The sequence below is a fragment of the Pinus tabuliformis genome, chromosome 2_1, assembly GCF_031772625.1.
Source record: "Pinus tabuliformis cultivar Carrire ecotype Pingquan chromosome 2_1, CPIR1, whole genome shotgun sequence".
In the NCBI taxonomy this organism is placed as follows: domain Eukaryota; kingdom Viridiplantae; phylum Streptophyta; class Pinopsida; order Pinales; family Pinaceae; genus Pinus; species Pinus tabuliformis.
In genome coordinates, this window is record NC_142299.1 from 605,593,172 (window position 1) to 605,665,260 (window position 72,089).

Sequence of the window (72,089 nt, forward strand, 5' to 3'; positions counted from 1 at the left end):
AAAATTCATAATGACCCTCATGAGTTCTAAATGCTGTTTTCGGAATGTCTTCAATCTTCATTCTAATTTGATGATATCCTAAACTAAGATCCAACGTGGTGAAGTAAATTGATCCATGCAATTCATCTAGTAATTCATCAATGACAGGAATGGGAAACTTATCTTTAATAGTGAGCTTGTTGAGCTCCCTATAATCCGGACACATGCACCATGATCCATCCTTCTTGTGCACCAATACTACTAGAGCAGAGAAAGAGCTTTGACTCAGTTGAATTATACCAGCCTCTAGCATTTCTGCAACCATGCATTCAATTTCACTCTTTTGGGCATAGGGATATCTGTACGGCCTGATGTTTGGAGGAACACTTCCTGGAATCAGATGAATAGCATGATCATGATCACGAATAGGTGGGAGACCTTTGGGAGTCTCAAATACCTTGGAATGATTGTCCATGAATTTTTGGAGATCTGGAGAAATAGATGATTCCAATGTGGAAACATCTAGCGAACATAATTGTGCAATTACACCTCTTTGTTCCTTTTTTAGAAGCTTTGTCATACCGTTAGAGCTGATTATCTTTCCTAGTTTCCCTGCAATACCCCTTAATTCAACTTCCTTTCCTTCCACTGAAAATTTCATGAAAAGTTCTTGAAAATTAAAAGCTATTGTACCCAAGGATTGTAGCCATTGGAATCCTAGTACAACATCAACACCTCCCATTAGAATGGAAAGCATTGGGCTAGTCAATACATATTCTCCCATGGATAGCTTGATATTATGGCACTTTCCAGAGCAATTTATTGTTCCTCCATTTGCAACCATCACTTGACACTCTGGTGCTGGATATAAGAAGCAATTCAATTCTTTTGCTACCTTACAATGAATAAAATTGTGGGTACTTCCTGAATCAATCAACACTATTACCTTTTTCTTCTAGATTTTTCCTTCTATCTTGATGGTTTGAGGAGTGGTAATTCCCGCCAATGCATTACAAGATATTGTTGGATTCATTTCTTCTTTATCTAGGTTTTGTTCCTGGAGTATATCTTCTTCTTTTGACCTTTCTTTCTCCTTTTCTTCTACCTCTTCACAATCTATGTAGAATAATTTCTTCTCAGCACCCTTATGACCTTTAGTGTATTTTCTATCACAACTGTAACAAAGCCCTTTTGCTCTTTTTTCTTCCAATTGTTGTGGTGTCAACCTTATAGGTTGTGGAAGACTAGGGGCAACAACACTTCCATATTTATAGTTGTGAGTGGTATGCTTCTTGGTTGCCATAATTTTGCTTTCCATTTTTCTTGCTAACCTGAATGCCTTCTCTAATGAATCAGGTTCCGAAAGGCGAACATCATGTTGGATATTATCATTTAAAGTCCCTATGAAAACATCAATCCTATGCTCCTCTGGAATATTTTTTACCCTTATGTTGAATTTTTGGAACTCCTCAATGTGCTCCATTATTGAACCCTTTTGTTTGAGACTTATCAATTGGCTAAAAAAAGTGTTGCTTTTTGTATCCTCATAATGTACTGTCAATTCTTTCGTAAAAATTACGCAAGTGATAATCTATTTACGAGAGAAAAGCCATTGATACCATACAAACTGATTTGGTTCCAAATATAAAGTTGCAATACGTACCTTTTGTGTGTTTTGCACATTATTGAGATCGAAAAATTGCTCCATCTGTAATATCCATGTTGCGGGATCCTTGCCATCAAACTTCCTCATATCGATTTGGAATATGGTGGGTCTTCAATCCAACATTAGAGTCTATGGAATCATGATTAACATTTCTTTTGTTCTCATCATGAGTTTCTTTTACTATCCTTTCACCATTAGTGACCATTTCTTGTAGCAACTTATTCATATTTATCTTCAATTCTTCCATCTTATCATCCATGCCATCAATTTTAGCATCCATGCCATTCATCTTAGCTTCCATGCCATCCATCTTAGCTTCTATGCCTTTCTTTAAACAATCCATCTTAGCTTCTACACCTTTCTTTAAACCATCCATCTTAGCTTCTACATCTTTCCTTAAACCATCCATCTTAGATTTTGTTGCTTTTTGTGCAAGTGACACTTGTTGCACTTGGTCTTGTAATTTTGATATATCATGTTGTATTTCTTCCTCTTCTTCATGAGTCATGCTAGAGCTTTCAAGTTACTTACTAGGTGTTTGCATTTTCTTTCCTCGGGGCATCAATTACCGATTCAAACTAATTTTTCAAACCAAGCTTATGCAAAAATTTAAAAAAACTACACACCTTTTTTTACTTGTAGAAGCTTGATATTGAATCTGATATATCTCTAAAATTTTGGATCATCCAGTTTTGAAATTGCGATCTGTAGTAGCCCTCTATGTCCTCTTTCCAATGCCACTAGTCTAATCGAAATTGGATTCTCCGAGGAAGAGTTATGCACAATCTCCCAAGATGACCTGATTATAGACTATTTCAGTAGAGAAAAATTGTACGACATGCCACGAGTCACTGTTTCAACCTTTGGATCTGAAAAAGATACACAAGAAGCTACAACCTATCCTCTTTCTATGCCTTCTTATGAAATTTCAACCCGATGCTCAGAGAGAAAGTTATGACGATTTTCCCCAGGTCAACTGTTTGGAATGTAATTCAGGAGTCTGGAAAAATATCAACTTCCTGAGATCATATCTCGGCAAATGTAGCGTGAAAAGATCTAAAATTAGAAACCAAGATTCAACACGATTTCTTCTCAACTGGGTTTTTTTTTTAGCTTCTGAAATGTCGCAAAAAAAATGTTATAGAGAAAATGCCACGATGACCTGTTTGGAGCAGCGAAACCCTAGAATCCAAAGCTCTGATACCAAATGTTATGAAACCAGCTCACAAAAAGATATAAAGGAGAGATTAGCCCTCTATGTCCTCTTTCCAATGCCACTAGTCTAATCGAAATTGGATTCTCCGAGGAAGAGTTATGCACAATCTCCCAAGATGACCTGATTATAGACTATTTCAGTAGAGAAAAATTGTACGACGTGCCACGAGTCACTGTTTCAACCTTTGGATCTGAAAAAGATACACAAGAAGCTACAACCTATCCTCTTTTTATGCCTTCTTATGAAATTTCAACCCGATGCTCAGAGAGAAAGTTATGACGATTTTCCCCAGGTCAACTGTTTGGAATGTAATTCAGGAGTCTGGAAAAATATCAACTTCCTTAGATCATATCTCGGCAAATGTAGCGTGAAAAGCTCTAAAATTAGAAACCAAGATTCAACACGATTTCTTCTCAACTGGGTTTTTTTTTTAGCTTCTGAAATGTCGCAAAAAAAATGTTATAGAGAAAATGCCACGATGACCTGTTTGGAGCAGCGAAACCCTAGAATCCAAAGCTCTGATACCAAATGTTATGAAACCAGCTCACAAAAAGATATAAAGGAGAGATCAACGCCTTATAATTCAGCCTCTTCGAGGCGGGAACCTCCTTTACATTACGCAAATGAACAATTCCTGGATGATTCAAATGACAAAACCTCCTTTCTATATATAGGAGTCTAAGGAGTCACAATATAACCCAGCCGACCTAACAATAATAATATAAAGCCACAAAAATAACAATAGAGGGATTCTATGGGGCACAGTAATAACAATATGGGGACAATAGGGGCACAACAATATTAATAAGGGATACAACTACAATAGTAATGGGGTAATCACTAGTATTATAGGGACCCAACATCTTTCATATTGATTTCCCAAAGAAGAAATTGATTGGGAATTTCTTTATGGAAGATTTGAGTATCTTCTTCACATATCCGAACCCCGCTCAGCACAATTTGGTGATGGAGCTGCGCAATCACAAGCAGGCACAGTTCCTGTCACAAGTGACTGTCCACCTTCACCTCATCAAACAACTCCACCACCACAGAGCGATGTGTGAGATCATGAACACACATCTATTGAATTGCCACATCCTCCCACCCCACCTGCTCTTGATATTTTAACAGATTTGGCTTGTAAGCATGTTGGTTGTCACATGGATTCATTCCATCAACCTCCGTCCCCGCGTTCTATTGATCCTCCGGATTGTACTGTCTTTTGTTTTCTCATTTCAGACTCCTCACCTATTGTGAACGAGGATCAAGTTGTCGACGGCGTTTGAATTATGCAGCCAACCTATGCCATCATTCATGATGAGTGTGTGCGGGAATCTAAAGAAGAACCTGCGGTGAAGGATGACTCCCTTCTAGTCATGCCTCATCCACTTTATCCTGACATCCCTTGTGATTCTGCCACTGCTGATTTCCCCTATGAAAACTCATTTTTAGAAGTTTCTGTTTCCGATCATTCATAGGACACGTCAGATGTCAGTCTGTCATCGCAGTGTGGAGAGGACACATCTTCCTCTAAAAATCCATCCAATCTGTCATCTGTCATTTCTGAAAACACAGAGGGTGAATATCTTTGCTTCTCATCTACCCCTCTGCCTGATTCATCAAATCATGAGGATGCCAACAAACATCCTGAATTTTCTAATCTTGGTTTTAGTGATCTCTCTACATCTTCATCTGATCACGATGTTGATTCAATCATTGTTAATCTACCTAAGACACTGGTCTACGATGATCCATCTATCAATGAAGTTGAAACCCAGTAGAATATCGAGGCACTTTAGCCTGAGCTGATGGTTATGTCAGGCGCTCGCTATCCTAAGGTTGGTTTCACTTCTGATCAGGAAATTGTTGAAACACTCAAGGCTCATCATCACTCTCTGCTTTGCATTGAAGATCAACTAAACACATAGATTTCACTTCCTCCACTTGAACTACATGATCCCATCACTCATGCATTGGAGGAATCTTACACAACAAGCACATATTCACAATGTAAGTGGTCTACTTTTCTCAAGCTTGCTTGCATTTCACAGTCAAGACAATGCATACACTCAACATCTGGACGTAGTGTAGCACAACACCATGGAAACTCCACAGAGTGCATGTCATGTGCTTTCACTCATCTTTGTTTTGTAGTCGCTTGTAAGCTCAGAGTGTGTCCATCTTCATCGTTATATCTTTCATGCTTGTTGGTTTTCACAAATGCCATGTTCGCAGACCGTGCCTTCACCAACATGGGTCAACCAATGCACCGGTGGCTGTATTGGAAGTATCACTTCACATAAGATGACCCATGCACTGTTAGCTTAGGAGTAGGAGTAGTGTTTTCTTTTGAGCTATTTTCTTGCAAGAATGTTTGCTTCTTTCGTTGTGCGTTTTTTTTCTTTCTTGTTTGTTTTCTTACCCACTTTGTTTCTGCATTTACTGCTACTTCTTTCTTGGGTTTTTGGTTTATTTTCTTGTTTTTGTTTGTAGGTTAGTTTCGCATAGACCGTGTGCGACTCTTGAAACAAGCTGGGTAAAGTACAAGAGGACTTGTACAACTATCAACATTTGGTTATCTGTTGTTCACTCTCTTATGTAAGAACTTGTTTTTTTCAGTCCATGATACATGAATGGAAAATACGTACTATTCAAAGTGAACCTTGGTGAAAACACAATGCTTGCATGCTAACTAGTGTCACCTACTCTAGTTGGTTGTTTTTGGGATAATCCTTGTCAGCTCAGTTAAGTAGAGTAAGGTGAGGGGGAAAACCTTAACAAGAGTGTCAGAGGTATACATAAAATCTTTCTCTGAAGGAACAAACTCTTCTTCTCTCAATAAGTCGGGATCCCTCTTCCGCCTCTTAAATGAATAAGTGCTATGCACAGTTACGAAGATGAAAAATGAAAAAATGAAAAAGTGAAAAAAGTTTGAGAAAGGATAAAAATAAAAATAAATGAAAATGAATAAGGAGAAAGAAGAGAAAGGCTTCCTGAGTAGAGAGGTGATGCAAGTAACTCCATCGGGGTACTGACCAGGCTTGCTAGTAGTGAAGCCATGCTTGTGTTCCTATGTGACTCCATTGCAGTATTGTCCAGGCTTGCTGGTAGCAGAGCAACACCAGAGATGAAACTAAAACTCTGATGACTATACTTCTTGTGCACCAATATACCCCTCAACCCCAATCGAAACAACTGTGTTGTCTTGGCTTGGAATGTGTGTCGACCGACCAAGGGATTGGCAGATGCTACATCTTACAATCAAGCAAGTGTGGAAACCAAGATGAACAGGGAACTAAACAAAACTTCCAGAGGCGTTAGACTTTCTTTTCAAGAATAAGGTCCATTCAGAGAGCTGGAGTTCTACCAGTGTGTCACCAAGTGTTGTAGTGGCTACAACCACCCCCCAAAATTTTTCCTTAGCTTCATTTTGGAGCCTCCCTACCAACCTTTCACAACAGCATGTCTTGTCTTGTCAAGTACAAAAGATTTAGTGATTTTCTTGCAGAATGAAAACCTATCCATCAAAGATTGTTGCATCCCCCTCACAGGTTGTTTCACCAGACTTGGTCTAGCTACAGGTTGAGTAACTCCCTCAAGAGATTGTTCCATTCTAGAGGGAAACCTACCGTACCTCCAGAAATTACATAATTTTGTCTGGCAACCTACTCGGCTCCAGAATTGTACAAATCTGCATGTCACTGTTCACTGAGAAAATTGTGCAATCCCTCCCAGCAAGGATGTTTAGCCCAAAAATTGTGCAATTTTGGGTAGTAGTTAGCTGCTCTTCCTAGAAATTATGCAATCCCTCTGGGTAGCCTACCCATCTCCCTCCCAGAAATGCACATATTTTCCTCCCAGCTGAGCAAACTGTTGCATGTGCAGTTGAGTTGACCGGTTCCCTCCGGGACTAAGTGAAACTGTTTTGCATGCATGAGCTGCTCCTCCCAAGGCAACATGCAAAGGCATTTGTTGTTTCAGGGATCTATTTTTAGTAGCTTGAGGTCACATGCAAGGATCATTTCAGAAACCTCCCACTAATTGTTGCTCTTCCTAGATTTGTGGCATGCACGTCACAACCTTGATCTTATCAAAACTCATCAACCAAATGTTGTACAACTCATTCCTCACATTGATCTTGTAGCTCTAACATCCAACTTTGCATCTATGATTCATCGCCACATTCAGCTCAGCTGTTTTGGTAAGCCCGCTTTTCATGTCTCGCACTACATTTCTAGTGCTTTTTGTGTTTAAATTTGTATGAATGTTGTCTACTTGATTTCAGTGAGCTTTTGATATCATTTTGATACATACTAGCTTGTACTAGCACTATTTCAGTTCTCGTTAACATCTCACAGTTGTCGCATGCATGACACTGTTTTTCATGAACAGTCACCAATTCAGTGACTCGCCTCAACCACATGCATGTTGTTCCATTTTCTAAATCTTTCATTCATTATTTGCATGCATGATCATTCACTTATGCTTACACTCAATATCACCATGCATTCACATTCACATTCACTTTCAATTGCCCGTCGGTGGGTCTGGGCAGCATTGGCCCGGACGCTGCCTCACCAAGAGAGCATTGTGCAATCCTAAGAGTGAAGGCTCTGTCTTCCTCTCAGGAAATTCACATTTCTTCCCAGTGACTATCCTACAGTCTTGCATTGCGTAATTCTAAGGGACAGTGACTGTTGGCCTAGAAAATTATGCAATGCAGTAAATGAGCTTGCAACCATTTCTAGCAGAGATTGAGCATTGTCAAATTCCAGTAATCAGCAGCCATCTTGGATTGCTCATTGTGTAATTACAGTAGCCAGTCATGCCTCCTGGAAAACCCAGACTACCTTTTTCAAAAGTCTGGTAGTCAGTCTTCTGACCTCCCGGACAAAATTGCACGACCTTCATGATCAGTGGCATAAGGATGTTGCAAGTCAGTTCTCAAGTTCATTTTGGTTTTCGACTGACAGATTGCTTGCCATGAGTGTTGCCATGTCTCCAGGTATCGAAGGTTTTCATCTTCCTCTCAGCAGTACAGGTAAAATGGTTTCCAAGAGAGTAGAGTTGAAGACATCGTTCAGAGCACACTTGGGGATGCAGTCGATCAAGTGTCTATGAACTTGCCTAACCACGAAGACATCAAGTTGTTCATAGACAAGGAAATCAAGATATGATGGCAGCAACATCACACCAAGAAACACCATGAAAAGCAGCTGAAGGAAGCATACGGATGTAACGAATGCGAGAGGAAGGATGTTGACAACACAGAGGTGGAACAAAGTTTTAAGCTCAAGCAGATCCACTTGTGATGAAATCAACTTTGGAGAGTCGGGCTATGAGGAGATGACACGACATGAAGATCACATGAAGGAAGAAAACAGAACAGAGAAGGAGTTTCATGTGCTGAAGCAACATCTCAAGGAAGAGCAGGAGCTACATAGACGAGAGAATCTGTTGCAGTAGGAACATGTACAGAAGGGAGCCCAACATGCAGAAATGGATGAAACTATGCCTGTACAAGTTATAGATTCATCCTGGTAGCTAGCACGAAGCAGACGTGGTGAGCGGTGTTGTTGATCACATGCAAGGGAATTCAGGAACCTGCATGTCATTGTGAGCACGCATGCAATCTAACCCATTTGGCACACTCACCGAGGTAAAGAGAAGAAGCAAGTCCAACTGGAGCTGAACATGTAGTTGACAGTTGATGCGCATGACCACCAGCACACACTAGAAGATCAACATGGACACTATGCATCAATGTGTTGCCGATTTGTCTACACCAAAGAAGACCATATGCATGCTAACAGACGAGTTGGATGGAGGAGCCATACCAATGCACCCGGATGCAATGGAGGCAAGAGTTCGCTTCAGCAAGATGCCACCATGGAGCACATGCACACCATCACGAACTACCGAGATTGGCATCATCTCACCACCTTCACCATCACAAGCATGTCAAAGAGTTAGTCTCACCACAACGAACCAAGTGTCAGTGATGTCTTGCATGGCTTGCTCAAGCCATTTTGTCTCACATGGGCACATGTGCATTGTAATGTAATGTCTTGTCAAGTGGAAGATCAACTGCCGATGGTTGGATGTAACAATCATAGTGTAGATGAAGAGTCATGAGGATAGATGAATTATCACAAAGGGGAATGTCAAGGGTCACCCCACCCTTTGCTATAAATAGAACCTCATAACTCATTGTAAAGGCTTTTGGTCAACCAAGGTTCCGATAAGATTATCTTGTAGACAGCTTAGACAGTATTGTAACGAGCCTTGGCTTCTCCACTACGCAAAGCTAGTATATCTCTTTACAGGAGCAGGCGGTTGTGAATATAACATTCCACTGTAAGAACTAGTGGTGAGAAATAGATGTATTGTATGATTGGAACTTGCACTTCTTAATATAATAGAGCCATCATGTTTCATGCATATGTTGTATTGTATTCTATGCTATTTGGTTTACTCTAAATGATATACGTATTTGTTTGCTTACGCATGCATGTATGGACTATTATGTGTATGTATTTATAAATCTTTCTAAAACCTACTATTGGTTTAAGCATCACTTTGGATTGCTAACTAACTTGCCTTCCATGTTGTGATGCATATTTGCTCGTGTGTTCCCTTCTTAACGTCGTGCTATCACAGATTTCCAAGGGGCGCATTCATCTCAACCCTCTTGTGTTTGAACCTCTCATGCACCTTCCTTGGCTTGTGGCAACTGTCACACCCTTGCTACCAACAGAGACATCTTACTTGCCTCTAAGGGAAATCGCGGTCAAGGAACTACCATACGACCCACTACTGGGACTCCTATACCAAATGGTCTAAGGTCTAATTGGGACTTCTTACTAGGGAGATCCCCTTACATGTTGGCGGGTCCAACACCGTCAATAAGAATATTAGTGAGGGGTCTAGCAATATGTCTAATGTGTCTTAAATACTCGACTTCTTCCACGCCAAATGAAAGCTTGGATAATTTGACAAATAATTTGTGATCTCAGAGTAGTTGTAATATCTGGTCTACATGACAAAGATGTTTGTCCTAGGTTATGCTGTAGATGAGAATGTCATCGAAGAAGACCAGGACAAATTTTCAAAGATTTGGTTTTAGAAGGTGGTTCATGAGGCTTTTAAAAGTAGATGGATCATTATAGAGACCAAATGGCATGACCAAGAATTAATAACGACCTTCATGAGTTTAGAAGGAAGTCTTGGGAATGTATATTTCCTTCATGCATATTTGGTGATAGCTCGATCAAAGGTCTAGCTTGGTAAATAATTTAGCACCATCTAGTTCATCAATAATATCATCAACAACCTGAATAGGAAATTTGAGCTTGATAGTGACCTTGTTAAGGGCCCGAAATTCCAGACACATGTGCCATTCTCCATATTTCTTTAAAGCCATGACCACTGGAGATGAATAAGGGCTGATGCTAGGATAGATAACACTGACTTCAAGAAGTTCCTTGATGATTTTTAAATTTCATTCTTTGGGGAAAACGGATATCGATATGGGTGGAAATTAGGAGGTTGGGCACCCGTGAAGAAAGGGATGCCATGATCATTTTCACCCCAAGAGGGTGGAAGCTCTTTAGGTTTGTCAAACACCCTTTGGTGGAAATCTAACACTTGTTGTATCTCTTAGTGAAAATGAGGAGTAGTGGATTCAATGGCCTGGATGGCATTAAATTGGGCGACTACTCCATGCTAGCTCTTTTTAAAATATTCTCCATTCGATGTGAGCTGATGATAGTAGGAGCACCTGCCTGGAGTCCCCTTAATGTACGAATATGGTCATTCTACTTAAATCTCATATAATAATTCATTTCTTTAGGTTTGATAGACCAAAGTTTGGTCTCAGTGGATGTTAACCATCACCATCATCATCATCATCGTCATCATCATCTAACTCTTGGAAATCCATTGTGATAGGGCCCAATGTGCGAAGCATTCAGCACATAGGACAATGTCGCAACCACCCATTTCAATGGCATACATGTGGGTCTTTAGGTGGTAGTCTCCCATCTGAAGCTTAATATTTTCACAACGGCCTTCACATTTCATGCCCCCCCCCATCATCGATAATAACTTAGAAATTAGATACTACCAGACCAATCAATGTACAAATTCTGCGACTCCCTTATGGATAGAGTAATGAGTGTTGCCACTATCAATCAATACCACTACTGGCTGATGTTTAATAAAGCCTCAGATTTTGAGAGTTTGAGGTGAAGAAGTGCTAGCCAAGGCATGTAGTGATATAACCAACTCATCAGACGTAGCTGTGGGATCATGGGATGCTTTGGTTTCTCTTGCTTCTTCGTTGGGCACATCAAGGGATGGAGATTCATCTGCTGAGTTTTTATCAGTAGCATCAATTTGAAATAATTTTGGTTCCTTTCATTTATGTCCTTGTTTCCTTATTTCAGCCATTTTTGTTGGTGACACCTTTTGGACCTTAAGTGTTTGGGTGGGGCCCTGAGCCTGTGTGGGACATGACTTGGTGATGAAATTTGGATGATTGGACTCAGAATTTAAGGTAATTTCCAGATCTAAGGCCTTGCAACATGTGTTCAACCAAGTAGCTGGGTGGTGCATCTGGACATGGGCTTGGATATCTTCTTTTAGGCCATTGATGAAACATTGCAAGTAGAAGTCATCTCCTAGACTATCAGTTTTGATGGAAAATTAGTCAATGACTACAATATAGTCATTTACTGTACCTATTTTCCGAAGTTTAGTGAGAAGACCTAAAAAATTAGATTCCCGGTCAAGGCAATCACATGTGGATTTTGAGAACATGTTCCAAGTTGCTCTCCCTAGATAAAATTTTTGATGCCATTGCCACCATTTCCATCTCTCTTAGTCTAATTAAAGGGCCCCCACATGCAGTTTAGTTCCATCTTCGTAGATATCATTAAGGGAGAAATACTATTCCATTTGTGCTACCCATACTACAACGTTAGAGCCGTAAAATTTGTACATGTCCAACTTGGGTGTCAGGTGGTTGGAAGGGTGGTGATTTACATGGAAGTGAATGTGACGACTGGAATCTCCTTCTATGTGTGCATCAACACTAGGCTCTTCCCTATGAGACTTTGTTATTAGCGCTTCTAGTTCTGAGAACTACTTTGTAATATTGTCCTCGAATGCCTCGAATCTTTTCTTAAGGTGGTCGACCCTCTCAACTTCCTTTTCTGAAGCCATAACTTTAGATCTGGTAGCTAACACACACCAACCCCAGTCAAATTTTTTGATCTTACTTAAGAGTAGTCTTCTTGGAAAGAGGGCAAGCTCAAGAGTGTAATGGCGTGGGTCACATGAAGCCACGTCAAAAAAGCAATTTGGGGCTTACAAGTGAATGGTACCACTAAGACTAGTTCTTCGTCCTCAATATTATGGGCTAATTCTCTTGCAAGTGTCCCAGGATGGTCTCAAACACTCTTCTTTTTTTCTATATACTCTGAAAGGAGTTTTACTCCCCGGTGATCAATAATGTAGTGGCTGAATTCTAGAAAGCTTATTACTACCCAATGTCTTGCGAAAATCCAACCTGGACTGTAGTAACTGAAACCCCAAGGTCTTGGTATTGCCGAATGTACTGTGACAATCTAATCTGGACTATGGCGGCCAAAACCCTCACTCCACAAAGAGTCTGATCTGCATTGTGAAAACCCCAACTACTAAATCTGACATGTATGACACCAACAGAACCCCAACTGTTGGATCTAATATGGAAGATAAGGTAGAGGGTGATCTCCAAATAGTAGAGGGAAATATGGTTAGAAAGGAGTGTAAGGTGCTATAGATTGCAATTTATGCAGTGGTCCAATAATAATAATCAACCCAATTTTTCAGGGCGTTGACTAAGGAGGATCAACTGTACCCTTAGCTGTACTACCTGACTGCCCCATTGTTTGTGTGAGTAATCTCCTCGAGTGTTTTTCTTAGTGTACTATAGTAGCAAGATAACCGATGACTTATCTAAGGTGAGGTTTTAGGTGATCCTAGGGGCCTCCCAATATACCCAAGGGTATCTGGAAGTGCAGTTCGTGTGCAATTTTTTTTCTAATGTGCTACTACTCGAAGGGGTACCCACATGGGTTATAAGGGAGTCTAACAAGCGTGACCAACTCTTGCATTTCCTAAGTGCATGTCTCCCCAAATCGGCAGGTTTATGCTCTCAATGACAGATCTCGTAGTTTAAAGACACTGAAACACGTCCCTAGCCTAAAAAAAATTATGCAAAAATTGGAGGTACAACTGACCCTATAAAGTTCTTTGGTACCACTTGTTATAATTCTGGCCTGTAAGAAGTCCAGAATACCAAAAAATATGAAGAAATATAGACGAAAACACATAATTATCACATGAAATAAGAAAAACTACAAGGTATTTTATTATTGAGAAGCATATTCAATGTTCACTTACCTGATCGAGGGGGTAACTTCCAACAGAGTAGAGCTCAATTACAATAAGACTCGATGATATTTCCATTACTAACTAAGACTATTTATAACTAAATGATATCCAAAACCCTAACTACTAGTGGTTCGTTGCATAACATGGGTTAACCACTTTATTTATTAACTATGGGTCTTTTATAACTAACTCTGGTCCCTTTTCTCTAATGTCAGTCACCCGCTTACAATTATTAATGTGGGCTTTATTGACATTCTAACTAACTATGACTCTAACTCGGCCCATTGGGCTTATTACATAAATAAAAGGGTTAGGGTTGGACCCTAACATTTTATGTATGTAACATACCATTGCTAACTATTCCATGAAGCACACGGAAAAAACATCCGCTAAATCCTTTGGCCACCCATATTATTTTAGTTGTGATGAAGTTGTGTTAAAACCTCTGTTAAAACTTCCACTATCACAAACAAATGTCCTAGCGGATGTTTTATTGATATTTTTTGCCAATTTTATAACATTAAAACCTCTGTTATAACCTATGCTAAGAGATATTTTCCTTGTAGTGGGAGGGTCTACCCCATAAAATATTTCAGGGGCAAATCTTAGCCCATGGGTGAAATTAAAGGGGTTTTATATTGTGGAAGGGAAATTTTTTTATATTACACCCATTTTCTATAGTTAGCCCAAAAATTATTTTAAAAAGTAAATAAATATTATATTTTAGTGACTAATAATAAGAAAAATAAGTCGATAAATAAATTTTCGCTTGTACAAATCTCTTTCTGAGGTCTGATTTGCCTCATTTCAGGTGAGATTTGCTTCGAATCACCCCTCATTTACAAGAATGGCTAGTTAAGGGCTATTTTTCCCTCTACCATTCCACGAGATCAAGGTTGTGGTTGAATACACCCCGTATTTTAGGGGTTTGCCTGCATTTACAGTTTGATTCGCCTATATTTATAGGTTGAAATCGAATTCCCATTTATAGTTTGAACTCGATTACCCATTATTGGTTTAGTGAGTCTGGCTTCCTGAACTTGAGAGAAAAATACAACGTGAGGAAACATAGAGTCTTCGGGGATTCTTGAAATTGCTAAAAGGATTAAACAAATTGTGAAGATCCTCCTATTGAATCAAATATCGTGTATGACAACAAATTTAACTCCCTCTCCTCATATGGCAATGAACTCAATCTCCTATTACAAAATACTAAAATTTTATGAGAACCCTATAGGCTAAGTACAATGTTTTATCATTTTGCAGGAAAGTGACAAAGGGTTCATGATAGATAGGGCTTATGACATATGTTTTTCTTATAGTGTCGAATATTTCTCATCATTTGGAAATATTCAAGCATATTTTTTCCTAAGTTTGTGATATGTATGAGTGATATCATCAGTCAATATGTTAACATGATTTTGTTCATACATGTACTGCTTTCAACTCAGAATGTGCTACTATTGATTCTATTTGTTATTGTTTCTACTTTTGTTGTAACTAACAGTAATAATGTATATTTTTGAATGTTGCATGGTTCAAATTAGTTGTAGTTTTTTCTCAAAGAAAATTTTATCAATAATTTGTACTTTAATATCTTACTTATCTAGGGAAATGATCTAAATGCTTTGATTAGTTTATTTGAATAGTTATTTCATTATTATTACACTACAACCCATTTCATTATTTATATATATTGTTTGATGTTAGCTTGGGTGGTTAAGTGTTATGAATTTCTAATAAGAAGTGTTGTGAATTACAAATAAAATATATTGGGGTCATGTGCCATGGATGGATATCTATGATATGTTAATACTTGATGTGCCTACTAGGTTTGACATACTATAGTCGACACCAATGGTTTACCCTAGTTACCACTTGATGGCAGTGAAGTTTCTTGGTGTTTCTTATGCATGGTTACATGGAGGGTAATTCAAAAAGGATTATCGAAGCTTCCCTTGAATTCCTTTAATATGAGGTCATTTCCTTTGGCATTGGACTTTATGGCATTTACTCATTCTAGCATAAATTTTTCCTTGTTTGAATTTTCTTGGTTTCTTCATATTGGTCATTTGAAATTCCTTTACTAAGCTCTCTTGATTACAATTGAGTATGATATTAAAATTTTGTACTGGTAGATGGAATTCCAAGATAAGTTTTCAACCGTGAAGATAATGTGGTTGATAGAGAAAAAAATCCAATTTCAGTCATCTTATTCCTTAGGATCTTTCTTGATTTATCAAGGGAAGTGTTCATTGCAAAAGCATATGTAAAATGAAGACTGAGATTTGAGTGGATGTATAAATTTTAGTTTTAGTTGTTTCTCAAATGATTAAAGAATCATATCCCATAAAATATAATTTGTTTCTGGAAAATGTTGTTTAAGGTCTTTTCGTAATTGAATATTTTTCATCGTATTAGTTGTTTTCATTCTATAAAATGAGGTGAAATAAGTTAGAGTGATGATCATTGGATATTTGAGAAATTTGAACCAAATATTTTAAATAAATGGAGAGATGGATGTAAACTGTCCCATGAGTTGGAGATGCCAAAAAAATAAAACATTGCACTAAACTTAATCATAAATTTATGTTCAGATCAACGTAGAAATCATAGCAAACATTGTACTTGGCCTATGGATAGAATATTGAAATTTAATGAACAAATTTAACTCCCTCTCTTATATAGTCCTACTAGATCCTTGAAAAAATGAACTGAATCATATCTCATCTAATATTTTTTGTAGTCAATCTCCAAAGTTTTCCCTTCTTTTGGGGGTTTTTCAGCCTTGAATCTTAGGAGATCTCCTCTATTAGTCCATTGGTTTCCTCTAATTCCAAGTTACTACTTAGATAACATATCAGGTTTTCTATTGATGACTTGGCAGTGATTGATGAGCATACAGGCCCCGCCCACTAGTTTATACTGACTAAACACTACTTTGTTTTCAACAGTTGCACTTATGGTTTGTTTGTGTTGAACTTTGTATTGTTGCATAATATTTGTCTTACTCTCTAATAGTGTTATTAGAACTAGACCTGAACTGGTGGAACTAGTCGGTCTGACCTTTTTGATTCCTAAACCGATTTGACTGCTGGTAGAGAACTGGAGAAGGTTGGTTCCGTACCGAACTAGCCTTTTTTATCCAAAGTTGACAACTTTATTGGCACTTTGATGAGTATTGCATGTGGTATGGTTCTTTTGACTTCCATGGTCAAATATTCTTGCAATGGTGGTGTTTTGTACTAATATTGTCCAGTCTAATTGTTTCTCTTTAGATTGTAATCTCAATTATTTTCTCATGAGGTTCTGATTGTTGATTAGTTGACATATTATTTGCAGTAAGTGCCAGCTCATTGGTGTCTAATTGTGCTTTGATTGTCTCTTTTCTTACTTGCACATGAACTGCCTCTGACGGTCATTTCTCTGATTACATAATATAACAATTCTATTCTTTGTGACAAGTATTTTTATTATGATTATACTTAGGCATTTTCTTTTTTGGTATGTCATTATGTTTTCTTGTTGATTTGTTAGGGTTGCCAATATTTGGAGCTTAGGCATCACCTTTCATGTCACTAATGCCTTACTTAACCAATTGGGGTGGTCTTCTTTCCTTAGGTGCTCTTGGCCTTGATGGCCACCACCTTCGTGTGATCCCCAACTTCCATGTCTTACAAGGCTCAAGTTCCCTATGTGTCTCAATGTACATCCAATTGTACTTGAGAAAAATATGATACTTATTGTCTGGCTTTGACTGTGCAGTATACCTATGCACTTGAGCCATAATATGATTATTAGCTTTTAACACGTTCTTCTTTATAAAGTTTTGATAAAAACCATCAGTAATTCTTGCACACACCTTGCCTGACCATCACTCTATCTGCAAGTTTATTTTGTAGCACACAATGAAAATTTTTCATCTCATGACTTGCTAGAATTCCTTCTAATTTGTAATAGTGGACAAACTTCTTGTATCTGTAGTCCATTAAAATTATTCAAACCATAATCGTGCATATTTTGTCATCTTCATCTTCATAAATCTAATTCTGTGCATATCAATATATCCCTTTCTTTGAAGTAAAGTAGTCAAAACCAACAACAAAATTGCCAAAACGACAAAATATACATAAAATATTAAAAATCCAATAAAAAAGGTTCATGGACAATCAATGAAAACAATATGCAAAATTTGATCATTTGTATTGTTGCATGTAAGGGTGCAAGTAGGAAAAACTCATTGAGATATAAGTTCTCAGATATGCATAAGGGAAATTTCTGGTAGAAAAGCATAAACATTGAGGCCTTAATTAAGTCCTCAGTCCAAAAATCATCATACTAATCAGCTAAGAAGATAGGTCATCTGAATTTTGGCTCAGTAGTTTAATTTTAATTTATTTAACCGAGCCCATGAATCTGAAGTTTGTTTTTCTTTAGTAAGTGTTTGTAGCCACTATTACCATTTGATTTTTTAAATTAGCTGGCGTTAATGGGCATCATATATGTTTCAATTAGTTAGCACTGTATTCCCCTTGTAAGATTCAATCTTAGGGTCCCACAAATCCCAATGCTAGGGGGGATAGGGGTACGGGGTTTTGTTTTGAAAACATGTTTAAATGTTAATAATTATTTTGTTGAAAATCTGAAAAATGCCTCTAATAGGTTTGAAAAAGGCACTAGAAATCATTTTGAAATGTAGTTCCCACCTTAACATAGTTACCGATCAAACGAGAAAATTACCTAGTACTCGTTTTTTTGAGGTACCAAAAAATCACCCGATTTGGAAAAGTGGTTATTCAGAATACATCTTTTCTTTTGGAGCATATTTTTAGCCCATTGAATTTTCTTATGTATCAAGTATGAACATTTTTTTTAAATGGTAGTGATTTTCACGCTGATTTTGAAAAGTGTTGATACAACATCAACACATTTTTTTAGAGAGCTTATTTTTGACATTTTAATTTTTTTTATGTATCAAGTGTGAACATTTTCTTTGTTAGTGATTTTCATCTTGATTTTCAAAAGTGCTAATGCAACCTCAACCCTTCTTGTTTAGAGGGCTTATTTTTTACACTTTAAATTTTATAATGTATTAAGTGGATATATTTTTTTAAATGTTGGTGATTTTCATGTTGGTAATAAAACATAAAAAAAAACATGGCCAAAAAAATCAAATATATAAAAATATATAAAAAGGAAAAGAAACCATCAAAATGTAAAAAAAACTGAAATTAACTTGTAAAAACAAAAGAATATATATATATATATATATATATATATCAAAAAATAAATTGAAAAAGGGAAAATATTTCAAAAAAACATATAATTTAATGAAAAAAATTAGGAATTAACCAAAAAAATTTAAAAGTTAAATTTTTTTTTTTATCAAAAATTAAATTAAAAAACAAAGTTTTTTTTACCTCGACAACCAGCCTAGGGGTGGTACGGGTCAATTCCGGGAATCAGACCCTGCCACCCCAAAGCACAGCTCCCTCCCTACCCATCCCCTTAGCCCACCTAGCTTGACTGCCACCGTTGGGCCTATTTTCTTTCGGTTTGTTTTTAATTTTTTTTTTTTTTTAATATTTGGTTTTTTTTTTTTAATTTAATTTTTTTTTAACTTAAAAAAAATTGTTTTTGAATTTTTTTCTTCTTAAATTATGTGTATTTTTAAAAAAATTTCCCCTTTTTTGTTAAGATTTTTTAATTCTAGAAGGTAATTTTGGTTTTTTTTGTCATGTTTTTTAAATTTTTTTAATGTTTTATTACTTGTTAGTTTTTAAAGTTTTGTGTTTTTTTTTTGTTTTTTTTTCAATACTTGAATTTTTGTCTTCTTTTCTATTTTAAATTTTTATTTATTTATATATTTATTTATTATTTTTTTCCTGCAAGATCTGTGTCGATGCTCGTATAGCAACCCGATCCCATTATGTGTAATTTTATAGTTGATTTTAAAATTTTCATTATAATGAATCAAGTATGCCCCCACAATGTGTCAATTTCATGGTTGGTCTTTAAGTTTTCATTACATTGGGTTTAGTTGACCTACATTGCGTGTCAATTTGATGATTGATTTTTAAATTTTTGTCGCAATGTATCAATTTGTCTTAGGCTAAAACTTTAAAATCGTTATATATTTAGCATTTAAAAAATATATTACTCTTGGTATAATAACTCTTTCATTGAAGTGTTCATTTTTAAAGTTTTCTTAGTCATAACTTTTTTCCATAATGTCAAGCTTAAAATATTTTGAAAACTTAAGATTTCTTTGTAGTCATAATCTTTGGTTTTAATTCCATGGTTGAAAAAATGTCAAGATTTTAATGTTTTTCTAAGTCATGATATTTTACCTTTAATGCTGTGGTTGAAAGCAGTTATAAGTATTTTTTCTTTAGCACCATGCCTAAAAATTGTTGGAATTTTAAGGTCTTTCTAAGACATTATATTTTAAATTTAATGTCATGCCTAAAAATCATTGGGATTTGAAGGCTTTTTAAGTACATGATATTTTATCTTTAATGCCATGCTTGAAAATTAATGGAAATTTAAAGTTTTTCAAAGTCATGATATTTTATTTTTAACGTCATTATTAAAAAATGTTGAAAATTTACTGTGAAAAAAAACGTTATTCCAACATCAACACTTTTCTTTTTTAGGGTATCTTTTGCACAAAAAAAATTGGTTTTTAGTGCCATTTTTAAAAAATGTTGAAAATGTACCCTGAAAAAGAAAAGTTATTCCAACATCAGCACTTCTCATTTTCAGCCTGCTTTTTCATGTTTTTTTGGGGGTTTTTTTGGCTAGAGTTCTTGTTTTGAGGTAATAGTTCTCATTTGATCGATAACTTTATTCATTGACTTTTATTGTTAAAATTAAAGCTAGTGTCGGTATTTACCATTAGTTTTATTTGACATTTACCTCTATTTTTATTTTACTTTCACTTAATAATGAGAAAATAAAAGTTAAATATAATAACAGGAAGAGGTTACTTGCTATCTTATAGCAATTAAATGTTTTCCGCAATATCATCTTTTGCCAAAGTCCTTAGGGTTTTAGAAACTTTTGCTGCTAGAAAGTCCTTGATGCATTCCAAAATATTGCTTTTGGGGCAATATTTGTGTTGAGTAAGTGTTAAAATAATTCTTTTGCTGCTACAATAGTATGCATTACCAAAATCCTTAGGGTGATTGAAACTTCTGTTGTTAGTAGTCCTCTATCAAATTTAAAATATCTCTGTTAGAATTGTTTGTGTGTTCAATAAATGTCAAATTAATCATTTCAAACCTATTTTTCTTTATCCTTATGAATTTTCCATGTTTGCTAAGTCTATTCTATTAAAGGATTCTTTGCAATGAGAATTTAGTTTTTTGTAAATTTAGGTTTACAGTTTCACTATTAAAAATTGCACTATTCTTTGATTGCTTTTTCATCGTTAGCATCCCTCCAGATATGGATAGTCCAAATGAATTAGGGATAGCCAAAATTGTGTTGCAATAATATGTGTAGAACAATGCTTAGGATTTAGGTTTCTTTACACCATAGCAGTGTATTAGTAATTAGAGAAAAAATATTGCATTTATAACAATAGTTTTATTGGATAGTTTCGTAGTCTTTGTAGCCAACACTTGAAATGTTTGTGTGCATGTCTTCTTTTTCATTGTATTTACAGGTGTTTTGCAATAAGATTCTATTGCTTCTTTGCATGGCTTTTGATTAATACCTTTGCTATTAAAAATATGTAAGTGTGCTTCAATTATTTTGTTCCTATTATGTCTATAGATAGGCTCTTGGGGACTTTCCTAGGCTTTCTTATTTCTTCTTAGAATCTTTGATTCTAATGCCTTTAGAATTTTCATCAAGTGTTATTAAATACTCATCATTTCATAGTTTCAAGTTAGCATTTGTACACATATAGCTAGTATTTATATCTCAGGTTGAGTAGCTACTTACTACAATAATGTCTCTCACTAAAATTCTTGGGATGTTAGAAGTTTTCACTGCTAGAAGATCTTTGTTTCCTAGAACAAAAGTTTCATTTATAGTTTGATTCACATGTATAAATTTGTATCTACACGCAAAAGAAACTTCATGATCAATTGAGTCTTAACAACAAGAGTTGGGCAAAATTATTTTGGTTTTTATCATATGGGTGAAAGTAGAGGAGTGATGGAATCAGACTGTGGCCTTATTCTTGGTTCAGGTTAGTTCTATGACCTACTTCCATGACGATCTACAAATTTGGAGCACTCTGAATATCTTACCTTGTTGCGGAGATGTAAGTTTAGCACAGGCGGCTAAAACACTGCCCAAAGTGCACTGGTCTTTCTTTATTCCAGGCTTTTGCATTTGGTAAAAATGCTTCAAGGCCTCCCCACTATACCCATTATGATAATACCCTGTCAAAATGGAAGTCCAAGACACAACATAGAACCTCATAACTCATTGTAAATTCTTTTGGTCATCCAAGCTTCTGATAAGGCTATCTTGGAGAGAGCTTGGACAATATTGTAATGAGCTTTGGATTCTCCACTATGCAAAGCTAGTATATCTCTTTGGAGGAGCAGGCGGTTGTGGATGTAACGTTCCACTGTCGGAACTAGTGGCTAGACATGGATATATTGTATGATTGGAACTTGCACTTCATAATATAATAGAGTTATCACATTTCATGCATATGTTGTATTGTATTTTATGCTATCTGGTTTACTCTAAATGATATATGTATTTTTTTGCTTACACATGCATGTATGGACTATTCTGTGTATGTATGTATGAATATTTCTGAAACATGCTATTGGTTTAACCATCACTTTGGATTGCTAGCTAACTTTCCTTCCATGTTGTGATGCATCTTTTCTCATGTGTTCCCTTCTTAACTCCGTGTTATCACAACTTTCCAAGGGGTGCACTCATCTCATCCCCCATGTGTTTGAACCTCTCATGCACCTTCCTTGGCTTCCTGCAGCTGTCACAGCCTTGCTACCAACAAAGACATCTTCCTTGCCTCTATGTGAAATCACAGTCAAGGCATTACCATATGACCCAATGATGGGACTCCTATACCAAACGGTCTAAGTTTTAATTGGGACTTCTTACTGGGGAGATCCCCTTAGATGTTGGTGGGTCCAGCACCATCAACATTTTGACACTAGAAGGAGGGCCAAATGACAAGATGAGTCCTCACATCTATTTTGAATACCTACATATCTATCATGACTAACTACCGAGTTCCTCTGCCGAAGTGTGTGTATTATGGAAACGACTTCATTATCTCGGAAAATATCTCAGATAACTTGTCACATAAAACATATAATGGCGGACGCCACGTAGCCTTAGTTAGGCACACGGTAGGTGTTGTAGGCTCATGCGAAAGACATGGAATCTTTGAACAGTACATGACCTATGCATTGTTCATCTACACGCTTTGAGGGCACCCCATGCACTGGTGTGCCACACTGCCTGAAAAATCTATTCATTCTCTTGCTCATCTAGTCGCAAATATAAACCATGCTTTCAATCACTTTAACCATAAAGCACTTGATCAAGAAATTCTGAAATTGTGAAATGCACCCAATGAATCCGTTCATCAATTTTACACATGCTTTTGTAATCTTTCATATCGACTTCCCAAAGAAGAAATTGATTGGGAATTTATTTATGGAAGATTTGAGTATCTTCTTCACATATCCAAACCCCGCTCAGCACACTTTGGTGATGGAGCTATGCAATCACAGGTAGGCATAGTTGCTGTCACAAGTGACTATCCACCTTCACCTCATCAAACAACTCCACCACCACAGAGCGATGTGTGAGATCATCAACACACATCTATTGAACTGTCACATCCTCCCACCCCACCTGCTCTTGATATTTGCACAGATTTGGCTTGTAAGCATGTTGGTTGTCTCATGGATTCGTTCCCTCAACCTCTATCCCCGCGTTTTGTTGATCCTCCGGATTGTACTATCTTTTTTTTTCTCATTTTAGACTCCTCACCTATTGTGAACGAGGATCAGGTTGTCGATGGAGTTTGAATTATGCAGCCAACCTATGTTATCATTAATGATGAATGTGTGCGGGAATCTAAAGAAGAACCTGTGGTGAAGGATGACTCCCTTCTAGTCATGCCTCATCCACTTTATCCTGACATCCCTTGTGATTCTGCCACTGTTGATTTCCCCTGTGAAAACTCATTTTCAGATGTTTCTACTTTCGATCATTCACAGGACACGTCAGATGTCAGTCTGTCATCACAGTGTGGAGAGGACACATCTTCCTCTAAAAATCCATCCAATCTATCATCTGTCATTTCTGAAAACACAAAGGGTGAATATCTTTGCTTCTCATCTACCCCTCTACCTGATTCATCAAATCATGAGGATGCCAACAAACATCCTGAATTTTCTAATCTTGGTTGTAGTGATCTCTCTACATCTTCATCTGATCATGATGTTGATTCAATCGTTGTTAATCTATCTAAGACACTGGTCTACGATGATCCATCTGTCAATGAAGCTGAAACCCAGCAGAATATCAAGGCACTTTAGCCTGAGCTGATGGTTATGTCAGGCGCTCGCTATCCTAAGGTTGGTTTCACTTCTGATCAGGAAATTGTCGAAACACTCAAGGCTCACCATCACTCTCTGCTTTGCATTGAAGATCAACCAAACACATAGATTTCACTTCCTCCACTTGAACTACACGATCCCATCACTCATGCATTGGAGGAATCTTACACAACAAGCACACTTGCACAATGTAAGTGGTCTGCCTTTCTCACGTTTGCTTGCATTTCACAATACAATGCATACACTCAACATCTGGACATAGTGTAGCACAACACCATGGCAACTCCACAGAGTGCATGTCATGCGCTTTCACTCATCTTTGTTTTGTGGTCACTTGTAAGCTTAGAGTGCGCCCATCTTCATCATTATATCTTTTATGCTTGTTGGTTTTCACAAATGCGATGTTCGCAGACCGTGCCTTCACCAACATGGGTCAACCAATGTGCCGGTGGCTATATTGGAAGTATCACTTCACGTGAGATGACCCATGCACTATTAGCGTAGGAGTAGGAGTAGTGTTTTCTTTTGAGCTATTTTCTTGCAAGCATGTTTGCTTCTTTTCTTGTGTGTTTTCTCGCTTTCTTGTTTGTTTTCTTACTCACTTTGTTTCTGCATTTTCTACTGCTTCTTGCTTGGCTTTTTGGTTCTTTTTCTTGTTTTTGTCTGTAGGTTAGTTTCGCATGGACCATGTGCGACTCTTGAAACACGTTGTGTAAAGTACAAGAGGACTTGTACAACTATCAACATTTGGTTATCTGTTGTTCGCTCTCTTATGTAAGAACTTGTTGTTTTCAGTCCATGATACATGAATGGAAAATACATACTATTTGAAGTGAACCTTGGTGAAAACACAATGCTTGTGTGCTAACTAGTGTCACCTACTCTAGTCGGTTGTTTTTGGGTTAATCCTTGTCAGCTCAGTTAAGTAGAGTAAGATGAGGGGGAAAACCTTAACAAGAGTGTCAGAGGTATACATAAAATACTTCTCTGAAGGAACAACCTCTTCTTCTCTCAATAAGTTGGGATCCCTCTACCACATCTTAAATGAATAAGTGCTATGCACAGTTACGAAGATGAAAAATGAAAAAATGAAAAAGTGAAAAAAGTTTGAAAAAAAATAAAAATATTTAAATAAATGAAAATGAATAAGGAGAAAGAAGAGAAAGGCTTCCTGTGTAGAGAGGTGATGCACATAACTCCATCGGGGTACTAACCAGGCTTGCTGGTAGCAGAGCCATGCTTGTGTTCCTATGTGACTCCATTGGGTTATTGTCCAGGCTTGCTGGTAGCAGAGCAACACCAGAGATGAAACTAAAACTCTGATGACTATACTTCTTGTGCACCAATATACCCCTCAACCCCAATTGAAACAACTGTGTTGTCTTGGCTTGGAATGTGTGTCGACCGACCAAGGGATTGGCAGATGCTACATCTTACAATCAAGCAAGTGTGGAAACCAAGACGAACAGAGAACTAAACAATACTTCTAGAGGCGTTTACTCTCTTTTCACGAATAAGGTCCATTCAAAGAGTTGGAGTTCTACCAGTGTGTCACTAAGTGTTGTAGTGGCTACAACCACCCTCCAAAATTTTTCCTTAGCTTCATTTTGGAGCCTCCCTACCAACCTTTCATAACAGCATGTCTTGTCTTGTCAAGTACAAAAGATTCAGTGATTTTCTTGCAGAATGACAGCCTGTCCATCAAATATTTTTGCATCCCCCTCACAGGCTGTTTCACCATACTTGGTCCAGCTACATGCTGAGCAACTCCTTCAAGAGATTGTGCATTTCTGGAGGGAAACCAACCTTACCTCCAAAAATTGCACAATTCTGTCTGGCAACCTACTCGGCTCCATAATTGTGCAAATCTGCATGTCATTGTTCACTGAGAAAATTGTGCAATTCCTCCCAACAAGGATGCTCAGCCCAAAAATTGTGCAATTTTGGGTATCAGTCAACTGCTCTTCCTAGAAATTATGCAATCCCTCTAGGCAACCTGCCCATCTCGCTCCCAGAAATACACATTTTTTCCTCCCAGCTGAGCAGACTGTTGCATGTGTAGTTGAGTTGACCGGTTCCCTCCGAGACTAAATGAAGTTGTTTTGCATGCATGAGTTGCTCCTCCCAAGGCAACATGCAAAGGAATTCATTGTTTCAGGGATCTATTTTTAGCAGCTTGAGGTCACATGCAATGATCATTTCAGAAACCTCCCACCAAGTGTCGCTCTTCCTAGATTTGTGGCATGCACATCACAACCTTGATCTTATCAAAACTCATCAACCAGATGTTGTACAACTCATTCCTCACACCGATCTTGTAGCTCTAACATCCCACATTGCATCTATGATTCATCGGCACATTTAGCTCAACTATTTTGGTAAGCCCTCTTTTCATGTCTCCCGCTACATTTCTGGTGCTTTTTGCGCTTAAATTTGTATCAATGTTGTCTGCTTTATTTTAGTGAGCTCTTGATATCGTTTTGATACATCCTAGCTTGTACTAGCACTATTTAAGTTCTCGTTAACATCTCACTATTGTCGCATGCATGACACTATTTTTCACGAACGTTCGCCAATTCAGTGACTCACCTCACCCACATGCATGTTGTTCCATTTTCTAAATCTTTCATTCATTATTTGCATGCTTGATCATTCACTTATGCTTACACTCAATATCACCATGTATTCACATTCACATTCACTTTCAGTTGCCTGTCGGCGGGTCTGGGCAGCCTTGGCCCGAACATTACCTCATCAAAATAGCATTGCGCAATCCTGAGAGGGAAGGCTCTGTCTTCCTCTCAAGAAATGTGCATTTCTGCCCAGTGACTATCCTCCAGTCTTGCATTGCACAATTCTGAGGGACAGTGACTGTTGGCCCAGAAAATTGTGCAATGCAGTAAATGAGATTGCAACCATTTCTAGCAAAGATTGAGCATTGTGCAGTTCCAATAATCAGCAGCTAGCCTGGATTGCTCATTGTGTAATTACAGTAGCTAGTCATGCATCCTGGAAAACCGAGACTGCCTTTTTCACAAGTCTGGTAGTAAGTCTCCTGACCTCCTGAACGAAATTGCATAACCTTCATGATCAGTCACATAGGTATGTTGCAAGTCAGTTCTCAAGTTCATTTTGGTTTTCGACTGACAGATTTCTTGCCATGAGTGTTGCCATGTCTCCAGGTATTGAAGGTTTTCATCTTCCTCTCATCAGTACAGGTAAAATGGTTTCCAAGAGAGTAGAGTTGAAGACATCGTTCAGAGCACACTTGGGGATGCAGTTGATCAAGTGTCTATGAACTTGCTTAACCATGAAGACATCAAGTTGTTCATAAACAAGGAAATCAAGATATGACGACAACAACATCACACCAAGAAACACCATGAAAAGCAGCTGAAGGAAGCATACAGATGTAATGAACGTAAGAGGAAGGTTGTTGACAACACAGAGGTGGAACAAAGTTTTAAGCTCAAGAAGATCCACTTGTGATGAAAGCAAATTTGGAGAGTCAGGTTATGAGGAGACGACACGACATGAAGATCACGTGAAGGACGAAAATGGAACAGAGAAAGAGTTGCATGTGATGAAGCAACATCTCAAGGAAGATCAGGAGCTGCATAGATGAGAGAATCCATTGCAGTGGGAACATGTATAGAAGGGAGCGCAACATGCACAAATGGATGAAACTGTGCCTGTACCAGTTATAGATTCATCCTGGTAGCTGGCATAGAGTAGACGTGGTGAGTGGTGTTGTTGATCACATGCAAGCGAATTCAGAAACATGCATGCCATTGTGAGCACGCATGCAATCTAACCCATTTGGCACAATCACCGAGGCAAAGAGAAGAAGCAAGTCTAACTGGAGCTAAACATGTAGTTGACAGTTGATGTGCATGACCACTAGCACACACTAGAAGATCAACATGGAAACTATGAATCAATGTGTTTCTGATTTGTCTACACCCAAGAAGACCATATGCATGCTAACAGATGATTTGGATGGAGGAGCCATACCAATGCACCCGGAAGCAATGGAGGCAAGAGTTCGCTTCAGAAAGATGCCACCATGGAGCTCATGCACACCATCACAAGCATGTTAAAGAGTTGGTCTCGCCACAACGAACCAAGTGCCAGTGATGTCTTGCATGGCTTGCTCAAGCCATTTTGTCTCACATGGGCACATGTGCATTGTAATGTAATGTCTTCTCAAGTGGAAGCTCAACTGTCGATGGTTGGATGTAACAATCATGGAGTAGATGAAGAGTCATGAGGATAGATGAATTATCACAAAGGGGAATGTCAAGGGTCACCCCACCCTTTGCTATAAATAGAACCTCATAACTCATTGTAAAGGCTTTTGGTCAACCAAGCTTCCAATAAGACTATCTTCGAGAGAGCTTAGATAGTATTGTAATGAGCCTTGGCTTCTCCACTACGCGGAGCTAGTATATCTCTTTACAGGAGCAGGTGGTTGTGGCTATAACATTCCACTGTCAGAACTAGTGGTTAGACATGGATGTATTGTATGATTGGAACTTGCACAAGTTCTTAATATAATAGAGCCATCATGTTTCATGCATATGTTGTATTGTATGCTATGCTATTTCTTTTACTCTAAATGATATACATATTTGTTTTCTTACGCATGCATGTATGGACTATTCTGTGTATGTATTTATGAATATTTCTAAAACCTACTGTTGGTTTAAGCATCACTTTGGATTGCTAACTAACTTGCCTTCCATGTTGTGATGCATATTTGCTCGTGTGTTCCATTCTTAACTTCGTGCTATCACAGATTTCCAAGGGGCGTACTCATCTCAACCCTCATGTGTTTGAACCTCTCATGCACCTTCCTTGGCTTGTTGCAACTGTCACACCCTTGCTACCAATAGAGACATCTTACTTGCCTCTGAGGGAAATCACGGTCAAGGCATCACCATACGACCCATTGCTGGGAGTCCTATACCAAATGGCTCAGGTCTAATTGGGACTTCTTACTAGGGAGATCCCCTTACATGTTGGCAGGTTCAAAACCATCAACAAGAATATTAGTGAGGGGTCTAGCAATATGTCTAATGTGTCTTAAATGCTCGAATTCTTCCACGCCAAATGAAAACTTGGATATTTGACAAATAATTTGTGATCTCGGAGTAGTTGCAATATCTGGTCTACATGATAAAGATGTTTGTCCTAGGTTATGTTGTAGATGAGAATGTCATCGAAGAAGACCAGGACAAATTTTCAGAGATTTGGTTTTAGAAGGTGGTTCATGAGGCTTTTAAAAGTAGATGGGTCATTATAGAGACCAAATGGCATGACCAAGAATTCATAATGGCCTTCATGAGTTCGGAAGGAAGTCTTGGGAATGTATATTTCCTTCATGCATATTTGGTGATAGCTCAATCAAAGGTCTAGCTTGGTAAATAATTTAGCACCATCTAGTTCATCAAGAAGATCATCAACAACCCGAATAGGAAATTTGTGCTTGATAGTGACCTTGTTAAGGGCCCAAAATTCCAGACACATGTGCCATTCTCCATATTTATTTAAAACCATGACCATTGGAGATGAATAAGGGCCGATGCTAGGATAGATAACACCGACTTCAAGAAGTTCCTTGATGATTTTTTAAATTTCATTCTTTGGGGAAAAAGGATATCGATATGGGCAGAAATTAGGTGGTTGGGCACCGGTGAACAAAGGGATGACATGATCATTTTCACCCCAAAAGGGTGGAAGCTCTTTAGGTTTGTCAAACACCCTTTGGTGGAAATCTAAAACCTGTTTCATCTCTGGATGAAAATAAGGAGTAGTGGATTCAATGGCCTGGATGGCATTAAATTGGGCGACTACTCCATGCTAGCTCTTTTTAAAATATTCTCCATTCAATGCGAGCTGATGATAGTAGGAGCACCTGCCTGGAGTCCCCTTAATGTATGAATGTGGTCATTCTACTTAAATCTCATATAATAATTCATTTATTTACGTTTGATAGACCAAAGTTTGGTCTCAATGGATGTTAACCATCACCATCATCATCACCATCACCATCATCTAACTCTTGGAAATCCATTGTGATAGGGCCCAATGTGCGAAGCATTCAACACCTAGGACAATGTCGCAACCACCCATTTCAATGGCATACATGTGGGTCTTTAGGTGGTAGTCTCCCATCTGAAACTTAATATTTTCACAATGACCTTCATATTTCATGCCCCCCACATCAGCGATAAGAAATTAGAAATTAGATACTACCCGATCAATCAATGTACACTTTCTGTGACTCCCTTATGGATAAAGTAATGAGTGTTGCCACTATCAATCAATACCACTACCGGCTGATGTTCAATAAAGCCTCAGATTTTGAGAGTTTGAGGTGAAGAAATGCTAGCCAAGGCATGTAGTGATATAACCAACTCATCAGACATAGTTGTGGGATCATGGGATGCTTTGGTTTCTCTTGCTTCTTCATTGGGCACATCAAGGGATGGAGATTCATCTACTGGGTTTTTATCAGTAGCATCAATTCGAAATAATTTTGGTTCCTTTCATTTATGTCCTTGTTTCCTTATTTCGGCCATTTTTGTCGGTGACACCTTTTGGACCTTAAGTGCTTGGGTGGGGCCCTGAGCCTATGTGGGACGTGACTTAGTGATGAAATTTGGATGATTGGACTGGGAATTTAAGGTAATTACCAGATCTAAGGCCTTGCAACATGCGTACAACCAAGTAGCTGGGTGGTGCATCTGGAAATGGGCTTGGATATCTTCTTTTAGGCCACTGATGAAACATTGCAAGTAAAATTCATCTCTTAGACTGTTAGTTTTGATGGAAAATTAGTCAACGACTACAATATAGTCATTTACTATACCTATTTTCTGAAGTTTAGTGAGAAGACCTGAAAAATTAGATTCCTGGTCAAAGCAATCACATGTGGATTTTGAGAACATGTTCCAAGTTGCTCTCCCTAGATAAAATTTTTGATGCCACTGCCACCATTTCCATCTCTCTTAGTCTAAATTAAAGGGCCCCCACATGCAGTTTAGTTCCATATTTGTAGATATCATTAAGGGAGAAATACTATTCCATTTGTGCTACCCATACTACAAAGTTAGAGCCATCAAATTTGTACATGTCCAGCTTGGGTGTTAGGTGGTTGGAAGGGTGGTGATTTACATGGAAGTGAATGTCATGGCTGGAATCACGTTCTATGTGTGCATCAACACTAGGCTCTTCCCTATGAGACTTTGTTATTAGCGCTGCTAGTTCTGAGAACTGCTTGTTAATATTGTCCTCAAATGCCTCGAATCTTTTCTTAAGGTGGTCGACCCTCTCAACTTCCTTTTCTGAAGCCATAACTTTAGATCTGGTAGCTAACATACACCAACCCCAGTCAAATTTTTTGATCTTACTTAAGAGTAGTCTGCTTGGAAAGAGGGCGAGCTCAAGAGTGTAATGGTGTGGGTCACATGAAGCTGTGTGGAAAAAACAATTTGGGGCTTACAAGTGAATGGTACCACTAAGACTAGTTCTTCGTCCTCAATATTATGGGCTCATTCTCTTGCAAGTGTCCCAGGAAGGTCTCAAACTCTAATCTTTTTTTTTATATACTCTGAAAGGAGTTTTACTCCCCGGTGATCAATAATGTAATGGCTGAATTCAAGAAATCTTAATACTACCCAATGTCTTGCAAAAATCCAAACTGGACTGTAGTAACTGAAACCCTAAGGTCTTGGTATTGCCAAATGTACAGTGACAATCTGATCTGGACTATGGCGGCCAAAACCCTCACTCCACAAAGAGTCTGATCTGCATTGTGAAAACCCCAACTACTGAATCTAAGATGTATGATAACGACATAACCCCAACTGTTGGATCTGATCTCGAAGATAAGGTAGAGGGTGATCTCCAAATAGCAAAGGGAAATATGGTCAGAAAGGAGTGTAAGGTGCTATAGATCGCAATTTATGCAGGGGTCCAATAATAATAATCAACCCAATTTTTTACGGAGTTGACTAAGGAGGATCGACTGTACCCTTATCTATACTACCTGACTGCCCCATTGTTTGTGTGAGTAATCTCCTCGAGTGTTTTTCTTAGTGTACTATAGTAGCAAGACGACCGACGACTTATGTAAGGTTAGGTTTTAGGTGATCCTAGGGGCCTCCAGATATACCCAAGGGTATCTGGAAGTGCAGTTCGTGTGCAGTTATTTTCTAATGTGCTACTACTCGAAGGGGTACCCACATGGGTTATAAGGGAGTCGAACAAGTGTGACCAACACTTGCATTTCCTAAGTGCATGTCTCCCCAAATCGGCAGGTTTATGCTCTCAATGATAGATCTCGTAGTTTAAAGACACCGAAGCATGTCCCTCGCCGAAAAACAATTATGCAAAAATTGGAGGTACAACTGACCCTATAAAGTTCTTTGGTACCACTTGTTATAATCTTGGCCTGTAAGAAGTCCAAAATACCAAAAAATATGAAGAATATAGACGAAAACACATAATTATCACATGAAATAAGAAAAACTACAAGGTATTTTATTATTTTAAGAAGCATATTCAATGTTCACTTACCTGATCGAGGGGGTAACTTCCAACAGAGTAGAGCTCAATTACAATAAGACTCGATGATATTTCCATTACTAACTAAGACTATTTATAACTAAATGATATCCAAAACCCTAACTACTAGTGGTTCGTTGCATAACACGTGTTAACCACTTTATTTATTAACTATGGGTCGTTTATAACTAACTCTGGTTCATTTTCTCTAATGTGGGTCAACCGCTTACAATTATTAATGTGGGCTTTATTGACACTCTAACTAACTATGACTCTGACTCGGCCCACTGGGCCTATTACATAAATAAAAGGGTTAGGGTTGGACCCTAACATTTTATGTATGTAACGTACCATTGCTAACTATTCCATGAAGCACACTGAAAAAAAACATCCGCTAAATCCTTTGGCCACCCATATTATTTCAGTTGTGATGAAGTTGTGTTAAAACCTCTGCTAAAACTTCCACTATCACAAACAAATGTCCTAGCAAATGTTTTATTGATATTTTTTGCCAATTTTATAACACTAAAAGCCTCTGTTATAACCTATGCTAAGAGATATTTTCCTTGTAGTGGGAGGGTCTATCCCATAAAATATTTTAGGGGAAAATCTTAGCCCATGGGTGAAATTAAAGGGGTTTTACATTGTGGAGGGGAAATTTTTTTACACCCATTTTCTATAGTTAGCCCAAAAATTATTTTAAAAAGTAAATAAATATTATATTTTAGTGACTAATAATATGGAAAATAAGCCGATAAATAATTTTTCGCTCGTACAAATCTCTTTCCAAGGCCTGATTTGCCTCATTTCAGGTGATATTTGCTTCGAATCACCCCTCATTTACAAGAATGGCACTAGTTAAGGGCTATTTTTCCCTCTACCATTCCTCGAGATCAAGGTTGTGGTTGAATACACCCCGTATTTTAGGGGTTTGCCTGCATTTACAATTTGATTCGCCTATATTTATAGGTTGAAATCGAATTCCCATTTATAGTTTGAACTCGAATACCCATTATTGGTTTAGCGAGTCTGGCTTCCCGAACTCGAGAGAAAAATACAACGTGAGGAAACATAGAGTCTTCAGGGATTCTTGAAAATGCTAAAAATATTCAACAAATTGCCTGAAGATCCTCCTATTGAATCAAATATCATGTATGGCAAAAAAATTAACTCCCTCTCCTCATATGGCAATGAACTCAATCTCCTATTACAAAATACTAAAATTTTATGAGAACCCTATAGGCTAAGTACAATGTTTTATCATTTTGCAGGAAAGTGACAAAGGGCTCATGATAGATAGGGCTTATGACGCATGTTTTTCTTATAGTGTCGAATATTTGTCATCATTTGGAAATATTCAAGCATAGTTTTTCCGAAGTTAGTGATATGTATCAGTGATATCATCAGTCAAGATGTTAACATGATTTTGTTCATACATGTACTTCTTTCGACTTATAATGTGCTACTATTGATTCTATTTGTTATTGTTTCTACTTTTGTTATAACTAACAGTAATAATGTATATTTTTGAATGTTGCATGGTTCAAATTAGCTGTAGTTTTTTCTCAAAGAAAATTTTATCAATAATTTATACTTTAATCTCTTACTTATGTAGGGAAATGATCTGAACGCTTTGATTAGTTTATTTGAATAGTTATTCCATTATTACTACACGACAACCCATTTCATTGTTTATATATATTTTTTGAGGTTAGCTTGGGCGGTTAAGTGTTATGAATTTCTAATAAGAAGTGTTGTGAATTACAAATAAAAGATCTTGGGGTCAAGTGCCATGGCTGGATATCTATGATATGTTAATACTTGATGTGCCTACTGGGTTTGACATACTATAGTCTACACCAATGGTTTACCCTAGTTACCACTTGATGGCAGTGAAGTTTCTTGGTGTTTCTTATGCATGGTTACATGGAGGGAAATTCAAAAAGGATTATGGAAGCTTCCCTTGAATTCCTTTAATATGAGGTCATTTCCTTTGGCATTGGAATTTATGGCATTTACTCATTCTAGCATAGATTTTTCCTTGTTTGAATTTTCTTGGTTTCTTCATATTGGTCGTTTGAAATTTCTTTACTAAGCTCTCTTGATTACGATTGAGTATGATATTAAAATGTTGTATTGGTAGATGGAATTCCAAGATAAGTTTTCAACCATGAAGATAATGTGGTTGATAGAGAAAAAAATACAATTTTAGTCATCTTATTCCTTAGGATCTTTCTTGATTTATCGAGGAAAGTGTTCATTGCAGAAGCATATGTAAAATGAAGACTGAGATTTGAGTGGATGTACAAATTTTAGTTTTAATTGTTTCTCAAATTATTTAAGAATCATATCCCATAAAATATAATTTGTTTCTGGAAAATGTTGTTTAAGGTCTTTTCTTAATTGAATATTTTCCATCGTATTAGTTGTTTTCATTCTATAAAATGAGGTGAAAGAAGTTAGAGAGTGATGATGATTGGATATTTGAGAAATTTGAACCAGATATTTTAAATAAATGGAGAGATGGATGTAAACCTTCCCATGAGTTGGAGATGCCAAAAAAACAAAACATTGCACTAAACTTAATCATATATTTATGTTCAGATCAATGTAGAAATCATAACAAACATTGTACTTGGCCTATGGATAGAATATTGAAATTTAATGAACAACTTTAACTCCCTCTCTTATATAGTCCTACTAGATCCTTGAACAAATGAACTCAATCATATCTCATCTAATATTTTTTGTAGTCAATCTCCAGAGTTTTCCCTTCTTTTGGGGGTTTTTCAGCCTTATATCTTAGGAGATCTCCTCTATTAGTCCATCAGTATCCTCTAATTCCAGGTTACTACTTCGATAACATATCAGGTTTTCTATTGATGACTTGGCAGTGATTGATGAGCATACAGACCCCGCCAATAGTTTATACTGACTAAACACTGCTTTGTTTTCCACAGTTGAAGTTATGGTTTGTTTGTGTTGATCTTTTTATTGTGGCATAATATTTGTCTTACTCTCTAATAGTGTTATAAGAACTAGACCTGAACTGGTGGAACTGGTCGGTTTGACTTTTTTGATGCCTAAACCGATTTGATTGGTGGTACAAAACTGGAGAAGGTTGGTTCCATACCGAACTGGCCTTTTTCTCCAAACTTGACAACTTTATTGGCACTTTGATGAGTATTGCATGTGGTATGGTTCTTTTGACTTCCATGGTCAAATATTCTTCCAATCGTGGTGTTTTGTACTAATATTTTCTAGTCTAATTGTTTCCCTTTAGATTGTAATCTCAATTATTTTCTCATGAGGTTCTAATTGTTGATTAGTTGACATATTATTTACAGTAGGTGCCATCTCATTGGTGTCTAATTGTGCTTTGATTGTCTCTTTTCTTACTTTCACATGCACTACCTCTGACAGTCATTTCTCTGATTACATAATATAAAAATTCTCTTCTTTGTGAAAAGTCTTTTTATTATGATTATACTTAGGCATTTTATTTTGTGATATGTCTTATGTTTTCTAGTTGATTTGTTAGGGTTGCCAATATTTGGAGCTTAGCATCATCTTTGATGTCACTGATGCCTTACTTAACCAATTGGGATGTTCCTCTTTCCTTGGGTGCTCTTGGCCTTGATGGACACCACCTTCGTGTGATCCCCAACTTCCATGTATTACAAGGCTCAAGTTCCCTATGTGTTTCAATGTACATTCAATTGTACTTGAGAAAAATATGATACTTATTGTCTGGCTTTGCCTGTGCAGTATACCTATTCACTTGAGCCATAATATGATTATTAGCTTTTAACACATTCTTCTTTATAAAGTTTTGATGAAACTGACAAGTAATTGTTGCACACACCTTGCCTGACCATCACTCTATCTGTAAGTTTATCTTGTAGCGCAAAATGAAAATTTTTCATCTCATGACTTGCTGGAATTCCTTCTAATTTGTAATAGTGGACAAACTCCTTGTAACTGTAGTCCATTAAAATTATTCAAACCATAATAGTGCATATTTTTCCATCTTCATCTTCATAAATCTAATTCTTTGCATATCAGTATATCCTTTTCTTTGAAGTAAAGTAGTCAGAACCAACAACCAAATTCCCAAAATCACAAAATATACATAAAATATTAAAATTCCAATAAAAAAAGTTCATGGATAATCAATGAAAAAAAATGCAAAATTTGGTCATTTGTATTGTTGCATGTAAGGGTACAAGTAGGAAAAACTCATTGAGATATAAGTTCTCAGATATACATAAGGGAAATTTTTGGTAGAAAAGCATAAACATTGAGGCCTTAATTAAGTCCTCAGTCCAAAAATCATAATACTAATCAACTAAGAAGACAGGTCATCTGAATTTTGGCTCAGTAGTTTAATTTTAATTTATTCAACCAAGCCCATCAATCTGAAGTTTGTTTTTATTTAGTAAGTGTTTGTAGCCACTATTACCATTTGATGTTTTAAATTAGTTGGCACTAATGGGCATCATACAGGTTTCAAATTAGTTGGCACTGTATTCCCCTTGTAAGATTCAATCTTAGGGTCCCACAAATCCCAGTGCTAGGGGGGGATAGGGGTACGGGGTTTTGTTTTGAAAACATGTTTAAATGTTAATAATTATTATGTTGAAAATCTAAAAAATGCCTCTAATAGTTTTGCAAAAGGCACTAGAAAACATTTTCAAATGTAGTTCCCACCTTAACATAGTTACCGATCAAACGAGAAAACTACCTAGTACCCGTTTTTTTAGGTACCAAAAAATCACCCGATTTGGAAAATTGGTGATTCAGAATACACCTTTTTTTCTGGAGCATATTTTTAGCCCATTAAATTTTCTTATGTATCAAGTATGAACTTTTTTTTAAATGTTAGTGATTTTCATGCTAATTTTGAAAAGTGTTGATGCAACATCAACACATTTTTTTAGGGAGCTTATTTTTGACATTTTAATTTTTTTATGTATCAAGTGTGAACATTTTCTTTGTTAGTGATTTTCATCTTGATTTTGAAAAGTGCTAATGCAACCTCAACCCATTTTGTTTAGAGGGCTTATTTTTTACACTTTAAATTTTATAATGTATTAAGTGGATATATTTTTTTAAATGTTGGTGATTTTCATGTTGGTAATAAAACATAAATAAAAAACATGGCAAAAAAATCAAATATAAAAAAATATATAAAAAGGAAAAGAAACCATCAAAATATAAAAAAAACTGAAATTACCTTGTAAAAACAAAAGAAAAAAAAAAAAAAAAAAAAAAAATATATATATATATATATATATATATATATATATATATATATATATATATCAAAAAATAAATTGAAAAAGGGAAAATATTTCAAAAAAACATATAATTTAATGAAAAAAATTATAAATTAACAAAAAAAAATTATAAAGTTTAAAAAATAAAAAAAATTATAAAAAATCAAATTAAAAAACGAAGTTTTCTTTACCTCGACAACTGGCCTAGGGGTGGCACGGGTCAATTCTGGGAATCAGACCTTGCCACCCCAAAGCAAAACTCCCTCCCTACCCATCCCCGTAGCCCACCTGGCTTGACTGCCACCGTTGGGCCTATTTTCTTTCTTTTGTTTTTAATTTTTATTTTTCTTAATTTTTTTTAAATATTTGGTTTTTATTTTATTTCATTTTTTTTAACTTGAAAAAAAATTGTTTTTGAATTTTTTCTTCTTAAATTATGTGTATTTTTAAAATATTTTCCCCTTTTTTGTTAAGATTTTTTAATTCTAGAAGGTAATTTTGGTTTTTTTTGTCATGTTTTTTAATTTTTTTTATGTTTTATTACTTGTTAGTTTTTAAAGTTTTGTGTTTTTTTATTGTTTTTATTTTTTCAATATTTGAATTTTTGTTTTCTTTTGTATTATTTTTTGTTTTTTTTATTGTTTTTATTTTTTTTCAATACTTGAATTTTTGTCTTCTTTTGTATTTTAAATTTTTGTTTATTTATATATAAATTTATTATTTTTTTTCTGCAAGGCCTGTGTCGATGTTCGTCTAGCAACCCGATCCCATTATGTGTAATTTTATAGTTGATTTTAAAATTTTCATTATAATGAATCAAGTATGCCCCCACAATGTGTCAATTTCATGGTTGGTATTTAAGTTTTCATTACATTGGGTTGAGTTGACCTACATTGCGTGTCAATTTGATGATTGATTTTTAAATTTTTGTGGCAATGTATCAAGTTGTCTTAGGCTAAAACTTTAAAATCGTTATACATTTAACATTTAAAAAATAAATTACTCTTGGTATAATAACTCTTTCATTGAAGTGTTCATTTTTAAAGTTTTCTTAGTCATAAATTTTTTCCATAATGTCAAGCTTAAAATATTTTGAAAACTTAAGATTTCTTTGTAGTCATAATCTTTGGTTTTAATTCCATGGTTGAAAAAATGTCAAGATTTTAATGTTTTTCTAAGTCATGATATTTTACCTTTAATGCTATGGTTGAAAGCAGTTATAAGTATTTTTTCTTTAGCAGCATGCCTAAAAATTGTTGGAATTTTAAGGCTTTTCTAAGACATTATATTTTAAATTTATTGTCATGCCTAAAAATCGTTCGAATTTGAAGGCTTTTTAAGTACGTGATATTTTATCTTTAATTCCATGCTTGAAAATTAATGGAAATTTAAAGTTTTTCAAAGTCATGATATTTTATTTTTAACGTCATTACTAAAAAATGTTAAAAATTTGCTGTGAAAAAAAAGCGTTATTCCAACATCAACACTTTTCGTTTTCAGGGTATCTTTTGCACAAAAAAAATTGGTTTTTACTGCCATTTTTAAAAAACGTTGAAAATGTACCTCGAAAAAGAAAAGTTATTCCAACATCAGAACTTCTCATTTTCAGCCTATTTTTTCATGTTTTTTGGGGGGGTTTCTTTGGGTAGAGTTCTTGTTTTGAGGTAATAGTTCTCATTTGATCAATAACTTTGTTCATTGACTTTTATTGTTAAAATTAAATCTAGTGTCAGTATTTACCATTAGTTATATTTGACATTTACCTCTATTGTTATTTTACTTTCATTTAATAATGAGAAAATAAAAGTTAAATATAATAACAGGAAGAAGTTACTTGATAGCTTATAGCAATTAGATTTTTTCTGCAATAACATCTTTGGCCAAAGTCCTTAGGGTTTTAGAAACTTTTGCTGCTAGAAACTCTTTGATGCATTCCAAAATATTGCTTTTGGGGCAATATTTGTGTTGAGTAAGTGTTAAAATAAGTCTTTTGCTGCTACAATAGTATGCATTGCCAAAATCCTTAGGGTGATTGAAACTTTTGTTGTTAGTAGTCCTCTGACAACTTTAAAATATCTCTATTAGAACAATTTGTGTGTTCAATAAACGTCAAATTAATCATTTCAACACTATTTTTCTTTAGCCTTATGGATTGTCCATGTTTGCTAAGGCTATTCTATTAATGGGTGCTTTGCAATGAGAGTTTAGTTTTTTGTAAATTTAGGTTTACAGTTTCACTATTAAAAATTGCACTATTCTTTGATTGCTTTTTCATCATTAGCATCCCTCCAGATATGGATAGTCCAAATGAATTAAGGATAGACAGAATTGTGTTGCAATAATATGTGTAGAAAAATGCTTAGGATTTAGGGTACTTTACACCCTAGCAGTGTATTGGTTCTTAGAGAAAAAATATTGCATTTATAACAATAGTTTTATTGGATAGTTTCGTAGTCCTCATAGCCAACACTTGAAATTTTTGTGTCCATGTCTTCTTTTTCATTGTATTTATAGGTGTTTTGCAATAATATTCTATTGCTTCTTTGCATGGGTTTTGATTAATACCTTTTCTATTAAAAATATCTAAGTGTGCTTCAATTATTTTGTTCCTATTATGTCTACAGATAGCCTTTTGGGGACTTTCCTAGGCATTCTTATTTCTTCATAGAATCCTCGATTCTAATTCCTTTAGCATTTTCATCAAGTGTTCTTAAATACTCATCATTTCATAGTTTCAAGTTAGCATTTGTACACATATAGCTAGTATTTATATCTCAAGTTGAGTAGCTACTACTACAATAATGTCTCTCACTAAAATTCTTGGGATTTTAGAAGTTTTCACTGCTAGAAGATCCTTGTTTCCTAGAACAAAAGTGTCATTTATAGTTTGATTCACATGTATAAATTTTTATCTACACTCAAAAGAAACTTCATGATCAATTGAGTCTTAACAACAAGAGTTGGGCAACATTATTTTGGTTTTTATCATATGGGTGAATGTAGAGGAGTGATGGAATCAGACTGTGGCCTTATTCTTGGTTGAGGTTAGTTCTATGACCTACTTCCATGAAGATCTACACATTTGGAGCACTCTGAATATCTTACCTTGTTGCAGAGATGTAATTTTAGCACAGACAGCTAAAACACTACCCAAAGTGCATTGGTCTTGCTTTATCCCAGCCTTTTGCATTTGGTAAAAAAGCTTCAAGGCCTCCCCACTATACCCATTCTGATAATACCCTGTCAAAATGGTAGTCCAAGACACAACATTGTGTTCCACCATTCTATCAAACACCTATTGTGCACCATTAATTCTCCTACGTTTAGCATACATATCAACAAGCCCACTCCCCACAACTACATTCGACTCAATTCCAGTTACAATAAGCCAGGCATGTACCTGTTTTCCCAGGTCCAAAGCTTCGAGGCTAACACACACACTAAGAACACTACCAAAAGTAAACTTGTCCAACCTAAACCCACCCTTCTACATTTTAGAAAAGATCTCCATGACCTTTTCACCATGACCATTTTGCACATAGCCTGAAATCAATGTAGTCCATGAAACTACATATAATTATGGCATTTTGTCAAACACTTGATGTGCAACCTATATATGCCCACAATTTTCATACATGTTAATAAGAACACCACTAACCATGATATTCACATCAAACCCATTTCGAACAACATCACCATGAAAGCGTATGCCACATCCTACATCTGGTAGTTTATTAGAATCCTTAACAATGAATAGTAGTAGTGAAAGTCATTTAAGTTGTAAATGAACTTCATAACATACTCCTTCAGGTTGTAAATGATTTACATTGTTTTGTACTGGTCAATTTTAGTTGTAGGACTGATTAGATGAATTTTGTGACCAAGTGATTATGATTGTGAGACTGAGTGGTTGATGTTATATTAGCCATATAGGTTTAAAGTAGCAATTGCTCCAAAAGATACAATCTTCACTATAGCCAAGAAAAAATACTTCTTACTTTGATCCTTTAACTGTTGTAAGGCATTAGGCTGCTTTCGGCCAACATGGTCATATCCTCTATTTTTATATCATTCATAAGCTTCATAGTCATACTAAAATTCAACATCAAAGTAGCCAATTTGATCATGCATACCTGGATCAGGATTATTGTAGTCAAAGTAGACATGCTATCATTTATTATATCATGCTTAGAGTATTAATAACCATCCTAATAGTGTGTTCAGTTGAGCTGGTCATGTCCATCATCCACAAGTACATCAAATCTCGGCGATGATCTACCTGACAAATCCAGAATGGATAGATCCAATTTGTGACTGAGTCTTGGACAAGAAACCTGCCAAACCTTTTAGCTATGCATACTAGATTAATCATCCTTTCTGTTGAAGTGCATTTTCCAAATTTGGGCTTGATGTTAGGAAACCTCAGTCTCTCATAATGTCTTTGATTATCTCTCAATATGGGCCTCTCACTAATTTTTTTTTTTTTTTTTGAAATGGTCGGTTGCTATATATTATATTCTGAAAAAAAAACGAGGATGTAGAATCCTCTTGTACATAGATTTCGCAGACTGAGAGGAGGCAAGGGGTTTACAAAATGAGGCTGCCCCCTTGATCCTTAGATTACTTTTTTTCCTACTACTACTAGAGATAGCGCTAGTATAGATTCTGATAAAGGAAGATAACAAAAAAATACATTTGAATTTCATTCAGTCAATCATTATGTGTTGAATGTGTCTAGCTGTTGATTCTTCTGGCTTCTCATCTTTGGCTCCATGATGTGCACTGGAGGAGCTGGTGGCGATGGTGTTCTTTTCCAGCCAGAATTTCAGAGTGGAGAGCGATTCCTCGACATGGCCACAGCGGTTTGAGAGCTGCTCAAATTGCTCTTGGAGAGAAGACACCCTATGATTGAAAAGCTGGATTTCTGCTTTGTATTTCTCGGTGTTGATGCGGTCCTGTTCATAGAGTCTCCTACTGTCAAGGAAAATTTTAAGGATGGAAAATTTTCTTGAAGTTTAAAAACATTGGCGAATCTCACTAATCCCTAATATGCAAACTATAAAATGTGTATTGATATATTTGTAAAATTATTCAAATCTATAATGATTTTATATATAGTCTCTATATAATGTTGGCGATTTTTGAGGTAAAATAATTTTATAATCTAAAATTTGGGCGAATCGTCTTTTATAAAAATTGGTAATTGGCGAATCTTTTTTTGGAAAAATGAAGGAAAATTAGCCCACTGGGCGAACATTAGCCCCTAAAATTTTCCATGCCTACTGTGCTCATCAAGGCGCCTGTCGTGCTCTTCTAATCTTGCAGCAAGCAGACCCTGTTTTTCCTCTATCAGTGACTGCTGAGTCCTTATTTCTTCAAGCTCAGCTTGAAGGTTGGCACAATGTAAACAATCCTCACTGCGCGCCATAGAAAGGAAGAAATTAAGGGAAAAGAATCCAGAAGGCGGGAGAGAATAGAGAGATGATGAATTTGCTGTCTTGAAGACGGAGATTGGAGTCGCTGTTAGGGGAGAAGGAAATTCCCGCTTCCTGAGCGACAAGGGTGGAGGGTAGATTGGGCGGGGAATAGGCGCGCAAGCCAGGAAGGACCAGGAGACAGCGGGAAAAGGGGCAGATGGGGCAGAGGGGTGACTAAGAGAAGAGAACGAAGGAGAAGAGGGAGGATGGAGCGGGGGAGGTATGCAGAAGGGGCAAGAGGAAGATATTGAAGGCAGCTGGCAGAGGCGATGGGGGGAGAGCGAAGAGAGCAGGGATGGTGGAACAGCTAGACGAGCCACCCCGCAGAGACGGCCTCTCACTATTGATCCTCCTTATTACTCAAATTTAAATTAAAATCTCATCCAAAATTATGTTATTGGAGGTGTTGTGGATAGTGAGTCTTACATTGAAGCCGAACAATTTTTTTCTTCCAGATAATTATATGGAGCATAGATGTTCATGGTTCAGAAAATAAGACCTGACTGGATCAGTCTACAATGTGTTGTGATCCATTGATCGGAGATGGTGTTTCTCTCTAAAGAGATTGCATAATTATCCTAGAAGATGACTAATCTACCAGAGAAGTCTCTAGCTTCCTCAATCACCCATTTTGCATGCCCTTCAAACATACTAGTTCTAGAGGATGACGAGATAAGTTGGCCCTTTGAGTCCATGTTTCTAGGTAGGCAACATTTACTATGAGTGGTTATAACCATGAAGAGGGGCCTCATTGATCCATCCATAGGTTCCAAGGAAGGAGGATCCATGTACATGTAGCTGAAAAGATTGGCCATTGATCATGAGGTGAGTAGGACTAGCCGAGAGTTGTCCCCCTGAAACTACTAGGAGAGAGAGCCTTCATTAGTGATGCAGATGGTGCATGACTCAAAACTCAATCCGACATTCTTCAACTCTTCACTCTTCAGGGTAGATTGAAAAAATAGGTCCCTATAAAGGGTTTCATCTCATGACCTTGGATTTTATGAGAGTTGGTTTCCCTCACTATTGTGCTTTCCCTAGGTTCATATAGTCAGGCCCTTTCAGTCTGGACAACTCCCATAGGGGTTCCACTAGGAAAGCAATACCATATCACGTGTGTTCATATTGGGGCATAAGAGACGAAGAAGACATAAAATAATATATTGGGCATATAATAAGGGGGAAAAGGGTTTTTATGTGTTATATAATACTATACGTATTATAAGCTACTATTTATTCAATATATTGCCCTAGAGGAAGAAGAAAATAAGTTGGGTAGGCGAAAACAACATGCGAAATATCATGGAGTATGAGAGCGCAAAGTTTTACTCTGTCTTGTTGAAAAAATGGGTTCAAAAAACCTATGAGGGTTTCGTACTAAAGAAGTTAAACATGTTGGAGGCATGAGGCAGTGAAGTTACAATACCATTTGTAATGCCAAGTTCTGGGATAGATGGATCCTGGTTTCCTGAAGCATGAGCTGTTCAAATTGAGCAGCGAGGACGGTGTCAAGGTTACTAGAGTTTGGTTCTTGACTATAGCTAAAAAACATCAAGCCTTCTTATATTTTAACTATGGAGGAAAACCATCAATCCTGGTCATGTTAAGCCTATGAAGGAGATGCCCTGAATAGGCTAGCAAGGACATTCATTGAAATCCAAAATTATTCTCCTTCATTCTTCTTTTTTTAATTTCAAAACACCTCAAGGCAAATTTTTTTTATTTCATGTTTCTCTTTTAGATTCTATAAATTCGAACAACCTTATAATCCATACCATTTCATGATTCAATGTGATGGCTGGGAAGAGTGGCGAGTAACTTTTGTTTTTTCTTTCACATTTATATTCTTCTATCTATCGTGTGCTTAAATCACCATCCACATATTTTCCCAAAAAATACCTATACAACATGCACATGCACATGCATTTCATATGATTATGATATTTTTTTTGGCTTCAATACCAACAACTAGTTCACCCTTAGTAGTTCTAGCTACGAACCCTATGTACATGTTTTTTCTTGAATTTTGTTCACTAGTATTAATTGATTGAATTGTGTCATTGTTTGGTTTGTCATTTTCCCTTTTTATTTGTGTATATATTTTATCATATTTTTCAAGTTCCCTATGTAAATTTGAGAATATTACTAGTTTACAACATTCTAAGAAGATCCCTTCGTCCAAGAAGAAGGGAGTGGTTATAGACAAAACCCAAAAGGTGAAACACGTTTCTAGGGAATTTGAACATTGTGGATACCCATTGCCAATCATTGTTTGTTTTTATTTATTTAAGAAATAAACACATTTTATCTCACCTTAATCATTCAATTAAAACCCAATTTGTTTGAGTTATTGTAGGCGTTTCCCCGAGAGAATGGCTTCTATGATAGTGTAGAGGAATTCAGTTCTATTGAATCAGAATAGAATAGGCCATGTTTGGTCTTGTTTCGAAATTGTAGAGTACCACCTAAAGAATTTGAACAACAGATCTTGTTCATTTTTCTTCAAGGTTTAGTGCAGTTTTTTGTCCCCAAATAACAATCAAAGTCACAATATGTTGTCTTCTTATGCTGGAGTAAATCAGTTAATGTAATGCTGGTTTATTTTCGAGCTACGAGGGTTAGCTTATAGAGATTGGTGGGACACATTTATTGGCTAACATATTGATGGTTAGTGTTTTTTGTGATTGGGTATGATTCCTAAACCTTAAGAGTTGTTGCTTGGGATAAGATGAAAGGAAATATGTATACTAGTTTGTGATGCACAGAGGTGTTGTAATGTAATCTTCTTTATTGTAAATGAGAAGTGAATTGATCACTTTCACAAACTAATGTTATACAACTAATTTGAAATCTGAGTTCTCTTGTTTATGGATTGGTTTTTAGGCTGTTTAATGGGTAGCCTAGGCTAATTATTTTGCTAATTCAGCAAGCCATTTTCTAATTTTAGAACTGGTGTATGGTTGTTTTATTATAGTTGCATGTCACTATAGATTACAGTTATGTGGTGTCAATTAAATATAACCCTTAGGGGTGTTGAATACATATAATTGTGATGTATTTATGGTGTCTACACATTAAGATTGCTTGGAAGTGAAATGTTGTGGAAAATCTGAAGTTCCTTGTAGGTGTTCCAAAGAAATAAGATTCAACACTAGGGTTGAAATATCTGTGGTGCATATATGTAGCCTCTTGTCAGATGGAAATTTTAGAAATCCAAAAATTCTACACCATGTTAGGGTTTACATCTTCAAACCCCAAACATGCATTATACCTTTCACCATCTTCCCACAAGGGAACCTGTTGATGTTCCTTCCTTTCTTTTCCTTTTTGCTCAAGACCAAATTATATTCTTTAGTAATAACTCTGTTAATTGGGAAAGAACTTGATATAGATTCTTTCAGAGAGATGGAAATTCTTTTTTCCCTAGAATTTTTTTCCATCTAAGCATCAGTTATTTGAAAATGGTTATCAATTGGAGTTGTTCCAACCGATGATCTGAACTTAAACCAAAACGCAACAACTTACATATATAATCATAACTATAGAGATGCAGTAGTAAAACACTTCATTTTATTAATAGAAAAATAATGAACTATTCTTACAAACAGAATGGAAATAAGATAGCTCAAGTGATGGTAGCTTATCTATGAGAAGTGATGTGGCGACTACATGCCTCTGAATTGTGTTACAATGAGGCTCAAAGGCCTATTTATTATTAAGAAACAATGGAAAATCCGAAACATCCAAAAACCTAACACTAGGAGATGAAGCACCAAAACTATGGGCCTTGTTTGGGTAAATTGGTACATCAACTTCCTAGGGTTGTAACTTTGGCATACGACCTCTGTTTGTCTATCATAATACCTCATTTTGAAGATCTCAACGACCAAACTAATAATAAATCATCATGCAATTCTGGGACGTTTTCAGTCTCTTAGTTTTCCCTAAAAACTTTGTTTAAGGCCTCAAAATGGCTCTGGAAGTTGAGGACCCAAAAAAATGCCAAAAATAGTAAACTCTACTACAATTAAGGAAATCAAAAAACTAAAAGAGACAGTGTTGGGGTTCCAAGTGGAATAGGCGGTTGACCACCAATATCCACCTGGATCAACCGAGGTTGTAATCATAGATTTAATGATTTTCTATCGCAATGATACTAGGATCCAAAAGGATAACAATACTTTCCAATGACCCTTTAGCTTCCTATATGACCCATTTGGTTTCTTTCCGTATTGTTTCTATATTTTTCCTACTAAGACTTCAGTGACTTGATTTCATGCAGAAGAACAATCACTGGCTTCTCCTATTTTATAAATGATTTTAGACTTCTCCTTTTTACTAGGCTAGCTAGCTACTTATAGTTCCATGAGATGCCTATCCTATTTTATTGGATTTATTCCCTATATTTTCAATATCAAAAGCTTGTTTTATTATTTTTTTTTTTTTCTGACAGCTTCACTTTTGTTGCTTCCAACTCCCTTTCATCATTCCCCAATTTCTAGCTTGTTTTTTGTTGCCTTCATCTTCATTTGGCCACAAAGGAGACCATTCCAAAACAAATTCTACAGGGCCAGATGAAGTCAAACAAGGGACGTTCCATCCTTTTGAGGGAGAGTTGGACACAATTATGTTTTCAGAGAACACCTGTATGTGGGATGAACTTCTTCATTCTATGAAGGATTTGAATGACTAGTGAGGATTTTCCTTCTTCATTATCATATGTTTCCAATATAATTGGATCAGTATAAGGATTTTTGCCCACCATGCCTTAAAAGAGATCACTCTGGTTTATCTGTTCATTATTATTCACAACCTTGTACTTGTTTTGAGATTTTTTGGGTCTAATGTTCTCATCCTCATGCAACTTTGGAGTACTTATTCATTTATTTTGAGTTTGACACTGTTTTGAAGCCACTTCCTTCTTCAATTCATGGGATGGGTTAATTCATTGGTTTTTGTCCCATCAGTCTTTGATAAAGTGGCCATACTTCTGGTAGAAGTTACATATGAATCTATATTACAGGAAATACCTACCCAGGTAGCATTACAGTACCCAAAATGTATGGAAAGACCAAAATGGTAGGAAACACCCTAGAAACATTGTCATCCATACTATACAACATTTCTAGATTCTGAAGTGTGATATAGAACAACCTACCACATCTCCAAGGCATTTTGATAATTTCTAGTGATGTTTAGGGTGATTTTTTGGAACTTTATGAGCCCACTCAAGTGCCGATGATGGGTGTGGGATCCATAGGAGAATATCACCCTACCGTGACAAGGCTCCTTTAAAAGAAAAAAAAAATAGAGCATTGACTTCTGAGGAGTTTGTTACACTGGTAATTATTGCTAATAATAAATTCTTAAAGAAAAATGATAGGAAAGATAATATAAAGTAGAATTTCATCCTATAAATTCAAAGGAGAGTGTCATCTTTTACTTAAATTTGTAACAATCAATTATTCCAACGTTTTGAGAGTGGTTCCAACTAAGTTGCATGAAACACAAAAATGTGTACAAGTTTTCAAAACATGAATCCCTGTAAACATGACCCCTTCAAAATGGGTAAATGGGAAAAATGAAATATATAAAAAATATAGATATATAGTTTTTTTTAAAATATCACATTATATTTTAAGAAAATAAGAATGATACACAAATGACAAATGGGTCTTTTTAGATTTAATGAATATGTTTTTATGCAAATTAGTGGACACTACAACTAATTATTCTGTGTGATGGTTATGTAAGATTAGCGTATGAATATTATACCCTTTATTGTCTTCAACATAAATTTCATATTGTTCTCTTCTTGGGAGTTAAATTCGTTAAGATTATTTGCATTAGCGTTGGTAAATGATCTTTCTAAGGTTGAAAGAAGTTGAGAAATAACTGGTCATGCTTAGTGGGCTGGTGAATTCATTTGCAGTAAGGGAGTCACGCTATAGGAAAACGTGTGAAAAACGATATTGCAATCTCTAGAAAGATGAGGAAGATATAATATGAGTTCTATTATTTGTATCATCTTTTGAATGTAATGATAATTACTGCCTCAATTAGTTACTTTTTTTTCTTCACTTTGAAATGTATTAACAAATGTAGCAACTTGGTAAATTTTCTCAAATTTTGTGTGCCTTTTGTCCGTCTTTCATTGTTTCTTTGGTTTCTGGGAACCTTAATTTGAGTACAAAAATTACATATATTTGTTGATATGGCTTAGTAATTTATGGGTTTTCTATGCACATGTACTTAAAATTTACACTATCTTAACTTATATTTAGTGTTCCACTGGGATGTGGCTCCATTTCTTCCTATGCTTCAGCTGAACATGAAGATTACACCTTGATTTCAATGCTCAACATATTCAAAATTGACTTTACTCCACCGAATCCATCCAATTATGCCCTAGTTCATTGCTAACCATTGGTACTAATAGGAAGTGGTAATCTCTATTCCACACATTTCGAACACTGGAAACCAATCCACTAGCTACTCAAATTACAAGGGGGTTTTCTTGAGAAATGTCTTCCCACACACTCCATTTTGTGAAACAAGGGGAAAATTTCCCCAATGTGTAGAGTATGTTTCCAAGAAAGGGGGTTGTCTGAGTAGCCCCTAGGAAAAGGGGACACCTGGGTGCTCACTCCCTCTGCCCCCCACCATTTTTTTATCCAACAACCCTTTAAAAAAAAACAAATATAGGGGATAGTGCTTTGAGGAGTTCATGACCTTGGTGATTAATGGTAATATTAAATTATTAAAGTAAAAATTGACATTCTCATGTAGTGTGGCTCTCTTACTGTAAATGAATTCACTAGCCCACAAAGAATGACCAGTTGCTGCTCAACTTCTTTCATCTTGAGAAAGAACATTTACCAATGCTAATGCACATAAACTTAACTAATTTAACTCTTGAGAAGAAAATAATCTAACATGTATCTTCAAGACAATGAAGGGAAGAATAATCACACTCTAATCTTACATAACCATGACATATAACAATTAGATGTAGTGTCCACTAATTTTCTTAAAAACAAATTCATGCAATCTACAAAGACCAGAGTAAACACCAATGACCACTTTTGCAACCCATAATACTAGCCATATGCAGAAAATCCAACTTGTGTAAATATTTTTGGGTCATAAAATATTGATAAACTTGAACAGTTTACTTCAAGAATCTTGATCTAAAAACAAAAACTATAATCTTATTTGCTAGTGTAATATTATAAATATACTTTTCTTTTAATGCAAGAGAACATGCCTTACATATAGATGATAAATATGTACTTTGGTAAAGAAATAACTCAAAGTTTAGTTTCCATGAATGTTTTCATGTTTCAAGCGACGATAAGAAACCTGATAATTTGAGAAATGTTGACAGACAAATTTCATTACCTTAGGAAGTTGTGATGGAGTTTTTACAATGTCGTTTCTTCAAACTTCAAATATGCATCCATGAAATTCCTAATATACCTTGCTAATTGCATTTCCGTCTGCTTTTGATTAATTTCTAAGTTTATGATGTAATCCTCAAGATTTTTCACCTTTCGCTCAAAGGACTATCTTTTTTATCTTTTTCCTTTATATGCACCAATGTCAACTCAATCGACATGTTCCTTTTTTTCAAGACATTCTTTGAGTAAAAATTTTTCAATTGTCTGATTTTCAATTTCTTTTTGAGCGAAGGTCGAGGAAATATATTTCTCTGCAATGACTCTCTCAAGTTCCATTCTCTTTTCTTTCTCGTTCATAACTTGATCTAGGATTATTTCACTATCTATAATAGTTTCCTCAAGCATCATTTTCTCCTTCCTCGCTTCTTCCAAATAATTTGAGGCTGCACTTGTACAATTTTTACATTATTGGACAACTCCCTTCAGCAAAACAACTTTCTTCTTCAGCTCCTCCTATTGCTTTGTCAATAAATTCAAATCTCTTTCTTTTTTGTGTGTTATAGTTTTAGGAAAAATATTTTGTTCCTTTGGCTCTTGGCATTTGTTTAGGTATTGTCACAACAAATATCGTTGCTTTTCATATTCATTTGCCTTCTGTTCTAGTAGTTTCTCCCTCAAAATATTTTTTTCTTTTGATCTTCTCTTTCCTTTAGAGCTAAACTCAAAGTCATGTCTTTATCCCAAATAATATCTTCAAGCATATCCTTGTGTTCCCTTAGCTCTTCAAATTATTTAATGGAAAAATTTAAGGACATATTTCGGTCCTTGATAGTCTCCTACAAACAAATTCTCAGTATGTCTACTTCATTCTCGTTTGTTGCTTTGATATCTTCCTTCTAATTTTATAACTCTTCTATCTAGACCAATAATTAACCTTCTCTTGATGAGTGCTCTAATCCTATACTATCAAATAACTCTATGGATTCCTTTTCTTCCCCTACAATGAGCTCCAACATACTTATATTATCATCTTGCAATTCATCCTCCAACTCAAAAGTAATCACATACTCCTAACCTGAAAATATTCTTGACACAACCAATTGTTCATTCCATTCATCCAATTTTTAGTTGTATAACCAAGCTTTCTTTTGAGTGAAACTGTCTCTTTTCCATTACCTCTGTCTCTCAATCATTGCCTCTTAAACCTGTAAATCTCTTATGTTTTTTCAGACAGGAGTATCTCTTTATCTCTTCTCAAAATAACCAACACCCTCATATAATGGGATATTAATTTCTATTTTGACATGCTTTTCAATGGTGACTTTAGAAAAATATTTGCAGTCTCTACAGAGAAATTGTCTCACAGATATGGGTCTATAGTAACATGGCATTCAACAATATTTTTTGTCTCGTTAATTGTAGAGTTTTCCTCCTGTATTGCCCAAATGTTTCTTTGAACATTGGTTATGTCTTATTTATTTGATTTTGTAGGAAAGGATGGAAAACAAATGGCATTGGAATTCCTACTCAATTTTTTTGCTGACATCTCAAATTTCAACAGTTCTAGCTCTTGATGAGAGCTAGATATCTAATTTTATGATATCAACTTTCCCCATAACATTTGGACTAAGGTAGGGAAAAATCCATAGAATTTATTGTATCTTGTCTTCCCACAAGATCATTAAGCATTACCTGATGTTTAGTTTCTCCCCTATTTGTACAATCTCTGATAGCATGTACTGTCTGTAGAAATTCATCATTCTACCTCTGAAAAGATGACATTGTTGAGTTCTTCTCCAAAATTGATCCTTCCAACAAAGCAATATTTTCATCCTTTTCTAATAGAATTCTTTCTAATCCCTCAATATTTGCATTTCCTTATTTTAATGCAAGTTTTTCTTGAAATACCTTGTTGCTATTTGAGAAGAAAATTGACTCATCTCCCATTTATATTCTATTGAGATATGTGATCCTCAAGTAAGGTCAAATTTATGTTTTTGTTTCAAGTCACTGATGCTTATGTTTTCCATACCTTTATTTTTATGTGAAAGATAGTCCTCATCTCCTTGCATGGTTTTGATATTAATGGGTGGAATTTTCAGTGGTGGCCACTAGATAAGTCCTCCTAGTTTGAACAAATTCCAATGTGTCAGTATGCATGTTTTTTAATCTCACCATATCTTTGATATAGTTTTATAGATTTTCAACCATGGTTATCCTTACATATGTGGCATTAGTTCATTGGTGAGATAAATGGAGTGTTAGGTTGTCATTCAGTGTCTGAGTTTCAAAGGATGGTTGATATTTTGTTCCCTGCAATTTTAGAAAAATAACGACAACATGGACCTAGCATCTAACCACAAGAAAGTGCACTCTTTGCAGGGAAGCTCCTCAGGACCTGTTTCTTGAAGAAGTTTAAAATAAATAAATTTGACTATCCTTTCAATGTTTTGGAGTCACTACATGCACATGGAGTACAAGCCTCATGTGACACTAGTGGATTGATTATATTTTAGGTAAAATAGACTTATTTATTGCCTATGCAACTTAACCTATGGTTCTTGTTTGTTTGAATTATTTGACAAATCATGTTTGCGAAGATTTAAATTTTGATAGGTTTCACTTTCTGCCATTGTCCAGGTATATTATGAGGAGATACTTATGCCAATATGTTGTCTCTAGTAAATTCTAGATGGTATCACACATGAGGTCATAGATAGAACTTATGAATCTGAATTATAAACCTTTGGCATTCAATAATAGACCTCAAAATGGTATAATAGAGGAGTGAGAGGAGGGTTAGTATTGACATAGATAAAAGAGGACAGAAAGATGAAAAATAGAAGATGAAAAGTTTACAAGAGGTTAAAATTTTGAGTTTTTGTTTCCTTTCCAACTCTATTTTAGTGTACCACAATTAATTCTAGTAAGTGGAACATGTGGGACTAAAATTGATGTTTATGATTAGATTGTCTAACAATGGTTCTCCACTAGTTACTTGCAGATGAAGAAGTGCAAGAAAAAGTATTTTGTAGATCAGGTAGTGCATTTGATTCTCAAAATTCAACTTTATCGGATAGAAAAGAATTATTAAAAATAAAATTGAGATTATAGATCCATCCTAGAGGACTTGGAGAATATTTATTAGATGAGTTGCCAGAACTCGAGTGCAATCTTCATGGGTTTACACATCATATATATGTGCTTGAGATTGATGGAACCCTTCATTATGGATTAATCATTGGCTCAAACATGTATCTACCAGGATCCAATAGGGAGGCTCTTTCAAAAGGCTATGTATCGAGAGCTTCCATGAAAATAGAGGAGGCACTACGTGTTCCCAATTGAAGTTACACAAAAACATGCTTGGTATGCTTAGTGTATTTGTTATAGTACCTTGCAATTTGTTATAAATATGTAATGTTAGGAAGCATATGAGATGATATAAATTTCACATGGAGAATTTATTCAGTTTTGCATATTTTGATGCCCAGAGAATGTTGTTAAGTTGTGTGTAGTGTGATAATTCAACAAGTATGAAAATATATGTTAAAACCTAGTATATGTGTGCTTTTTTATTTCCTAATAGTCCTAAATGCTATGAGAAAAAATAAAAAATGGATTATTGTATTGCTTGCTATTTGTACTACTATTAGGTATACTCCTGCTAGTGGATCTAGAAATGAAAATGAAATGGGCTTTGTTTTTCTCTCTGGTCCCTTCATATTAGCGAGGACATTCCATATAAAGTTGTAATGGATATTTAGAATTAATATATAACCAACATTATCTTTCCTATAGGCCATTCATTTGTTTTCACGTGGGTCCCACTAGTAGTCCAATATCTATTAGTTTAATGTAGTCCACTCTTTGCAGGGCAGCTCCTCAGGGCATGTTTCTTGAAGCAGTTTTAAAGAAATAAATTTGACTATTTTTTCAGTGTTTTGGAGTCATTACATGCACATGGAATATAAGACTCATGTAGTATTGGTGGATTGATTTTATTTTAAGGAAAATAGACTTCTCTATTGCCTATCCAATTTAACCTATGGTGCTTTTTTGTTTAAATTATTTGACAAGTCATGTTTTCCATGATTCAAATTTTTGTTGGCTTAACTATCTGTTATTTTCCAGGTATATTATGATGATATACTCATGCCAATATATTATCTCTAATAAATTTAAGATGGTATCACACATGAGGTGACTGATAAAAATTCTTAAGCTAAGTCCTAAACCTTCGACATGCAATAATCGATCAGAGAATGGTATAATAGAGGAAATAGAGGAGGATTAATATTCACATAGATAAATGATTACACAAATATGAAAAATACAAGATGATAAGTTTACAAGGGGTTAAAATGTTCAGTTTTTGTTTCCTTTCCAACTCTATTTCAGTGCACCACAATTAATTCTAATAAGTGCAGCATGTGGGACACAAATAGAAGTTTATGATTAGAATGTCTAGCAATGGTTTTGCACTGGTTTACTTGCAGATGAAGAAGTGCAAGAAAACATATTTTATAGATCGAGTGGTGTATTTGATTATGAGGATTCAACTTTATTGGATTGCAAAGAATTATTAAAACTAAAATTGAGATTATAGACCCATCCTAGAGCAGTTATAGAATCTTTATTGGATTAGTTGCCAGAACTTCAGTGTAGTCTTCATGGGTTTATACAAAGTATATATGTGGTTGATATTGATGGAATCCTTCGCTATGGATTAGGAATTGGCCCAAATATATATCTACCAGGATCCAATAGGGAGGCTCTTTCAAAAGGTTGTTTATCTAGAGTTTCCATGAAAATAGAGGAGGCACTTCATGTTACCGACTTGATGTTACACTAAACCATGCTTGGAATGCTTAACCTATTTGTTCTACTACCTTGTAATTTTTTATATACATATAATGTCATAGAGGCGTGAGATGATATAAATTTCACATGGAAAATTTATTCAATTCTACAGATTTTGATGCTCAGAGAATGTTGTTCAGCTGTGCATACTGTGATAATTTAAAAAGTATGAAAATATATGTTAAAATCTAGTATATGTGCACTCTATTCATTCCTAATAGTCCTAAATGCTATGCGAAATAAGAAAAAAATGAACGATTGTATTTCTTGTTGCTTGTCCTATCATTGGCATGGGTCTGCTACTAAGTAAACTCCTGCTAGTGGATTTAGAAATGAAAATGAAATGGGATTTATTCTTCTCTCTCATCCCTTCATCTTAGTGAGGAAATTCCATATAATTTTGTAGTGGATATGTATAATATATCTATAACCAACACTATATTTCCTATAGGCCATTCATTTATTTTCATGCGGGTCCCATTAGTAATCAAATACCTATTAGTTTAATGTAGCCCACTATTTTTTGGGCATCTCCTCAAGGAATGTTTCTTGAATCAGTTTAAAAAAATAAATTTGATTATCTTTTCAGTGTTCTTAAGTCATTACATGTGAATAGAATAGAATCCTCATGTAACACCGGTGCATTGATTTGGTTTTAGGGAAAATAGACTTCTCTATTGCCTATGTAACTTAACATATGGTGCTATTTTGTTTAAATTATTTGACAAGTCATGCTTGCCATGATTTAAATTTTGATTGGCCTCACTTTTTGCTGTTGTATATGTATAATATGAGGATATAATGGTGCCAATATATTGTCTCTAGTAAATTTCATATGGTATCACACATGAGGTCATTGATAGAACTTCTGAATCTAAGTCCTAAACCTTCGACATGCAATAATAGATCTGAAAATGGTATAATAGAGGACTAAGAGGAGGGTTAGTATTGACATAGACAAATGATTACGGAAAGATGAAAAATACAAGATGATAAATTTGCAAGGGGTTAAAATGTCCAGTTTTTGTTTCCTTTCCAACTCTATTTCATTGCACCACAGTTAATTCTAGTAGGTGCAATATGTGGGGAAAAAATGGAAGTTTATGATTAGATTGTCTAACAATGATTATCCACTGGTTTACTTGCAGCTGAAGAAGTGGAGGAAAAAGTCTTTTCTAGATTGGATGGTGCATTTTCTTCTTAGGATTCAACTTTATTGGATTGCAAAGCATTATTAAAATTGAAATTTAGATTACATACCCATTCTATAGCACTTCCAGAATCTTTGTTGGATGAGATGAAAGAACTTAAGTGCATTCTTCACGGGTTTGCACACAATATATATGTGATTCCTATTGATGGAGCCCTTCGCTATGGATTAGGAATTAGCTCAAACATGTATCTACCAGGATCCAGTAGGGATGCTCTTTCAAAAGGATGTGTAGCAAGAGCTTCAACAAAAAGAGTGGAGGCACTACTTGTTGCTGACTCGAAGTTAGACTGAAGCATGCCTTGTATGCTTAACCTATTTGTTCTAGTACCCTGTAGTTTTCTATATATGTATAATTTCATAGAGCATGTCAGATCATATTAATTGCACATGGATAATTTATTCATTTTTTCATATTTTGATGCACAAAAAGTGTTGTTTAGTTGTGCATAGTGTGATAATTCAACAAGCATGCAAATATATGTTAAAGACTCTAATATGTGCACTCTATTAGTTCCTAATATTCCAAAACGCTATGAGAAACAAGAAAAAAAAATGGAGGAATGTATTTCTCGTCGCTTGTTATGTCATTGGTGTCGACCTACTACTAGGTATACTCCTACTAGTGGATGTAGAAATGAAAATCAAATGGGATTTGTTCTACTCTCTGGTCCCTTCATCTTAGCAAGGAAATTCCATATAATGTTGTAGTGGATACTTATAATATATTTCTAACCGACACTATCTTTCGTACATACCATTCATTTGTTTGCATGAGGGTCCCACTGGTAGTCCAATACCTATTAGTTTAATGCAGTCCTATGCTTGGCCTATATTTGGATCTGAAGTTGTTTGACTTATGTTTCATATGAAAAAGTGACATCATTTTTATATGTTACTAAGAAATATATTGCCAAATATTATTATACTATTTCTTATTCAAATTTCTTCCAGCTACATTTCCTCATTGTATTACTAAGGAAAATTGTGTTACTATCATCTATCTAAATCCACCTTATTCTTAATTTTTGTGACAAAAATATTTTCTCTTGCCCTACTTCTTTGGCTTGTTGTTCCTTCAATTTATCTTCTCATGATAAGGTGTATGATGTTTTTCTCGGTTTTTTATTTTTCTCACTATGCTTGCTCACTTGAAACTTTCTTTGAAATCAATGTTTACATCAAGAAGAAAATATATTATAAAGTTTTCACACAATAATTTTTAGAAAGACACCCAAAAATAGAGAGGAAAAAATGCTGTATATCTTTTGATGATAGCGTATGTGTTTCTCTTCATGTTTTTGTTGTGATGCAATGTATATGGCATTGTTATACTCATAAATGTTCTCTAACATATCACTGAATTGTGGTTATGTTTCTCATGGTTCTTTGAATGGAATGAAATGGGTCTATTTCCCACCAAAATATTGTGCATACATTTAGTTATTGATTATACATCTAGTAATTTTTAAAAAGACACCAAAAAATATTGTACATCTAGTTGATCATATTATACATAATGTGCATTTATTTTCATGTTTTTGTTGTGGTGAAATATATATGCCTTTGTTCTATGCATAAATTTTCTCTAACATATCAGTGAATTGTGGTTATTATGCTCATGGTTCTTTGAATAGAACGAAGTGGGTTAATTTCCCACCAATGGTCTCTATCTCCTTATGGTTCTCTCTGCTTCCCTCAATTTCCTCTGTTATTATCTTTGAGTAAGAATGTGTTTCTTTTAGTCTTCTTGCAATTCTCTTTTTCCATCCACACTATTTCTAGTGTCTCAAAACACAACCTGCTTCGGTCTTCCATCTCCTTACATTTTCATTGAGAGTCACCATTATTGATGTCCAAACAATGTTTGAGAATTAGAGGATACTTGTATGACACCAATGATAGTAAAAAACATGGAAACACAAGGAACCCGATTTGAACACCAGTGTTATTATGTGGTGCAAGAAATAAATAATTGTCTTTGCAAGAACTAGTGGTACATGTGAAAGAAACCATTGTTTCTGTAAGCACTATTGGTACACATGAAAGAGCATCAATTGGACCCATTGTCACAAAACTCATTGATAAGAGTCATTAATTTACTTTAAAAAAAAATAGATACTTTGTCTACTATGGAGTTACCATTTCTCTTTATAGTCAACAAATCAAAGAGATCCTTCTTGAACTCAGAGGTTACTTAAGACTTACTTTGTCAGATGCTACTTAAAGACTTAAATGGAAACACAACACGATATCGATTATTTAAGTGGGGTAAAATACTAAGAGGGAAAACCTTTTATTTAGAAAGTGGTTTTCTCTTTGTGTTAGGAGACACTCTCTAGTTGACCGTGGTAGAGAATTAATGTGATTTCCTATTTAATGTTTTGACTTGGTCAAAATAAAACAAAGCTAAAATTAAGTTAAATTAAAAAAATAAAATAAAATAAAAGACATAAAATTAATAATTTTATTTATAATTAATTCACCCATGAACCATAATTCATGATTATCTACAGTTTGAATTCATGGCTTATCCATCTCATAATTCTCAGAATTTTGGCTTGCTCTCTAAGTTATGAATATACATGTCCAAAACCAATATTTGTACATATGCATCAAATGGACCCAATGTAACCAAACTCACTAATATGAGACATTACATAAAAAATATATATACTTTGTCTACTATGGAGTTACCGTTTCTCTTTATAGTTAAGACATCAAAGATATCCTTTTTGAACTTAGAGATTACTTAAGACATACTTTCTCATATGATAATTAAAGACTTAACTAGAAACACGACACCATACTAATTATTTAAGTGGGATAAAATACTAAGATGATAAACCCTCTATTTAGAAAGTTATGTTTTCTTTGTGTTTAGAGACTCTCTCTAGTCAAGTATGGCAGAGATGTAATGTAATGCCCTGTTTTAACATTTTGACTTGGCCAAAATACAATAAAACTAAAACTAAATTAAATTAATTAAATAAAATAAAATAAAGGACATTAAATTAATAATTATATTTAAAATTAATAATTAAACTAGCCTACATCCATTTTAACTCCCGATCTAACAAGCGTTGAGAGGGATCAATTCTCTTGACATGTAAATTTTTACAGTGAAAAGAGATTTGACCCCTATCAGTGTTTGGTAGATCTCAAGTTAAGATAGATATAGGTTGGTTTTATTATCTCTCTACTAGTAAACCTAACAAAAAAATATCCATACATATAAATTATGACATTTAGTAGAGACACTGGCAAGGAAATGGTGTTATGTTTAAATAGTTGAGAGACCAATTTTGTCTTAGAGCCTGCAAGATCTTTGAAAAGGAAAAATAATGCATATAACATTGTCATTGTTAGGATTTTTGTTTCAAATTTTAAAGAGAAGAGAATGGAATGGTATTAGGGTAAGAAATCTTGGAGAAAGAGGAGAATAAAGCAATATCCTATGATACTTGTTGCAAGAGGCATCTTTAGTTTAATCATAGGGCATTCAACAAGTGATCCTTGATTTCCTTCAACTCAATAACTAATTAAAATGGGGTTCACCAACATGCTAGTGATTGTGCAATAACATGCATGATATTTATATTGTTAGTGGTTGATAAATTAGATGCCCTGGCCACTAAGTTCACCTAGAAAACAAATCTTTCTTCACTGCATTTGAAGAGAGCCAAATATTACAAAGTTTTATGCAGAAGTACATACTTCCTTCCATTGACTTATATTATCTGAGAAACAATAACAATCATGTCCAAAACCATTATTTGGACAAATGCCCATTCAAAAATAGATTCTTCATGTTTCCTACATGAGAAGTTGTGCACATTTGTTTCTTCATCTATCTTTCCTTCCATGTTTGTATAAGGTACTTAATACAACTTATAAACCATAGTTACCTTTGCAATAAATCATGTCTGTCTGACCGATATATAATAAGTGGATGACACGTAAAATAAAAAAAAACAAGAAAGCATTTCTCATAAGATATAATTAGACAACATGTCAATCATTATATAAGCTTATATTTTTCTAGTGCCAAAAATAGAATGTGGGACTAGATTGACAACAATTTCAATACATTTATAGTTTGTAATCACAAACTTATAGTTTATGGATTGTTCTCTAGGTTATGAATATACATGTCAAAAAGTACTCTTTGTACATATGCCCATTCAATAACAGATTCTTCATAAACTTCTCGTTCCCTGCATCAAATGTTGTACACATTTGTTCTTTCACCTCCATCTCTTTCTATGTTCGTATAACAAACCTAATATAACTTATAAACCATAGTTTCCTCTACACTAAATGTATGATATGTGTGTCAGAGATAAAAGCATGCATGGTAAGTGAATTACATCGCAAATAAAACAGCAAAAAAAAACATTATTCAAAAATACCAATTAGATAATAACCATGTCATTATAAATGTTTATTTGTCCACAAGAAAAACTAAAATATGGGACCAAATTTACGGTTGTTTTAAGACCTTTGTAGTTTGTCATCACAAACCCTCTTTTTCACTGTGTTCTTAACACATACACTATGAATGCATATTTTATTATTATCTATGTAGTCCTTGGTACCTCCATTTCCTTCATTCTAATTGACATGAAGTAATATTTATTTGTGTTGTGAACAATTTATCATAAAGAGATGGTCTGCATTATGAAATTGTGGTTCAGGTTCTAATCCAAAGTATTATATATCATTCCAATAATGCACCTAAACCTAACCTTTCTTATTTCTCCATAATTATTCTTTCCATGACCATGCTTTACATGTTGTCATAGCTCCATCACTTGGTGGTAAAATCTCATGAGTGTTCTATTGAAAATGCAACAAGAAAATCCTAACTTAATTTGTCCTTAAATTAAATTAGGAATTAAATTATAATTCCATATATCATGACAACTTGTAATAGTTAACTAAGTTAATTTAACATAGTTATCTCAGTTAATTCAAGTTGAGGGTCTAACTAGAGTCATGTAGTTGAGTTTATTTTGAGTTGTAGTTATTTAATTTAGTCTAACTGATTTAAATTCAGTTAAACTCATTACAACTGATGGAGGAATTAGTGGGAGACCGGCAATAGTGGGGTGTAAACAACATCAATGGGGTGTAACTTACTGTAATTGGGTGTAACTTACTGTAGTGGGGTGTAACTTACTATAGTTGGGTGTTACTTACTGTAGTGGGGTGTGACTTACTATAGTGGGGTGTGACTTATTGTAGTGGGGTGTAACTTACGATAGTGGGGTGTAACCTGCAGTAGTGGGGTATAACCAACAATGATTAGTAAAATGAAGATTCACTCATAATTAAATCTTGCATGTCAAATCAGAGAAATACCCCGTTGAGATTGGAGTTCAGGGACAATGTACTACCAGTTGTATAATCATCCAAATTGTACAGGTGATGCATGCAATTAGAGGAAGGACTATGAGGATTGCACAATTCATAATTGTGGGATCTACCAACTAAATATGGGCTAATTCCCAAGGGAAAACTCAAGGAAATAGGAGCTTGGTAGGCAACAAAATTATCTAAGTATTTGCTTGAGCTTGTATGGGGAGTGGTGAGATAGATAGAGATAATGCAGAGGTTGCTCAAGATTGAGAAAAGAATTGTAATATTCTCATATTTTCTGATTAATGTAGTATATAGATAGCAGGGTTTTTTAGCTGTGGCATTCCCTATGAAATCATTGTGTTATGTGTGATTGAACTATTTCCCTTATATGCCTCGTTATTTCATCGATCGTTTATTATTTCCATTGATGAGTACAGTAGATTCAAGTAAATTGCTTTAGCATATCACAATATGCAGTTTGAATCTACAAGGAATTCCTACATGGTATCAGAGTTGAAATAACTATAGAAGAGGGTAATATGAGTTTGTCTTTTGAAGGAAAAATTGAATTTACAGTTTCATATTTCAGAGCCAGCAAGATGCCATTCTATGGATTAAGACTTGAATATGCACTTGAGGGTATTTGAAATATATTGGTTGGAAGTATAGGATGGAGGCAATGTTGGAAGACAACATGCTTCAGGAATTAATAGACAAAGATATTCCTAATCCAGCTAATGCTTAGGATCTGGCAGAGTGGAGAAAGTGTGTGGAACAGGTGAGAAGAATTATCCTAGAAAAATTTTGATATCATATTTTCTCAAACCTCCACGGTAAGGAAACTCCATTTACAATGTTGAAGGCTTTGACAGATCTGTTTCAAAACAAAAGTGATTATAGGAGGTTAGCACTGAAGGACAAGCTCAGAAACATCAAGATTGAGAAGGACGACTCAATATCGAAGTACTTGACCAAGTTCACCCAATATCGAAATGAGCTTGGAAGTTTGAGTGTTACACTTACTAAAGATGGTATGGTGAGCCTAGCACTTATAAGCCTTCCCAAGAGATGGAATAGTTACTAGGACTTAGTTAATTGGAGGGGGAAGGTACCATAGTGGGAGCGGTTGTGGTCTAACTTGGTACAAGAAGAGATTCAGTGGAGCACGAGAGATGGATCCTCATCCAGGCAAGATGATGAGGAGAATTGTGCCTTGGATTGCAAGGAGGAGAAAGGGAAGGGGAATTTATCCCTTTCCAAATAAAATTCCTGTAAGGGCGGCAAGGAGAAGGACTTGTTGAAGATTAAATGTTTTCACTATCACGAGTTGGAAATTATGCCGCAAAGTGTTTGCATAGGAAGGTCAGTAAGAAGCCCTTAGGGGGCGCGATAGGTGAAGCTCTTGCTTCACAATTCAATATGGATTTCACCCTCATCGCTTGCATGGTGAAATTGGTGATGGGTAGTGTGTGGTACCTGGATAGTGGAGCCTCATTCCATATGACCAACAACAAAGAGTTATTCAATGACTTGGAGGATAAGTACCTCCAGATGCACATCGATATGGGACATGATGGGAGGTATAGTGTGACAAAAATTAGTACTAGTACCTTCCAAAGGGATTCTAGTAATCCTCTCACATTAAAATATGTCATATATGTTCCAGGATTGAAGAATAATTTTGTTTCAGCTGCAATGTTGGAGGACTGTGGCTACGATGTGATATTTAGCAAGGGAAAGGCTTCCCTTCATCACATAGCCTAAGGACAGGTGAAGTGGATCAAGGTTCGGGTGAAGAGACCCTACAAATTGGATGTAGAATACTTCACTACTTTGACCACAAAAGAAAAGGAGGCGCAGAGCTAAGACATCGGTGAGTTGTGGCATAGAAGATTGGGTCACTTACACAACAGAGCTTTGAAGATCATGCAACAAATTTATATAAGGCTTCCCAAGGGTACACTAGAACAGAGAGACACATGAAAAGGGTGTACAATGTGGAAGTACACCAAAGATTCCTTTCATGATAAAGGCAATCGAGCGCAAGTGATCCTTGATCGAGTTCACTCAAATGTGTGTGGACCGTACTCAACAGCCTCCACGACCAAGTACAGGTATTATGTAATATTTGTTGATGATTTTTCTCGTAAGTGTTGGATTTTCTTCATGTATAAAAAATATCAGGCGTTTGCTAAATTTTTTTAATTTAAAGAACTTGTCAAGAAAGATACTGAAATGAAATTTAAAGCTCTCAGAAGCAATAAAGATGGAGAATATGTGTCGAATGAATTCAAGAAATTTTCTGCATCATAAGGCATTCAACAGGAGTTAAGAGCACCTCATAACCCATAGTAGAATGAGGTGGTTGAAAGGAACAACAAAGTATTGTTGGAGCTGCACGGGCGATGTTACATGATCAGGGCCTACAACTGCACTTGTGGGATGAAGCATGCAACCAAATTGTTTATTTGTAGAACATAAGTCCTCCTCATAAAATTCTCAGGATGAGTACACCAAAAGAAGATTTTTTAGTTAAGAAACCAGCTGTAGCACACTTCAGGATATTTGGTTCATTAGTCTACTGTCATGTTGCTAAGCATGCACGGAAATATCTAGAGACAACAACTGAGTTGGGCATATTTGTGGGGTACACTGATACACCTCACAACTATCGGGTATACCTACCATCCAACTAGATGACAGTGGTTCATGGAGATGTTAAGTTCGATGAAGAGAAGGCCATGAGATGTTCCATTAGGAGATGTTTGAGGTCTAAAATGGACATCTTAAGGAAATTATAAAATAATAGTGGAAACGATAAAATAATATTAGATTACATCATTAAATTTTAGAGGGAAAAAAGAAAACAATATGTTTTCAACTCGTATTTTCAACTTATCTCCCTATGGGTTTACCAAAATTTCAAGTAGAAACACTCATTGGATGCAAAAATTGATTCCTCATCCAAGGAGTACCCATGTTGCATACTTTCGATGGACCCTGCTACACGGAAAATGAGAAATACATGAAAAATGTTATTGCAATCACATTTTTTCATGTATTTCTCATTTTTTGTATAGCAGGGTCCATCGAAAGTATGCAACATGCTTACGAATTGGATGAGGAATTAAATTTTTCATCTGATGAGTACTCCTGCTCAAAATGTGAGTAAAAACTTAGGGAGATAAGTTGAAAATACGAGTTGAAAAAGTAGTTTTATTATTTTATTATTTTTTAATCTTTTTACTTTTTAACTACAAAAAATGTTGAATCATCGACCATGGTTGACATCATCATCTTGAATCTGATTGGTTATTATAAAGTTTATTTTGGTTGTACATTTTTCTTAGGAGGCCCATTTTAGACCTCAAAATTCCCCTAATGCCTTTAGAGGGAGCTTCAGTTACATGGATATGTGGAGATTTTAGCTCCAACGGTGGAATCTCAGGATGATGTGGAGTAACCACATGTAGAGGAGTAGAGAGTGGAACCACCCACTCATGTAGAGAATTCCAAATATGGAAGGAATTGCACTAGAGAGGTTGAATCATTGATGCATGATGCTAGAGAGAATGTGGGAGAACCCACATCAGAGCAGAGATAGAGGAGATCACTAGACCAATACACTGTCTACATGGCTATGGTAAGCAAGAGTGTAGAGGTTGAGCCATATTCATTCGAGAAAGAAGTGTAGCAACTAGTGTGGGTTGATGCCATGGTTGAGGAGTGTGACTAAATAATCAGAAACAGTGTTTGGGAAGTGGTCCCAAGACCATCACACAAGTCAATGGTGAGTTCTAGATGGATTTACAAGGTAAAGAAAGCAAAAAATGGGAGTTGGGAGAAACACAAGGCCAAATTTGGGGCCAGAGGATTCTCTCATGTCGAGGGAATTGATTACAGTGAGAGATTTTATCCAGTAGGAAGGTATTCTCCAATTAGATCTATTCTAGAAGTGTCAGGACAAATGGGATGCAAGATACATCAGATGGATGTGAAGACATCATTCCTCAATGGTATGATTGAGGAAGAGATGTATATTGAGAAACCATAAGTATTTGAGACCTACAATAGAGATTCACATGTCTGTAGACTCAAGTGAGCATTGTATGGACTAAACAAAGCACCCCATGCTTGGTACACCAAGATTGAAAGCTATTTCACCAAGTTGGGATTGACCAAAAGTGAAGTGGATGTGAAGCTTTACCATATTTTGGTTGAAGGTAAATTGTTGATTATATTATTATATGTTGATGATTTGATTCTAACTGGTGATGAGAAGATGATAAAATCTTGAAAAGAGGATATTGCAAGAGAATTCGTGACAAAGGACCTAGGGCTCATGCATTACTTTATTCGTATGGAAGTATGGAAAGGATACCGGAAATTGTTTGTCTCTCAAAAAAATAATGCCAATGAGATACTAAAAAATTTCCACATGGAGAGCAACAAATCCACAAAGACTCCTCTAGTAGGTAACAGGAGGAAGGAGGATGCTACCTCAGGTGAAGTAGTGGATGCTACTATTTATAGACAGCTTGTGGGTTCACTTATGTATTTGGTGAACACATGACTGACCATATGTTTTGCAGTTAACTAGCTTAGTCAAGCCATGGTTAAGCCAACCAAAATCTATTGGAAGACAGCTAAACATGTGTTGAGATAGCTTAGAGGCACCAATCAATTTTGTCTTTGGTACAAATGAACAAAGGGCGTGAAGGTTCAAGGCTTCATAGATGCATATTAGGTAGGGATTCCATCCAATAGGAAGAACCCATTAGGGGGAATCTTCATTATTGGGTTAGTAGAAGTTTCTTGGTACAACAGGAAGAAGAGATCAGTTGCACTCAATTCAATAGAAGCAATGTACATGGCTACTAGTCAAGCAACTTGTGAGGCTATTTGGATGAGGAAGGTCCTTGTTGGGATGTTTGGTCAATAGATCAATCCTACAATGTTTTAGTATGACAATCAGAGTTGTATCAAACTCTTTGAGAATCTATTTTTTCATGGTCGTTGCAATCATATCAACATTTGGTATCACCATCTATGAGATTGTGTGCAGAGGAGAATCATGTTGCTAGAGTAAATTCCTACAGAGGAGAAAGATGTAGATATTTTTACAAAGGCCTTGTGAAGATGAAAATTCAAGTTTCACAGAGGCAGGATCGAGGTAGCGGATAATCCCTTTCTTTTTGAGAGGGAGTGTTGAAAATGCAACAAGAAAATCCTAATTTAATTTTTCCTTGAATTAAATTAGGAATGAAATTGTAATTCCATATCTCATGATAACTTGTAATAGTTAACTAAGTTAATTTGACATAGTTATCTCAGTTAATTCGAATTGAGGGTCTAACTAGAGTCATGTAGAGTGTCTCCTACAATTAGGAGCACTAGTTGAGTTTATTTTGAGTTGTAATTATTTAATTTAGCTTAACCGAGTTAAATTTAGTTAAACTAGTTCCGAAATTATGATGGATGAATTCGTGGGAGACTAGCAGCAATGGGGTGAAACCAGCATCAGTGGGGTGTAACCAACATCACTGGGGTGTAACTTACTCTAGTGGGGTGTAACTTATTGTAGTGGGGTGCAACTTACTATAGTGGGGTGTAACTTATAGTAGTGGGGTGCGACTTACTGTAGTGGGGTGTGACTTATTGTAATGGGGTGTGACTTACTGTAGTGGGGTGTAAGTTACGGTAGTGGGGTGTAATCTGTAGTAGTGGGGTGTAACCAGAACTAATCAGTAAACAAAAAATTCACTCATAATTAAGTCATGCATGTCAGATCAGAGAAAGACATATTTGAGATTAGAGTTCAAGGATAGTGTACTATCAGTTGTATAATCATCCAAATTGTACAGGTGGTGCATGAAATCAGGGGAAGGCCTATGAGGATTGCACAATTCATAATTGTGGGAATTCCCAATTAAATATGGGCTAGTTACCAAGGGAATAATGCAATGAAATAGGAGCTTGGAAGGCAGAGAAATCGGCTAAGTATTGGCTTGAGCTTATCTAGGAAGCAGTGAGATAGATAGAGATAGTTAAGAGGTTCCTCGGGCTCGAGAAAAGCATTGTGATATTCTCATATTTTCTTATTAATGAAATATAAATATAGAAGGGGTTTTTAGCTATGGCTTTCCCCAGGAAATCATTGTGTTATGTTTGATTGAATTATTTCTCTTATATGATTCGTGATTTCATCGATCATTTATTATTTCCGTTGATGAGTTGAGAACATTCAGCTCAGTTTTTTTAGATTATTACAATGTGCAGTTTGAATCTATAAGGAATTTGTACATCTTCTACTCATGTAACCATTTTGGAGGTTACCTGTGGAAAACCTTTTTCTCCATCATGCACCCATTGGATTAAGTTTATTGGTTAAGGAAATGATTATCTTGTAACATTTTAATCTCTTTCATAGAAAAAATGTATGTTCACAACTTGCATTCAAATCATTCATAAAATGAACCCATGAACCATACTTCATGATTATCCATAGTTTGAATTCATGGCCTATCCATCTCATAATTCTAGTTCATGGTTTTTTTTCCTAGCCTAAAATGTGGGTAGGAACATGAGGCTTAGACAGATTTCCTTCAGAATCCTCACGGAACATCTAGACTTGTGCTTGAACACCTTATTTGGTGCAAATGTATTCATAAATATTCATCAATTGATTTTTCATCATTGTTGCGCTGAGAGGTGCATTCTACAACCCATTATGAGGGTGATGTGCAAGTATGTCACATCTCCAATAAAATAATAATAAAACTTAAAAATTTAATGTTGGCCCAAAACAAAAATTAAAATAACCATATAGATAAAAATACTACAATACAATTCAACACAAAGAATTGAAAATCTTGCTCCAAAATCTTTTAATATTTCTTTTAATTAAATATTTGTAAAATGAATCTTTAAAATGAAAAACCATATCCTATGGATATATTAAAATATTTAAAGACAAATATTTCCATGTCAAAATTGTAAAAAACATCATTAAATCTAATATTAATATTAAAAGATCCATCTCACTCTGGATCTATCATGCGCTCGAGGTGCAAACCTTTCCTCATTCTACACTCCAAAAAGAAGTTTTGCACCTCAAGGGATTTAATTCCTCTCAGCACATGATAGATCTAGAGTTAGATGGATCTAGGTTGGTATAGATCAATTTATATGTCATTTGATATACATGCACATAATCAATCTTGCAAAACATGGTTAATCTTTGTGTGCCTTAGACCATTAAATGCCACAAATCATAGTGAGATGTTCTTGAGAGTGGGTTGAGTAATTGGATTGTGGGAGAACTAATATGAATCAACAATGTATATCACAAGAAGAAAGGTGCATTTTAGAATGCATGCGGGGTCATAAGAGAGACATCATGTCACTATAATAGGGATATAAATATAAAGGGGTATAAAAAAGTTAATGAAAAAATGGATACCTACAATATCTAGTAAAAGTAGTGATTTTGTAAATTGGGAATGGGTATTGGGTTCATATTGGTAGGGGTTAAATAAAGTGTTTTTTAGAGGTATTTTCCAATCTGTATTCAAATTAAGGGTATTTTTTATTATGCCATGAATGCATGTGTTATGTCAGAGGTTCATTGAGTGAAGCCCTCGTGACCACTCCTAGGATCATATCATCCTCTAGTTCATTTCCCTTTTTACCATTATTGATGACTCCAATGAGAACCTTATATTTTGGTTCTTTCATACATCCTTAGTAGCCATCTCTAGTCTCAGATCCTATGTGGCTTGACATCCTCTACTATGTGTCTTGCAAAAATACTCCCTTGTACATGCACCTTATTTTATATCTTCTCTTGGCTATATATTTAGCTTTTAGCTAGACACTTAGTTCATTTTCATTCCTTCTTTTAGTATTGATCTAGGAGTTCCTTTTACACTCATGCATTCTATTTAAATTTGATATTCTCTTTTAGTCCCATTGAGATACATTTGTGATCATTTTTTGGACATTACTAATTTATCTCATCTCATCTTCTAGACTTCAGGGTCCTTTGTTTATGTTTTATAATTTATTGAAAGTAGAACCTAACTTAATTTCTTGAAGAACCGTGACTGGTTTTCCATTCTTTATCAACGACTTGAGACATTTTTTTTCTTTTTGGATTCCATAGTCCCCTACAATTCCAAGACTAAATCTTCATGATCTGTGGGGTTTACTTTTATTACTGGATTTAAAAACTTGAATTATTGTTGCCCTCTTTTCTAGATATTTGTTTTTAGTAGCTTGTTGTTTTCTTTCAACACTTGGATTTCTTCCAAGATTTTTAGTATGTCTTTGTTCCTCTTTGAAGGTGAAGGAGTCCAATACAGAGAAAAAAAAGGGGAATTCCCACTCTTTTTTACTAGAGCCTAAAATTTTCATTTTACATTACATGCGTATCTTTTTCCATGTCATTTGTTTGGCATTTCTTTGTGAGGATTTCAATTTCTATAATCTGACTGGGTATTTCATTTTTTATTGATGAGGTTTTACACAATTTGGAGCTATATTCCATGTTTTTCTAATGTGCTTGAGAGCTCATAGGGGAGTATATTTGTTCGTGTATCAACAGGAGGTTGCTTCTTCTATCGTGTTTAATTCTGGGTTATCTTTTATTTCTTGAAGTTTGTTACCTTTATGAATCCTTCATCTTCTTCTACCTTAGGAGCATGCTAAGATGGAACTTTTTCCCTTTGGAAATATTTAGAAAAATTCCCATACATGTGGTAGAAGTTACATTTTAATTGGATATGCTTATAACCAAACTTATGCACATGGATCTAGTTGCTCAGTGGTATTTTAGTTTTTAGAAATCCTTTTTCAGAATCTACTTTCACACAGATTTGGGTACAAGCATAAATCCCTAATTTTTCTTTTGCATTATATATGTATTTTTTGAGCATATTCCCATTTCAATAAACATTCAATCATCCCACAAGATTAGTAGAATAAAATGACAACAAAACCAAACTAGAAAAATGGTCTGGACCTCTTGTTAATCGTTAAATACCATAGTTCAATGGTTTAGGTGTAACTGTATAAGCCACTAGCCAAGAACCAACTTATATATCTTCTAGATTTTTTATTGGAGAGAAAACAATAAAAAAAACTATGAGTAGAATCCATTGAATTTAGATCCAGGCTTCTGGAGACTTTGGCCTTGGTTGTGTACTATTAAAATTTCCAGTTAGAGAATTATCAGTGAACCTGACTAATCTCAATGTTTTATAATGTAGAAGGGATGATCTATTAGAGGGTGGATGGTGGGAATGTTATCTCTGGTACCCTGCACTCAATAACAAAAACCTCTCAAACTTTTGCACCCAAAATTATCAATTTATCAACACAGCCAAATAATAAACCATATATGTAAACTAAGGTTGTTAGGTCCCTATAATACTGGTGATTCCCCCATTACTATTGTGACTGTATCCCTTATTGTTATTGTTGTGCCAATATTGTCCCCATATTGTTATTATTGTGCCCCATAGATTCCCACTATTATTATTTTTGTGCCTTTATAGTATTATTGTTAGGTCGGCTTCAGTTGTATTGTGACCCATTAGACTCCTATATATAAAAAGGAGGTTTTGTCATTTGAATCATCTAAGAATTGTTCATTTGTGTAATGTAAAGGAGGTTTCCCACTAGAAGAGACTTATTTCTAAGGTGTTGATCTATCTTTTCTATATTTTTGTGAGCTGGTTTCATAGCATTTGGTACCAGAGCTTTGGATTCTAGGGTTTTGTTGCTCCAAACAGGCCATCGTGGAATTTTTTTTATAGCTATTTTTCTGGGACGATTCAGAAGCTAAAACAAAAACCCATTTGTGAAAAAATTGCACTGAATCTTGGGCCCAAAGTTGATATCTTTTCTCGCTATATTTTCAAAGATATAATCTAAGGAAGTTAGGGTTTTTGCAGACCCCCGAATTACATTCCAAACATGTTACCTTGGGAAAATTGTCATAAATTTTTCTCTGAGCATCAAATTGAAATTTCGTAAGAAGTTGTAGAAAGAGGA

General features: G+C 35.5%; 1 pseudogene; it reads right to left on the bottom strand.

The window, feature by feature from the left end:
• Nucleotides 1-49,948: 49,948 nt before the first annotated feature.
• On the bottom strand, nucleotides 49,949-51,001 carry LOC149201936 (uncharacterized; annotated as a pseudogene).
• Between the last annotated feature and the right edge of the window lie 21,088 nt (nucleotides 51,002-72,089).